Source organism: Tupaia chinensis, unplaced genomic scaffold, assembly GCF_000334495.1.
Source record: "Tupaia chinensis unplaced genomic scaffold, TupChi_1.0 Scaffold149383_1, whole genome shotgun sequence".
In the NCBI taxonomy this organism is placed as follows: Eukaryota; Metazoa; Chordata; class Mammalia; order Scandentia; family Tupaiidae; genus Tupaia; species Tupaia belangeri.
In genome coordinates, this window is record NW_006209227.1 from 2,094,685 (window position 1) to 2,156,125 (window position 61,441).

A 61,441-nucleotide genomic window follows, 5' to 3' on the forward strand; every position below is an offset into this window, starting at 1 on the left:
ATCCCGGGCATGTGTGCCTGGCCTACTCAGAGAGGTCTCTGAGTAAGAACAGAGATCCTTCCCGTGGCTCAGCCTTTCGGAGTGTGTTTGATGGTCTCTGAGCTCCTCAGGCTGCAGCTCTCGAGGCCCTAATTACTGCTGAGGGGGACCCCAGCTCCTGTGGGTGGCCGTAACGTGAGCCTTTAGCTGGGTACTGCAGCTCCCTCCAGCAGGGCCACTGACCCACTCGGCACACGCCTGTAAGTGAGATGTGGAAAAAGGTACGTGACCACCATCTCAGGTTGTCCCCAAGATCGCGTGACCACGTGGTGTGGCCTTAATTAGGTCACTTGGGTTCCAGCCGAGGTTCTGTCCACCAAGGGCTGCTAGATTTAAGGTGGTGAGAGCCCTAGGGTAGACACAGAACAGGTCCCTGGCATGGAGGGGTGGAGTGGACAGGGAGGAGGCTGAGGCCGAGAGGGTGCAGCTCAGGAGGCTTTCTCCCCATCAGGTGTGATGGCCCAGCCCCCACACTCCCCCTGAGCTGGGCTTGGACCCTTGGCCTGTTCCAGGGCCTGTGCTCCTCCTCCAGGGCATCCCCGGGCCGTTTTCTCCTGCCTTGCCTTGGGAGTCGCTGCCCTAATGGAGTTTGCGTGTAGGAACTGTGTTATTTGGGGGCACCGGTTCCTGAGCCCCAGGGCTCCTGGGCGTTCCAGGAGAACAAGGCTTCCAGGGCGCCTTCAGCTGGTGTCCTGCCCCTTAGGCTTCTCCGACAGAACTTTATGGGAAGTGTCTGAGTTCAGGGGAGCACCCGGCTTCTGCACTTCACGGCAGAGAGCAGGAGTCAGCTCATTTTCGTCCCCGCCCTCCCACCGTCGGGGTTGCTTGGGCCAGGCTGCCCATGGGTCCGGGGTCCTCTCTGCCTCATCCTGTTCTTCTTCACTTCCTTTTGAACAGACAGCCTGGAACCCTAAATCCCAGGGTCTGCTCACTCCATCCCCTGTTCCAAACTAGTCCCCAGTCCACCTGACTTACCCGAACTCAGCAAGGTGCTTCATTTCACAAGGATTAAGGAGAGACCCCAACATTTGGGCCTTTTTTAAAAAAATAATTATTTATTTGACTTTATTTATTCATTCATTTATTTTAATTTGACCAGAGAAAGACAGACACAGAGAGAGAAGGAAAGTGAGAAAGCAAGCTATCAGGTCCGGGACTCAAACCGTGGTTGGCTATGTGGCTATCCAATGCCTTAACCACCACACCACCTGCTGGCCCCAGGCTCTTTTTTATTTTATTTTTTTTAACAGGCAAGGTTACCCAGGCCAGGCTCAGTCCCTTGAGTTGCTGGAATTACAGGTGCATACTACCCCACCTGACCTTTAGATTGGACCAGGAATTGAACCTGGGACTCCCATGTGGTCCCCGCCTGCAGAGCACAGTGTCTTAACAGTGCATGCCACTGAAGCAAGCCACGATCTTTCTCTCAATGCGTAATATTAGCCAGAGCTAAAACGTGAGCCTTGCTTCAAGCCCGGCTCTCTACTGAGAGCTTCTTTGCCTTGCCTTTGATCTTGGCAACAACTGGACAGGAGGAATTGGAGCCCAGAGAGTTCAAGTAGCACATTATGGTGCTGGGGCTGAAAGTCAGCACGTGTCCAACTATCGAGGCTCTGCGATTCAGCATTGCTTCCTGTTGTGCTGTGTTCTGGGTCAGCAGCTTCCTGAGTAACTCCCTCTCCACGTGGCCATCCTTCATCAGAGGGCAGAGCTCCTTGCACTGGTGGCCTGCTACCCCCTTGTCGTTGGTCTATCCCTTTGAGGCTGTCGTGGGGGCTGTTTGCTCGGTCCTACCCCGAGCTGCTGCCACCTCACACTGCCAATTGGCAAGCTGCCGAGACCCCCTTGTCTGAGGCCTTCACTCTTCTTGAGCAAGGGCAGCTAGTTTGATAGCAAGAGGCCAGGGGAGGTTGGTGCAGTGAGAGCCATCCTGTGCGGTCACCCATTGTCCTGCCTATGGGTCTACGTGACAGTCCTACTGCATGTATTAGGGACAGAGCCGGGTTCAGAGCTGTCCTTCTTGAGGCTTGGCCTCCCTCTGTGTCTTGCAAGGTGCGGAGCACACTGTGGGGCCCTAGGCTAGTGGAGGGGCCCTCTGGCGCTGCCTGGCCTCCTGGTGTCCTTCGCGAATGCCCAGGCACACTTTGTGGAGGTCCAGGCTGCTGTGGCTCACTGTGGAGAGCTCGTCCCGTCTCCTGCTGCCTGCAGAAGGACTGGCCTCTTACCAGAAAAGGACGGGAGTTTGCCTGAAGTGGGCCCTGAAGTGGCCTCTGCACTGAACTGACGAGGCCGGGGCCAGCTCGCGCCCAGGGCACCCACCTCCCCTCACCCTCCCTGCCCATCTGTGGCTGGGACTGTGATGCGCTCGCCTGGTGGCCCCTTTCGGACAGTCATCTGATTGGCTTTGCATGCTTGGGGGTTGCCCCTGTTGACCTAAGGAAGACGTGACTCTCCCAGAGTATGTGAGCTGGCTCTGCCTTCCTTCCCTGGGGCATCTTGTGCCTGGACAGAGCTAGTGGCCAGCTTCACCCTCCCCGGGACATCCTGCAACTGGACAGGACAGGTGGCCACTTCCACCTGCCTCCCCCAGGACATCCCACACCTGGACAGTACAGGAGGCCAGCTCCCCCCTCCAGGACACCCTGCACCTGGACAGTACAGGTGGCCAGCTCTACCTTCCTCCCCCAGGACATCCCACACCTGGACAGTACAGGGGGCCAACTCCCTCCTCCAGGACATCCTGTGCCTGGACAGGACTGGTGGCCAGCTCCATCCCCCGGGACATCCTGCACCTGAACTGTGGCAGTGGCCTCTTCCCACGGCATTTGGTTCCGTTAGTTCCTCCTCCTCGGCCCTGGGCCTTATCCTGGCTCCACTGTCTCTCTGTAACCTGCCTCCCCACTGGGACTGGGCTTTGTGCTTTCCCTCCGTGCTGGAGAGGCCCCAGGTAGACCTGAGCCAGGTGGTGAGTGAACGAGTGAGTGAACCAAGTATTTGGAGCACGACCCGAGCTGGGAACTCGGCAGACAAAAGAGGCAGTGAGCAGTCTGGAGTCTAAGCTTTGGGCTGCACGCCACTGTGCACGTGACCACAACCCTCTGGGGCGCCGGTTTTCCAGCCTGCAGCAAAAGGAAGGAAGGGGAGCAGGTGACGTGACAGCCGGGGGGACCCACATGAAGGACTGGAAACCAGAAACTCAGAGAACTGGGTCGGCAGATAGTGAGGAGGGGCGACAGCCCTACAACCCTGGGGAGTCCCCGAGACTCATTTAGACAGGGGGAGCCCAGGAGGAGCCCTGAAAAGCCTACCTGCTGGTGGCTGTAGTCTGACTTGAAGGTGGCTGGGGCCCATGGGAGAGCTTGTGAAACTCTGGATTCTAAGTCAGCGATCCTGCCTGCTGACAGTCCTGGCTGACCATGACGACTGCTCGGGACCACACCCGGAGTAGCCAGCACCTGGCTCTTTGAAACAGCAGTGCCTGGGCCACACGGAAAGGTGTGGGCTTCGGGTCCCAGGGTCCCGTGTATAGGCTGACCATGCACACATGCCCGTGACCTGGGCTGGCTAGGGGTTTCAGTGTGAAGACCCTGCTGGGGCAGTTGCCTATCCCTCTCATTCTCCTGTGAGAAATAAATGAGCTTTCGGAAAAGAAAGTGTCTGATTGCTATCAAGGCCTTTCTGTGTAAAGGGGAGCAGGGGTCTACCGGTATCCTGGTGGTCTCTGAGGGGTAGGTACCTGCCCAACACAGGCATTTTCTGGACACCTCCCCCTCCAGAGAGGCCCCTGTCCGAGGATCCCTGGGGGGTTTCTGAGGCTGAGGCTCAGGCAGGCAAAACTGCCAGCTGCTTTGTTCATAGAAGGATTATTCTTTCTTTTCTCTTTTTTTTTTTTTTTGAGAGGGAATTTTTTACTGTAGGGCATGTGTGCTCACCAGACAGACAGAGAGAGACAGTCAGCGAGAAATCACCCCCTAAGGGGGATGGCCACGCCGCAATCCCTTCTCCTCCATTCTCCTCTCGGGATCTTGGGCGCACACGCACCCGGCGTGAGTTTAAGCCACTGGGTCCGGGACTCATGCTATGTTAGAGTCCAATGGCATAGCCATTACGCTAACTGCTGGTCCCGATAGAAAGATTATTCTGATGAAAACGGAGGAAACCCAGGGGGCTCTGCACTGTGGAAGCCGCAAACCGGTATTCAACGACTGAGGAGGGTCAGAAATTAGACGGACTGTGGAAACCAGCCCTGTGCCCCCTGGCCTGTGGGGGTGAGGACTTAGGGTTAGGGGCCCCTGGGGAGCCTTCCTGGGCAATGGGCCAGGGGTCTGTGGGCGATTGGCCAGGGTAGCTGTGGGCAGGGGCCGGGGGTCACAGCCTGTCTCTCCTTGTCCCTGTTCAAGGTTGTCCCCAACAGCCATGGAGTCGGACCAGGGGAGGGCTGGGCACGAGAGTCGCTCAGGGCTCTACGAGGCCCACGGTCGCTGTGCTGAAGCCTCGTAGAGCCCTTCTCTTTCTCCATCCTCGCGGGACCTTGGGCACCCATGTGTACATCGGTGCCTGGTGCATCTTTTTTCCTTATTGGGTCATTGGAAAAATCATGACACATTTTCTTTTCTTAAGAGTTACTTATTTTTATTTTATATTATTTATTATTTATTATTATTATTATTATTAATTTGGCCAGAGAGAGAGAAAGGGAAAGTGAGAAACCAAGCCACTGGGTCTGAGACTCGAACCATGGTTGGCCATGTGAGAGTCTAGCACCTTAACCATTGCACTACCTGCCAGCCCCGACACATTTTTGCATAGAAACACATAAAAAATTACATCATGCCTTTTCCGACGACCCAGTATATCAAAAGTTTTCTGCGTGTGCTTGCTGGAGAGAGAGTGGGAGAGTGTGAGAAAGCACCCCCTGAGGGATGACCACGGTCTCTTCTCCTCCATTCTTCTCTCAGGATTTTGAGCGCACACACACGTGCCCTCAGTATTTTTTTCAAGCCACCCTGGGACTTGAACCACACCACCAGCCATGTGGGATCCAGCTGCCTTAACCACCATGCCGCTGGCTGGCCCAACTGGTGTATCTTTCAAGCCATCGAGGCTGGGATTCAAACCATGGTTGGCCATGTGGGATCGTGCTCTCTTAACCACTGGCTGTGAGCTGGGCCCCTTTCTCCGCTTCTCCATCCTGTCGGGATTTGGGGCGCCTGGTGCCCACACACATACCTGGCATGCTTTTTGAGCTGCCAGGGCTAGGATTCTAACCACATAGTCAGCCATGTGGGATCTGGCTTCCTTAACCATTTGGTAACAGGGATGGCCTAGTGTTACTTTTAAAAATAGTCCCTCTCAGTGACTGAGTCACTCAGTGGCAACTCAGTGACTGTTTGCTAGAGGCGGAGCTTAGTGTAGAAGTGTCACCTCATCTGGCCCCTTCAGGACCGAACGAGGCACGCAGGCTCCAGCTGTCCTCGCTGTACAGATGGGGTCGGGTCACACCCGAGTGTGGCAGGGCTTGAACCCAGGCCTATGTCTCAGGGCCAGCCTGAGTGCCCGTGGGATGGCGTCTCTCCCTACCAGACGCTGAAGAATACAAAGATGAAAGGGACCCAGAAAGAGGAAATTAATAAAAAGGTCACAAATCCAGAAAGAAGCCCAGGAAACAATAGCACATGGTTTGGGGATTATGGCTAGATTCTCTGTTTTCCTGGGTTGCATTCAATAAGAAAAATCTGGGTTAAAATTTAGATTACAGGGAAAAAGGCACTGAGATGTTGGTAGAGGAGAAGTCAGGGGTTTAAGGAACCCCAGAGAGCCAGAGAACCTGAAAGCATTTGAAAGAACTACATACACTGTGGGAAGGGAAGGGAAATGTTTTGATGTTTTGAAATGGGGTGGGGGGAGCAGGTGGTGTAGAGGTTGAGGCACTGGATTCCCATATGACCAGCTGTGGTTAAGTCCCTGACCTGGTGACTTGAAAATCATGCCAGGCACATGTGCGTGCATGTCCAAAATCCCAAGAGGAGAATGGATGAGAAGGGATTGTGGCATGGCCATTCCCCCTGAGGGATGTGTGATTTTTCGCTTTCCCTCTCTGTCCTGGAACGTAAATAAATTTAAAAAGACAGAAACAAGAAGGATGCAGGTCAAAGCCAGGCTTGCAGGGGAAATAAAGCCGGTCCAGTCTAGGCCTGGAGGCTTGTGGGACCTCACCAGGGCCATGACCTCCCTCCTGGACTGAGCCATGTCCTCCACCTTCCAGGTCCCGTGGGCCACGCCACCACCCCCAGGGCTGGGAAGGCGCCTGTACTTGGGCGCAGTTCCTTTCCTGCGGAGCTGGACTCCAAAGGCAAGGACTGGGATGGCATTTTTCATGGGGAAGAGGGGGAGCGACAGAATGGGAGAAGTTTCTAGAATGAAGAAAACAAACCTGCAGGCAGCCATAGGTTTGGTGTAAGGTCTGTTTGCAGGCGGCCTCACCTAAGGGCTTTTCACACTGCAGCTGCTCAAGGAGGGACTGTGGGGCAGGCACAGACAGTGTTGGAGTGCTCCTTCCTCCTCCCCAAAGTGCTTTCTGCCCTCGGGCCTGCCTTGGGGGCCTCTGCGGGGTACCCACTCCAGCTTCCTTCAGCCACACCCTCCACAGGAACAGCAATTGATGTCCTAAAGCCCTTGTCTCACTGTGGAGCGTCCCGGGAGTTAGTCCATGACTGGAGCTGTCTTTCCACAGTGTCCAGGTTCGGGACCAGCAGTCGGCGTAATGTCTATGTCTCTGGACTCATGTAGTCAACCGTAGTTCGAATCCCAGACCCGGTGGCTTAAACTCATGCTGGGTGCGTGTGTGTGCTTGCTCAAGATCCCAAGAGGAGAATAGAGGAGAAGGGATTGCGGCATGGCCACCCCCCTCCCCGGGGGGTGATTTCTCACATTCTGTCTCTTTCTCTCTCTGTCTTTCTGGTGAGTGCACATGTACTATAACGAAAACAAAACAAAACAAAAAACAACAAAAAAATTCTCAAAATAAAAAAATGCAAAAACAAAAACCACAGTGTCCAGGCTTGACTCACATCCCGCGTCCTAACCAGGCATGCACGGCAGTTGAAGGGCGGGGAGACGGGAGCTGTGGAGAGAGCTCTGCTGCCAGTGTCCCTCGAAGGCCGAAGGCTGTCACCGGGGTGGAGCCGTCAGCACGAATGCTCCATCAGATACCTCCATCAGATACCAGGTTCTGGGCCGGGCGGCCCTCAAGCTGCTGCAGAGAGGGCCGGTCCGATGCGCTCTTGCCAGCGCCCCAGAGCCTCCGGATCTCAGCGAGGAGAGCCCCAGAGTGAGTGCTCGAGCACAGCCACCGCCGTTCGCGCATAGGAAATGGCCGAGAGCGAACGGCAGGAGCCGGCCGAGAGCCCAGCTTGTACGCCCCTTTACCAGGTCGTGCCCTGTGCCACGCGTTCCTATCTTTGTGACCAGTGTGGTTATCGGCCTGTTGTGGCTTCTGGCCATGGCGGCTTATCTGAGTGGTTCAAGCAGGCCGTTTACCCAGGCCTGCAAAAGCAGCCAGGCTGTTAGAAACGTCTGTGAACGCAGTCAGGGAAGCGTGTTTGTCCAAGTGTGTCGTTGTGAAGGCATAGGAGGGCCGTTTTAAGAGGTGCTCTGTATGCTTATAAATACTCCACTCCCTTGTTTCTGTCTTTATTGACTGTCCCTGGAGGGTCAACCTTGGTGTGCTGGCTCTGACCTGAACACCAAATTTCCCTTCCCTGAAACCTAACTCTGATGGCTCTGTCGCTCAGCTCCTGGTGGCTTTGGGAAGGAGGCTGGGGGTCGTCCCACTTAACCTTGCTGGGCCCGGTGATCTTGGACTGATAATCTCAGAGGCCCGTTTCTCTATCAACCAAACAGCAGCACAGCCCTCAGTGTTGAAGGATTAAGTCGGATGGCATCTCTCTGAAGGGCTTGGCTAGTGAGACTTTGCAAGATGGCGGGATTGACATTCTCTTGGCTACAAATTTATTACTTGGTGGGGCAGCAGGTGTCATAGTGGTTAAGGTGCTGGACTCCCACATGGCCAAGCACGGTTCGAGTTCCGAACCTGGCAGCTTGAAACTCACACTGGGTGGGGCGTGGATGTGTACAAAATCCCGAGAAGGAGAAGGGATTGTGGCATGGCCATCTCCCCCCCGGGGGTGATTTCTCTCTTTCTGTCTCTCTGTCTCTCCAGCAAGTGCGTGTACCCTAAAAAACTTTTATTACTTGGTGTATATTGGTAGTCCGGCTCGTGCACCGCCCCAATGCCAAAATCACAATCCATGGAAAGTCAGGACTCAGAAATGGAGTCCTTTTTTCTTAGATTTTTACCATAGAGTGCTTGTGCTTGCCAGAGAGAGGGGACAGTGAGAAGTCACAGCCCTAGAGAGGATGGCCACACTGAGATCCCTGCTCCATTCGCTCAGGGTTTGAGCATGCCTGCACATGTGCCTGGAGTGGTTTTCTTTCTTTCTTTTTTTTAACTTAAAGAATTATTTATTTTTATTTATTATGATTATTTTTTAATTTGGCCAGAGAGAGACAGAGAGGGAAAGTGAGAAAGCAAGCCGCCAGGTCCAGGACTTGAACTGTGGTTGTGCATGTGGGAATCCAGCACCCTAGCCACCACGCCTCCTGCCGGCCACAGCCTAGTATGATTTTCAAGCTGCCGGATCTGGGACTCAAACCATGGCAGGCCATATGGGAAGGATCCCAGTGCTTTAACCACCACACACCTGCTGGCCCCTGGGGCTCCTCTCATTTCTGCCAAAGTCTTTAGACTTAACTTGTGAAAGGTGGAAGTGTCAGCTACAACAGGGACCTGCCTGTCGGGACACAGTATCCGCTCCACCGCCTCTAACCCCTGCGGGTGGAAGGGCCGGTAGTGTAGACTCAGTAAATGACCACTCTTGCCTTCCCCGCTCCCGCAGACAGCCCTGCGTTGACTTCCAGTCCCAGGTTAGCTGTGACCCACAAGAATGGGCTTGACCACCCACCCAGTTTGTGTGGAGTGCGACTCGGATGACCGCTTTCCAGCACTGTCGAATTAAATGCTGACACAGGGCCCGGCACCTCGTAAACTCAGTAAGCACAGAGGGCAGGTGGCTGTTATTAGTTCTTCACAGGACTGCTGCAGAGCTGCAGAGATCAAAGCGGCGGGCGCATTGACAGTGCGTCTAAGCGTCAGGCCGACCCGTGGTGGTTCTGAGGTGTTTCGAACCTGTCGTGTATGCTGCACTTCGTGTCTCCAGGTGTTTGGGGAGAAGCAGGGAAAACAGTAAGACGATGAGGGGGACGAGTGGGTTTCCTCCAGGCCCTGGAGGAAGCGAGTGCACACCAATGGTTGCAGGTCACCGTGATGAAAGAAGGGTGCGCTTCTGGGTTACAAATCCCAGCTCTGCGGGGGTGGGGGGCGGGGGGATGCCACTGATGTGGTCGCTTTATAGTCCTGCCAGGACCGAAGGGTGGCACTGGCTGATGCTTCCGGCAGGAACAGAAGAAAGCAGCTTCTACTGAGCACCTGGGAGCGAAAGGGAGGGTTCCTTTCTTCCCTGCCCCTCTCGGCCTTTGAAATGCCCCTCCACGTCCTCATGGTCACAGCTGCATGGTCCCTGTGCCAGGCGCGGCCTGCTCTGGCTGCCCCTCTGCTCTCTCCCCTCCCGGGATTTGCCCTCTGGGGCTGTGGCTTCCGCCTCCAGGCTGTACTCTCTAAAGCGATTGAACTACATTTTCTCACCCATTTAAGGAAACCAGGATTTCGTAAACTCCTTGCTCACGGCTTACTGAGGCCCTTTCTGGCATATGTGGCTTTTTTTGGCCTAAAGAATGTTCTGGGCTTGAGGGCCTAAAAGAGAGATTTTCTACATCCGAGAATGAGAGGGCAACTTCTCCCAGCCCTCACCATGCAGGCCTCGGACTAGGCAGCCCCTGTGCGGCCAGGTGAGGCCGTGCCATCTCCAGGCTAGGTGAGCTGGGGACTGTGGACCCTGCCCTTCCTGTCCCAGAGCTGAGAACAGTCCCTGCCTGTTCCCTGACCTTTGCTTATCTCCCCCATCCTCCAGCCCAGGTCCTCTGTGCCTGGGGCGCTCCCCTCTCTGAACTGGAGCTTTCCAGCTCTTCCCTTCCCTGGCCTCCCCTCCCCTTCTCCGCTAAACCACTCTGCTAGTACTCTGCCCCAAACGGTCCTGTCTTTAGTCTTCAATGTTTATCTTCTTTTCTATTTCAAAATTTTTTTTTAATTGCTAGAAGATGTGTGTGCGCACCAGAGAAAGAGAAACGGGGGTGGAGGGTGAGAGAAAGCCTCCCCCCCATAGTAGGGCATGTCACGCTGCAGTTCTTTTCCCTCCCTCCATCCCTTCAGGATTTGGGGCACATAGGCACAGGCGTTTCACATTGCCAGGGCTGGAATTTGAACTATGGTCAGTCATGTGGGTCCCGCTCCCCATGCACAGGACTTAGGCACCGTGCTATGGGGTGGGGGACAATGCATTAGTCGTCCCTCAAACTGCTGGAACGCTGTGCTGAGCAGGGGCAGTTTACCCAGAATCTCAGCACTGGGGTCCAATGGAGGCACGGGGTACGTGGGACACTGCGGAGGTGACCTGCGGGGGAGGGTATCAGCTCCCATTTAGATATGACCCTGAGCTCGCCCTGAACTCGCGGGGCGCGTGTGCTCATGGTCTGGGCTGGCTGCGGAGGGAGGTGGACCACCCACTGGGACCCTGCTGGGGGTGTTCTCCGTTCTCGCTCATGGAAGAAATAGACTTAAGGAGCCAACAGGCAGTGTGGTGCTTAAGGGCGCTGGACTCCCACATGGCTGACCGCGGTTCAAGTCCCGGACCTGGTGGCTTGCTTTCTCATTTTTTTCCTCTCTCTCTCTCACTCTGTCCCTCTCTGGTCAAATAGAATGAAAGAAAGAAAGAAATGAAGTTAAATAAAATAATTCTTTAAAAAGAGAGAGAGAGAGCCAGCCATGTGGTGTGTTGGTTGGGGCACTGGATCCCACGTGCCTACTGAGCTGTTCAAGTCCTGAACTCGGTGACTTGAGAAACACACCGGGCACATGTGTGTGCATGCCCAGAATCCTGAGAAGAGAGTGGAGGAGAAGGTATTGGGGTGTAGTTATCCCCCCTGAAAGGGGATTTCTCTCTCTTTATGGCAAGTGCATGTGCCCTATAACAAATTTTAAAAGAAGAAAATATAAAAAGACAAAACCTACAGCTACTTTCCCACACATTAATAAAATATTAAAATCTCAGCATTGAAGGGACCTCGGTGGTCATTTAACTGGGCACACTTTCCCACGCTGAGTTGCCCAGAGAAGCCTTCCCAAGGTGCGTCCTGGATCGCGGAGAGCGCCTTCTCCAGTGGAAAGTCCCTAAACGCAGGGGACTGTGGTCAGATGAGTCTGTGTCTGTTTCCCTTTTGTAACTTTTGGACACGTGACAGCATGGAATGCTCTGGAAAGTTCCGTGCTGAAGAAACCTGTTTACTTTGACTGGGACTCCGTGTAACAGAGACCGCCTCTCCCAGACTGTTTGTAAGAAGCTCTCCTTACTTCTCAGGTCTAGTTCTTTTCTTTGGAGAGGTTTTTGCTATAGGGCGTGTGCACTCGCCAGAAAGACAGAGAGAGACATTGAGACAGAAAGCGAGAACTCACCCCCCAGGGGGGATGGCCACGCCGCAGTCCCTTCTCCTCCATTCCCCTCTTGGGATCTTGGGCACGCGCGCACGTGTGCCCGGCATGAGTTTAAGTCACCAGGTCTAGGACTCAAACCATGGGAGTCCAGTGACATAGCCATCATGCCAATTGCTGGTCCCTTCACGTCTAGTTCTAATCGTCTGTTTTGCCAGAAGGCTCTTCCTTGCCTCTAGCTAAAGCCATCAGCATTTGAAACTTTCTCTCCCAAGCCAGATGCCCTGGCGTCTCTCTGCCTGTCCTTGGGGGTCCATGCGCTTCTTGGGTACCTCCCCTGACCAGCCCTCGGCCTCCCTGAAGCGTGAGGTCTGAGTGGAGTGAAGAACAGTCAGAAGTGGGTCAAATTGTGGCTGAGGCCATGTGGGAAGCCCAGTTCAGTTCCTGCCCAGCCTACGATACATAGGCATAGGCTGGGCGTGTGGTCCACACCCGTGGTCCTAGCGAGCCAGGAGACTGGGGCAGCAGGGTCGTGACATGCTGAGACCCTGTCAGAGACCCTGGTACCTCTCTCACACACAGAAGTCAGCGAGCCTATGATCCAGCAGCCCTGCCCTTGGGAACACACCCCAGAAAGTTGGAACATTTATTCACACAAACTTGTGCACGGGGCTGGCTTCTTGGTCCAGTGGCAACAGGCTGCCCGAGAGAAGCTGGATCCGCTTGGTGACTGTGGTTTGAACCCCAGCCTGCTCAGCCTGAGCTACACCAGAACACGTGTGCAAGCGCTCCAGTTCTGGTGGGCTGGAGGACTGGAGGAACAGGACTGCAGCATGGCCAGGCTCCTCTGCCTCTCTCTCCCTCTCCCTCTCTCTCTCTCCCTCTCTTTCTCTTTCTCTTTCTCTTTCTCTTTCTCTTTCTCTTTCTCTCTCTGCCTCTCTCATCATGTGTACACATGCACTCTAAAAACACTTGTATATGAATGATCAAAGCAGCATTATCTGGGACCAGCAGTTGGCGTAATAGCTATGTTGCTGGCCTCCCATGTAGTCAACTGCAGTTTGAGTCCTGGACCTGGTGGCTTAAACTCACGCCAGGCGCGTGTGCGTGCGTGCTCAAGATCCCGAGAGGAGAATGGAGGAGAAGGGATTGCGGCGGCCATATCCCTGGGTGGGGTGATTTTTCACTTTTTGTCTTCCTGTCTCTCTCTGTTCCATCCGGTGAATACACATACCCTATAGCAAAAAAGTCTCTCTCTCAAAAAAAAAAAAAAAAAAAAAAAAAAAAAAGAATTATCTATTTAATTTTATTATTATTATTTTAAAATTTGCTATATGACACATGTGCTCACGGGTGCGGGGGGTGCGGGGGGTGGGGGCAGGGAGTGAGAAAGCTAAGCCCTAAGTCTGGGATCACAGTCGGTCATGTGAGACCCCAGGGTCTTTTTTTTTTTTTTTTTGGAGAGATTTTCGCTGTAGGGCGCGTGCGCTCACCAGACGGACAGAGACATTGAGACAGAAAGTGAGAAATCACCCCCCAGGGGGGATGGTCACGCCGCAATCCCTTCTCCTCCATTCTCCTTGGGATCTTGGGCACGCACGCACACGCGCCCAGCGTGAGTTTTAAGCCACCGGGTCTGGGACGCGAACCGCAGTCGACTACGTGGGAGTCCAGCAACATAGCCATTACGCTAACTGCTGGTTCCCTGGGTCTTAACCATCGTGCCACCTGCTGGCCCCAGCAAAAATCTTAACAAGAAGAGGGGGTTGGGGGCCTACTCAAATGGCCATCATCTGATGAATGGGTACAAAATATAGCATATTTATGTAGTTGAGTGTCCTTGGCAATGAAGGATAAAGTGCTGATTATAATGCTACAAATGAATGAACTTTGCAAACGCCATGCCGGGTGAAAGAAACCAGACAGAAAGGCCTCCCTGTAAGATTCGTGTGTTTACATGCAACACCCAGGAGGCAAACCCACAGAGACAGACAGGTCAGTAGTTTCTCTGGGCCGGGGGAGGGGAAGAGAGGAATGCGGGGTGACTGCTAACCACTCTGGAGTTCTTTTTGGGGTGAGGAAGATGTTCTGGAATCAGCTAGTGATGGTGGTTGCACAACTTTAAGGATATTTGTGAATATCCTAAGAGCCAGTAAAATGCACAATTCTTTTTTTTTTTTTTTTAAAGGCTTTTGCCAGGGCACATGCGCTTGCTGAAGAAAGAGACAATGAGAGGGAAAGTGAGAAATCACCCCCAGGGGGGAATGGCCACAATGCAGCCCCTTCTCCTCCATGCTCCTCTTTAGATTTTGGACACACTTGCACATGTGCCTGGTGTGTTTTTCAGGCCTCTGGGTCCAGGACTTAAACTGCACCGCTAGGTATATGGGATCCAGTTGCCTTAACCACCACGGCACCTCGCTGGCCCAACCTTTACTTTTTAAGTTTTTGCTCAGGGTATGTGCACTCACCAGAGACAAAGACAGCGAGAGTGAGAGTGAGAAATCATCCTTCAGGGGTATGGCCATGCACAGTCCCTTTCCTCCAATGTCTTCTTGGGATTTGGGGCGTGCGTGCGCACGTGCCCTGCTGAGTCTGGGTCTCGAACCACAGAGTGGCCATGTGGGATCCAGTGCCTTAACCTCTAGACCATTTGCTGCTTGTCCCCCCCTTTTAAAGTAAAACAGCAGGTAATTGGGATCCATCACCGAGTCATTTTTAGCAAACTTATGGAAATCATTGCTTCCTTTTTTAAAGAGCTCACTAACCACCCTTTGACTATGTAGTTGTGGGCTGGTCCATCGCGACTCTCGTGTTCTGTCCACTTCCTGGGAGCCCAGAAGCACTTAACTTGTTACCAGACCTGGGACACTTGTCTCACCCTCTAGGGCTCCTTAAAGCTGCTCCCCACCAGCCACCTGGGGATCTCGCTTGTGTCCCTTAGTACCGTGCAGTGTAACTCCTCCCGCAAGGAGGCTGTACCCTGTGGGCATGCAGAGCTGCTGCCATGAAAACTCCCCAGCAGGGAACCAGCAGTTAGCGTAATGGCTATGTCGCTGGACTCCCACGTAGTCTACTGCGGTTCGCGTCCCGGACCCGGTGGCTTACAACTCACGCCGGGCGCGTGTGTGTGCATGCCCAAGATCCCGAGAGCAGAATGGAGGAGAAGGGATTGCGGTGTGACCCTCCCCCCTGGGGTGCGATTTCTCGCTTTCTGTCTCTATGTCTCTCTCTGTCTGGCTAGTGCACGCGCCCTACAGTGAAAATCTCTCCAAAAAACAAACAAACAAACAAAAACCTCCCCAGCAGAAGAAGGCGGCCAGCGCCGAGTGCCAGAGCAGAGCTTGCACAGCTGCCACGGGAGGGTGGGGGCAGGGGTGGCTCCCTGAGCTCAGGGGCACAGGACAGCCACAGTGAACAAGTAGGCAGGGGCGTGGTGGGTGGGCAGAATGGCATGAGCTGATCCGTGGCTGGAATGGAGCCTGTCAGGGTCACTGGGCCTCCTCTCCAGCATGGCTTTGTGGGTCTTACATACCACCGGCCCACAGCGCTGGGTCTCCAGCCACCCACTGGCTACATTTCTTGTGTATGGTGGGTGGCAGGTAGTGGTAGTGTTCCCAAACAATGATGGGTTTTTGTAATTGGGGTGTGTGATGGGAGGAGATGGATAGCGAAGAAGCCTGACTTGCTTATTTAATTATTTTTATAAAAATTGTTTTGTAAAAATTGTGGTAAAATACACATAACATAGAAAAGATCATTTTAACCCTTGCAGGGTACAGTTCAGTAATGCTGAGCACATTCACGCTGCTGTGCTCCTACCACCAGCATCACCACCGTCCAACTCCATCCGGCCGTCAGCGTCTGCCCTGGGCTTAGCTCGATCTAAGAGGAAGCAGAGAGAAAGAGACAGAGAGACAGAGCAGCAGTGGACACAGGTGGCCTGAGCCTAGGGAGCCCGAGCAACTTGTGCCACCCAGACAAACTGGGAGCCTTTATTTATAGGGCAAGGCGACACTACCTACGTGTATTTCATGACATTCCGTAGATACGTTGACATGTTACATGCAATAAGAAGCAGGTAACAAATATGTAAGGGCTTAGAGTACTGGGCCAGGTGTAGTGATACCTCCATATCAAAGAGAAATCCCCATAACCTTCTTATCTAGTGGAGAGAAGCCCAGCTGCAGGTGTGGGGAGGATACTTAAAACATCAAAGGGGTATTGATAGGGCTAAAGAATCTCACAGAGGCAGAGCAGGGGTTGGACTTCGCTAATTGGGCTCAGGATGTTTCCTGAATTCCATTGGAAGGCCCCTAGCAATTTCCACCCTTTGCTCTGCCTGCAGCAAAGGTCAAGGAAAGGACAAGCTGCAAGGTCCTGTCATAGCCAAAAGAGACAGGTGGTGTTTGCACAGAGCATGTCCCCACACCCTCAGGGCCTCTCTCCAAACATGTCCCTATATCCAACCGTCACTATCATCACCACCATTCAACCCCATTTAACCATCACCACCATCACCACCATTGCCACCATCACCACCATTCAACTCCATTCAGCTGTCACCACCATCCAACCACACCCAACCATCACCATTACCACCATCCAACCCCATTCGACTGTTACCACCATAGCCACCATCAACACCATCCAACCACATCCAGCCATCACCATTACCACCATCCAACCCCATTCGACTGTTACCACCATAGCCACCATCAACACCATCCAACCACATCTAGCCATCACCACCATTACCACCATCCAACCCCATTCGACTATTACCACCATAGCCACCATCAACACCATCCAGCCACATCAAATCATCACCACCACTGAACTGCATCCAACCGTCATCACTGTTGCTACTATCGTCACCATCCAACCATTTTCACCAAAACCACTGCTCAACCCATCCAGCCATCACCACTATCACCCTCACCCAATGGCATCCAACTGTCATCATCATCACTACCATCCAACCCCATCCACCCATCACTACCATCCTACCCTATCCAACTTGTCATCGGTAGAACCATGTCATCCCAAGCTGAACCTCTATCCATTAAATGCTAATTCCCTATTTCCCCCTCTTCAGGCACCTGGTAACCACTCTTTCGCTTGCTGTCTGTGAAATCGACCACTCTAGGGACTGAGATGAGTGGGATCCTGCAGTATTTTTCCTTTTATGATTGGCTTTCTTCGCTTAGCATAATGTCCTCAAGGTTTACCCATGTTGTAGCATAAGCTGGAATTTCTACCTTCCCCCTTTTAAAAACAGATTTCTTTCTTTCTTCTTCTTCTGAGAGAGAAATACTCCCAACAGCATATTCACGCCACCATCCATGCCCAGTCTCAACCAGCCTGGATTTCGGGCACGTGTACACGTACCTGGCATGTCTGAGTAGGTCCCAGGACACAAACATGGGACTTTCTCATGTGGCCCAGTGTCGTGTTAGCATGGCACCACTGTCTGGCCTACTCTGTCCTTCTGAGGCTGAGTAGTTGTCCATCGCATCCACACAGCACGTCCTGTTGTGTGGACAGAGCCGTCTGTCCATCTGTCTGGCCTACTTCGTCCTTCTGAGGCTGAGTAATATTCCACTGCATCCACACACCACGTCCGTTGTGTGGACAGAGCCGTCTGTCCATGCGTTCATCTGTGAACACTTGGATCGTTTCCACCTTTTGGCTGTTGTGAACTGGTTTGTGTTTTGAAGTCAGGTGTTTGTCCCCAAGCAACAAGGGTCTCTGGGTAGCAGAAAGTAGGGGGACTTGGAGGAAGGTGAGCCAAGTCTGTGAGAAAACCCTGCAGTGGGCCAGGTTTGTAGGAGGGGATGGGGTTAGGGTACCAGGTGGGCAGAGGCTGAGAAGCAGAGGACATTTGGCTCTGGGAGTAGGGGCCAGGACTAGACCCCACACCTGGTGAGGCTGGGTTTGTTTCTAGGCGAGAGGCTGGGGGTGGCTATTAGAGGACAGAGCCAGGTGCCAGTCACCATCACTACACAGATGTGACTGCTCAGACCTGGACATCAGATGTGACCAGAGGGCAGAGCGCAGAACCGGAGCTGGGATCGGGCCAGAGCAGAGGGCAGGAGGGTTGTCAGAAATGGGTGTGAGCAGTGACCAAGAGGGGGATCCTGGATTCATCCACACTGGTGAAGGTGTCCCTGCTCCTCCTCCACTCAGGCCCTGTATTGGGGGTGCTCTGTTGATGCTGGTTGGCCCATGTGGGATAAACCAGACATGTTTTCTTTTTTTGAGAGGTTTTTGCTATAGGGTGCGTGCTTACCAGAAAGACAGAGAGAGACAGAGAGACAGAAAGTGAGAAATCACTCTCCCAGGGGGATGGCCACGCCGCAGTCCCTTCTCCATTCTCCTCTCGGGATCTTGGGCACACATGCACACATGCCCAGCGTGAGTTTAAGCCACCGGGTCTGGGACTCAAACCATGGTGGACTACATGGGAGTCCAGCGACATAGCCATTACACCAACTGCTGGTCCCAACCAGGCATGTTTTCACCTTTGAAAAACTTCCAGCCTAACTGAGAAGATAAAGCCACATGCTGCGAGGTCCACTTCGAGTTGTACAAAGGCATTTCGAGGAGAGAGAGGTCCCTTCTGATGAGGTGGCCTGGGTGGGCTTTGCTGTTGTGTAGGAGGAGGTATTTAAGGCACTTTTCAATCTTGAGACCCAAAGAATTCCACGTGTAGGAGACTGACAAGTGTCCCTCATCCTGGACCCTGCAGGTATGACGCTGGACGGGATGGCTTCATCGACCTGATGGAGCTGAAGCTGATGATGGAGAAGCTGGGGGCCCCCCAGACCCACCTGGGCCTGAAGAGCATGATCAGGGAGGTGGACGAGGACTTCGATGGCAAACTCAGCTTCCGGGAGGTACCAAGCCCCCGGGGGTGCCCAAGGGGACCCGCAGACCCACAGTCTCCTGGAGTACAGTGCATTTGCCCCTTGAGAGCACTACTTGAACAGTTAACCTACTATTCTCCCTAAAAAACATATTTTTAAGGAGCTAGGGAGCCACAGTGCTGGCCTGGGGAAACGCTCAGTAAGCCAGTGAAAAGCAGTGTGAGTAACAGAGCTTCGATGGGCACACGGCAAGAAAGCTGGGCCCATGTCCACCAAGACAGTCACAGTGGGCGTTGTGGGTGCAAAGTTTCATGATGTTGTACTTCTTTTGTTTTGTTTGGTTTTGTTTTGTTTTTTTTGGAGAGGTTTTTGCTATAGGGTGCATGCGCTCGCCAGAAAGAGAGAGACAGAGAGACAGAAAGTGAGAAATCACCCCCCAGGGGGGATGGCCATGCTGCAATCCTTCTCCTCCATTCTCCTCTTGGGATCTTGGGCACACATGCTCACAGTTTAAGCCACCGGGTCTGGGACTTGAACCATGGTCGACTACGTGTCCCCCTCATGTATTTTTAAAGTTTGCATCTTTCTTTCTTTCTTCCATGAGAAAGAGGCAGCACCCCCAACCTCCGATGCCGCGATCGACCCCGTTTCCGCCCCAGTTCTTGGGCACACGTGGCTGATGTACTCAGGGAGGTCTCCAGACCTGAATCCAGAATTCTCCCATGTGGGCGGGCCTTGCAGAGCGTTGCTTTACCACTGCCTCTGCCTGGCCCCTCCTTGGGTTTCTGAGATATCCTTTTACTATAACGAATGCCTCCTTAAAAAAAATTGGCAAAGGGCATGTGCACTTGCTAAAAACAGAGAATAAGAGGGAAAGTGAGAAAGTACCCCCGTGGAGATGGCCACACTGCAAGCTCCTCTCTGTACCTCCCTTGTGCCAGGACTTGGGCACACATGCACGTGCGTCCAGTGTGTGACTTGAACCTGCAGTCACCCATGTGGGATCCAGCCACCTTACCCACCAGGCCACAGACTGGCCTGAAGACCTCCTTTTTTGCTTAAACCAACAAGTTGGTTTCTGTCTCTTGCAATCTGGGAGCTCTAAGCAAAGCAGGGAAAAGCGTATCAGGAGCAAGGATCGCTCGGGTCTGAAAGAGCCTTTCAGCTCTGGCAGGCCCCTCTCTGTCCCTTTGTTTTGCACCCGTCCCCCTGCCCCCATAGTCACTCCAGGACGTTTTCCAATTCTTCTACAGCATGCCAGGCTTTGTGGGCTATAAATAGGAAGACAAACAAGGCCGGGCAGTTGGAGAAATTGTCATTCAGGGGCGTCAGTGACTGTAATAAAATTAAATGGAAGGCAGGACATTTTCAGGTCGAGCTGAATTTTTTTCCTTTAACTTGGTTCGGGTTGGGGAACCCCCTAGTTAGGACAGAGTGGCTGGGGGGGGGGGGGGCCCCCCCCCCCCCCCCCAGTTAGTAATCAACTGTGCTGGCAGTGGATCAGAATTAGCCCAGAGTGTTCAGAGGGAACAGCCTTGGGGAAGGCCTTAAGGTTTCCAGTCCACAAAGCCCTTCTGTAAACATCGATACACTGTCCCCTTGGCTTTGGGTGTGAGAAAACCTGGTTTTGGGGACAGAAAGAGGGGCCACTGGAGGCAGTTGGGCTGGTGCTGGGCTCGGGGTGTGCCCCCTGCTTTCTGAGCTGCTCCCTGGGCCCAGGAGCGTGGCTGGGCCGGAGGGGCTACCTGTTCCTGCTCCACGCTTGCTCCCGGGAGCGATGAGGTGAGGGCCTCCTGTAAACCGAATGCTGGGAGGATGGGGAGGGTTTGCAGCACTGGCCTCCATGAGAGCTTGACCTCCTCTGTTCCCCAACTGTCCTTGGCCCCGGTCCTACTGGAGCTTGGCCTCCTTTAACAAGCTCCTTTTCTTTCAGACCGATGTTTGGGCCCTGATCGTCGGCAGCACACAGTCTTTGCCGGCCTCTAGTGAGAGAGTTTGAAGCTGCAGGCAGGTGCTTGTGGCGAGATTCTGCGGATCCCCGCTGACCACGGCAGCCTCAGCGAAGCTCCCAGTCCTTGGGCATCTTGCTTCTTCCCTTGATTTGTACTTGAAATTGTCACAGTACAATTAGAAAATGAAATGAGAAATGCAAACACAATTTATTAGCCAGACTCTCCCTAGAATGGAAGCTCCTTCCGGGTTGGCACCAGAGCCTTGGCAGTAAAAGACACCTGAATTGGAATTTGCAAAGCCTGACAGAGCTGTTTAACCTATCGCTCTACCTTAGGCCAGGCTCCTTTTCCCCTGGGAAAGGCAGTTTTTAGGGAAGGTGGTTGTATTTAGGTAGACCCAAACCCAGAGAACAAACCCTCTCTTTCTTTCTTTCTTTCTTTTCTTTCTTTTCTCTCTCTCTTTCTTTCTTTCTTTCTTTCTTTCTTTCTTCCTTTCCTTCCTTCCTCCTTCCTTCCTTCCTCCTTCCTTCCTTCCTTCCTTCCTTCCTTCCTTCTTTCCTTCTTTCTTTCTTCTTTTCTCTCCCGCTCTCTCTTTCTTATTGCTGTAAGGCACAAGTACTCACTGGAGAGAGAGATAGTAAGAGAGAGAAAGTGAGAAATCATCTCTAGGGTGGAGGTGGGGTGCGGGGAGGATGCCATCACACAATCCCTTCCCCCCCATTCCCCCTTGGGCATGCATGTACACTTGTCCAGCATGGTTCTCAAGCTGCAAGCCGCCGGGTCCAGGACTCAAACCTCCTTGTCAGCCATATGGGATCCAGCCACCTTAGCCTTTGTGCCACCTGCTGGTCCCACAAACCCCCTTTCAATGATGACTTGAAACCTATCAGTTTCTGTTCCTCCCAAGTAGAGAAGTAAGTCCCGGGAGATGGATAGCAGCTATTTGACAAGTAAACTCATAAAAATTATTTAAAGAGGGGAACCAAAACGTCACATAGTTGCCTTGAGAGAGGGACAGGAAGACGAAGGAGCTGCCATCGGTGTGGCCACTTCATTTACTGAAAAATGTATTCCGTGGCGGTCTCGGCACAAGTTACCTTCATAGACGCATTGGTCCAAGTCACATTTTGAAACTGGATGAAGAGGATGGATTATTCAATAAATGATGTGGGAGTTACTAACTAACCATTTGGCAGAAAGTAAGGTTAACAATTAACCTCACGAGATAAATCAGAATAAATGACAGAGATTAAATATTTACACGTTAAAAGCAAAGCCATAAAAGTAGTAGACAAAAACATAGAAGATTATTTATGTAACCTTGGTGGGGAGAAACACTTCCTCTTTCTGGAAATGCCAGAGGGCACATGCGTGTGTATGTGACAGAAAGAGGGGGAGAGAGAGCTCCTCCCCGCTGTGAGCCCTCATCACATTGCAATAATTTTTCCTCCAATTCTCCGTCCCATCGGAATCCCGGGTGTGCACACACTTGATGTGATTTTCAGCTGCTGGATCTGGGACTTGAACTCTGGCCAGCCGTGTGGGATCTGGCTTCTTCTGTGCAGTACTTAACTGGTATGCGATGGGGCTGGCACAGAAAGATTTTTCTAAGCATAACATGATGAGAAAAAGGAAAAAGCTAGATTATGTGAAATTGTTACTTTTTATAGAGCATGTGTGCTCTCTGGAAAGAGACAGAGATAGAGAGATGGAAAGTGAGAAATCCCCCTGGGGGACTGGCCATGCCACATCCCTCCTGCTCCATTCTTCTCTTGGGTTTTGGGGCATGCATGTACACACAGTTGCTGGGTCTGGGACTCGAACCACACAGTCGGCCATTTGGGACCCCGTTGCCTTAACCTCTGTACCACCTGCTGGTTTGATATATAAGACTTTTGAAAATGGAATTACCATAAACACAATGACAGATTCTGTGAAGCTCTCTAGCACATGATAAGAAAGATAAATAATGCAAAAATGGGACCCCAAAGGGCTGCAGCCTGGTAGTTAAGGGAATTGGGCTCCACATGGCCGACCACACGGTTCAGCTTTTCCGCCCGGCTGCATAAGAAACAATACACTTGTGTGTGTGAGTGCCCCGATCTGGACAGGCCAGGGAAATGGAGGAGGCTGTGGTGTGACCACACCCCCTTGCCCATCTCCCTCTCTCCCCATCTCTGTGGTGGTGCATGTGCCCGCTGGCACAATTTAAGAAAAGAAAGGAGACCCAAGAAAAATGTAAGTGGTGAAAAGACATTAAAGGTGGATGGGGTAGTGCACACCTGTAGCCTCCGTTCCTCAGGAAGCTGAGGCAAGAGGATCATGAGTTCAAGGCCATCCTGGGCAAAATAGCAAAACTCCATCTGTAAAAAGACCTCAAAAACAAACAAAAAATATTGAAGATTTAAAATTACTTAGGTTGGGGCCAGCAGGTGGCATGGTGGTTAAGGTGCTGGAATTCCCACATGGCTGGCTGTGGTTTGAGTCCTGGTCCTGGCAGCTTGCTTTCTCCCTCTCCCTCTCTCTCTGTCTTTCTCTGACAAAACTCATGTGAAAAATAATATTAACAATAATAATAATAAATAAATAATTCTTTTTAAAAAAATAAATAAAATTACTTAGGTTCCCCTCCCCCCCAAGTTGATATATTTCTTCCATGAAAGAGAGCGGCAACAGGGTCTCTGTGCTGTGTTCTACCAACAGTCCCAGGCTGGTTTGCTCATGGTGGTCCCAGGAATTGAACCTAGGACCCTCCTATGTGAGTCCTATTGTGTTACTATTGTACCATCACCTGGCCCCTAAATTCTTAGTTATTTTATTTTATTATTATTTTTTGTACTCATCAGAAAGACAGAGAGAAAGAGAGAGACAGAGAGAAAGGGAAAGTGAGGAAGTACCCCCGCAAAGGCATGGTCATTCTGCAGTCCCCTCTCCCATTCTCCTCTTGGAACTGTGGGCATGCGTGTACATGTACCTGGTGTGTCTTTAAGCCCCTGAGTCTTGAACTTGAACTACACAGTTGGGCATGTAGGATCCAGTCACCTTAACAATCACACAACCAGCTGTCCCCTAAATTAAAAAAAAAATAAAAGTGATCTATAAGGTTTATTTGCTTTTTCTTTCATGGCTATAAACATTTCCAAGTTTTGGGTGCTTTTCTTTTTTTCCTTTTTTTTGGAGAGTTTTTTTCTATAGGGTGTGTGCGCTCACCAGAAAGACGGAGAGAGAGAGACAGAAAGTGAGAAATCACCCCCCCTCCTGGGGGTGGGGGGAATAGCCACATCGCAATCCCTTCTCCTCCGTTCTCCTCTCGGGATCTTGGCCACGCACACACACACACACGCCTGGCGTGAGTTTAAGCCACCGGATCTGCGACTCGAAATGCGGGTGACTACATGGGAGTCAGCGACATAGCCCTTACACTAACTGCTGGTCCCCAAGTTTTTGCTTTTCTAGATAATACTTAAACTATTATGTGAATGTAGCCAGCAGGTGGCATGGTAGTTGAAGCGCTGAACTCCCGCATGGCCTACTGCAGTTCGAGTCCTCGACCTGGCTACTTTACTTTCTCACTTTCCTTTTCTCTCTGTCTTTCTCTGGTCAAATTTTTAGAATTATAATAACAAGGGCCAGCAGGTAGCATGGTGGTCAAAGTGCTGGACTCCCACATGGCTAACTACGGTTCAAGTACCAGATCTGGCAGCTTGCTTTCTCACTTTCCCTCTCTGTCTCTCTCTGGTGAATTAAAACAATAATAACAAATAAGGACCAGCAGGTGGTGTGATGGTTACATCCCTGGACTCTCACATAGTTGACTGCAGTCTGAGTCCCAGATCCAGCAGCTTAAAACTTAAACCAGGCATGTGTGCATGCATGCTCAAAATCCCGAGAGGAGAATGAGGTGAAGGAATTGTGGCATGGCCATCCCCCCAGGGGGTGATTTCTTGCTTTATGTCTCTCTGGAGAGTGCAGTCACCCTATAGCAAAAATCTCTCTCTAAAATAATATTGATCACAAAATTAAATAAATAATTATTTAAAAATCTATGTGGGAGTATTTCTGAAGGGTCTATTTCAGCAGTGATATTAATGACTGGAAGAGCAAAAAGCATTTTATTTTTGGTAAATGTTTCCAAAGCGCCCACCAGAAATTTGAATCAATTTACACACCCATCAGATAGATAGAAGGGTGCCATTTCCCTGCATTCTTGTGACCACTGGGCACATTTTCGCTTTTGAAATGGAAGGGGAAAATAATCCATTGTCCACACAGAGCTACCCTTTTTTTTTTGGTTATAGGACATGTGTGCTCACCTGAAAGACAGAGAGACAGAGAGACAGAGACAGAAAGCGAGAAATCACCCCTGGGGTGGGGTGGTGGCCATGGCACAATCCCCTCTCCTCCATTCTCCTCTCGGGATCTTGGGCACACATGGACATGTGCCCAGTGTGAGTTTAAACCACTGGGTCTGGGACTCGAACCGCGGTTGACTACGTGGGAGTCCAGCGACATAGTCATTATGCTGACTGCTGGTCCCAACACAGCTACCCTTTTAAGTGTCTGGCAAAACTGCCTTGCGTTTGGGCCCGAGGGGCTTCCTGTGACTCAGAGGCTTGGGCCTGCTCACCCTCTGCCTTTCTTCCTCCTCTAGTTCCTGCTCATTTTCCACAAGGCTGCAGCCGGGGAGCTCCAGGAGGACAGCGGGCTGATGGCGCTGGCAAAGCTCTCCGAGATCGACGTTGCCCTGGAGGGTGTCAAAGGTGCCAAGCACTTCTTCGAAGCCAAGGTAGGTATTGTGGAGCTCTCTCCCCCACCCTGCCAGCAGGACCGCCCTCATCTAGCCCGGTGACTGTCACATTAACTCACTCGGGACGCTGGGACAGCCACGCCTGAAGTATGTACAGAGCTGCGTGATTTATGAGAGGGTTACATCCACATGAAAGCCTACGTCAAAACTATCCCTCAGTTGAAATGTGTGGGACACGCTTGCCCTACCAAACGCCGTAGCCTCACCTAGCCTACCCGAACATGCTCAGAACACCTGCTGGGTGAGTTGTCTAACACAAAGCCTCCTTTGTGACAAGATATTGAATATCTCATGGAATTTATTGATTACTGTACCGGAAGCGAAAAGCAGAAAGGTTGTATGGGGACCTGGAGCAGTTTCTCCTGACTCTGTCTCACTTTTGCACCATGGGAAAGTGAAGAAATCATAAGTCTAAGCGTCGCGAGTTGAGAATTGTCTGTAGAACATGTACATGTGCTAGGTAATCAGAGTGTGTCTGCGAGCCAGCAGGTGGTGTGGAGGTTAAGGGGGCTAGATCCCACATGGCTGACTCCGTGGTTCAAGCCTCACACCTGGCAGCTACAAAATCATCCTGTGCCTGGGTGCCCAAAATCCTGAGAGGAAAATAGAGGAGAAGGGATTGCGGCACGACCGTTTCCCCGGGGTGACTTCTTACCCCCTCACCCTGTCTGTCTCTCTCTAGTGAGTGCATGCACCCTATGGCAAAAACTAAACAAAGGAACAAAGAGAAAAATAAATACAAACCAGAAAAACAACCAAATGGCAAATATGTTGGATCCCGACTTGAGATTCAAACAGCTTTGCTGGTGTTGTGCTCTAAGGCCAATGCCAGAGGGCGGGTGCACAAGTGTGCATGTGAGTACACGAGAGAGGGACAGAGGGAGAGGCCACCACAGCCTGGTCATGCTGTAACCCCTCTTCCTCCGAGTCTCCATCCTGTCGGGATCCTGGGAACATTCCCTTGCACCCAATGTGTTTTTCAAGCTGCCGGGGCAGGAGCTCAAACCCTGGTTATCCATATTGAATCTGGCTTCCTCTGCACAGTATTTAACTGCTGTACTATGGGGTAAGTCCCAAGGTCAACTCCTGATCCACTTTCCCAAAGAAATCCTTTCTTGTTCCTTTTTTTAAAAACCAACCTTCTTTCCTTCTTTCCTTCCTTCTTTCCTCCCTCTCTTCCTCCCTCCCTCCCTCCCTCCCTTCTTTCCTTCCTTCCTTCCTTCCTTCTTTTCTTTCATTTTGACCAGAGAAGGACAGAGAGAGAGAGAGAGAGAGAGAGAGAGAGAGCGCCACCAGATCTGGGACTCAGACCGCTTTATGGGAGTCCCGTTGCCCTTCACCACCACGCCACCTGCTGGTCCCTGAAGAACTCCTTTCTACCCCAAAGCACAGCTGAGATTCTTTGATAGCTCTCTTCACTTCACAGCTTAAACACTTATGTCGTAAGCAGGTGGGCAGCGGGGCCAGAGGAGGCTGGCATGGTTGGCATGGGCAAGTGCTCCGTTGGCAGTGCTGGGAGTTCGGAAGGGACCTCCAGCACCTGTCCCAGAGCCCGCTGGGTGCTTCCATTCCTTCGTGTCCTCATGTGCCACAGACCCTCAGTGAGCCCACCTACAGCCAGCCACTGTCGTTTTCATCTCTGCAGAGTCTGCCTGGAGAAAGAGACCGGGAGAGTCCTCCAAATCCCGACTGACTGGAGCAGCGGGGGTGCAGTGGGGCAGAGCATAGCTCCTGTTCAGACTGCACCCCCTCCTTACCCCACTGCTTCCCTGTGCCTCAGATTATGTAGACCATGGGCGTGACCGTAGGAGTGCTCAGGGGGCTGAATGAGTTTGCCTGAGAGCGTTTAGCAAATGCTTGGTTCACGGTGAGCCTCCGTATGAAGTGAGCAGTTGGGGCCGGCCTCGCTCCAGGCAGGAGCCAGCCTCTTGTGGAGTGGTATCTTGCTCCAGGTTCTTGCCCAGAGATAAGGTGTCCTTGGGCACGTATGTCGGCCTGCACAGACCGCCAAGCACGACCCTGTTCTCACTTCTTGGGAAGCTGCTCAGAGAGAGTCCATCATCCTGCCACGACCACTCCTGAATTCCTCGTGCTCCCGTCTGACAGTGTCAGCAACAGGCCGACCACTCCCTTCACCCGGGACCCCTGCACTGTGTGTCCCAGGGCCTTTCCCCGGAAGGCTTAGTCCTGGTGGGATGGGGCCTCTCCGTTCATGAACCGAGTCGGCGTTTGCACGCCTCCTGTGATGTCTTGGGGAAGGCCCGGGGACTGAGACCTGAGGTCAGCAGGACGCGATCTTCTGTCCACTCTGAGGCCGGCGTGCTACGTTCTCTGGTAGAAAGGGGGATGAGTCTGGAATGTCTTATCTGGGCACTCCAGGCCTGTTACAGTCCGACTCTGACCCCCCATCTAGCTTCATCCAGCCCCTTCAAATGCTACCACGCCTTTTCACACTGGCCCTTAGTACCTGCTGGAAATGCCCAAATGCCTGTTTAGAAAATCGTCTCAGACTCACACGAAGGAGTTGCCTCCTCTGGCTGCTCTCCCTGACTGCCCAGGTTGGGATAGCTCATCCTCTTCTGCTGGCCTTGATTACACGTGGAAATGAAATTTTTTCCTCTTCAAACAAACAAACAAAAACAACTTGGTACAGGGCACGTGCGCTAGCTGGAGAGAGATGGGAGTGGGGAGAGAATGAGAGCGCTCCCCAAGGGAGATGGCTGTGCCTCCGTCCCTTCTCCACTCTTCTCGAGATTATTAGTTTTGTTTAGGTTTTTGCCATATGGCGTGTGTGCTCCTTGGAGAGAGTTAAGGAGAGAGGGAAGTGAGAAATCACTCCCAGGGAGGCGTAGCCATGCTGCAATTCCTTCTCCTCTATTCTCCTCTTGGGATTTTTTTTTCTTTTTTGGGGAGAGGTTTTTTCTTATTGGGTGCGCGCGCTTGCCAGAAAGACAGAGAGAGAGACAGAGAGCCAGAAAGCGAGAAATCATCCCCCAGGGCGGATGACCACGCTGCAATCCCTTCTCCTCTCAGTATCTTGGGCACGCACGCACACACACCTGGCGTGAGTTTAAGCCACCGGGTCCAGGACTCGAACCAAGCTGCAGCTGCGTGTGTGTATGACAGATGTCCAAAGTAAATGTCGCACACGGTATGTTCGAAACCCAGTTTGGTTAAATGTTAATTACACCACAGACCAAGGGGCCAGCAGGTAACATAGTGTGAGGTGCTGGACTCGCACTCGGCTGACCGTGGTTTGAGCCATGGGCCCAACAGCTTAAAAATGATGGCAGACGTGTGTGTGCATGCCCAAAACTCCTGAGAAGAAAATGAAGGAGAAGGGATTGTGGCGTGGCCATCCCCCGGGGGTGATTTCTCTCTGGCCTTCTCTCTGTCTCTCCAGTGAGGGCACACACCCTATTGCAAACCCTCCCCGAAAATACATCCTAGATAATTACATGTCAAAGTATTAGTAATAATTATGTCCGAGGGACTCGTTTTATGTTTCTGTAATGTTTTATAATATGTGCACATTACTTCTATAGCCAGGAGAAAAGATGAAAAGAATAACAATAAAAATGGTCTCACCCAGTCCTGCCCATCTGTCTGCTCCCGCCCAGCCTCTGAGGCAGGTGGGCGTTGTCTGTGTAATGGCAGCGCCTGGCTGTAATGGCCCTCCTCAACACTTGCCTGGGCAGCTCATGGAGCACATGGCCCCATGAATCTGGGAGCGGGCCATAAAGCAGCCGCCGGTGTGGCCGATGTGCAGAGATGAATGGGGATTCACCTAGTAATCAGGAGAGGGAGGGCGTTGCCACCGTGGGAATGCAGGAGGAAGGCTCGGAGGCCTGGAGGGCAAGGCTGTGGGAGCTGGGAGGTGTCCGCGGGAGGGGGCAGGGCTGGCGACGTGGCTGGGAGTGGAAACCAGGAGGAAAGCATGGAGATCAGAGACTGGGCCAGCCTTCCCACCCTTTGGCGCTCCACGCACACACAGAGGTGGCTCTGAGATGGGGTGGCCCTGGACGCACTGTACATGACAGACGGGAGGCTATGGCCTCCCCAAGGCTCAGGGCAACCTCTCTCTGAACACAGGGTTGGAGAGGTCGGACCTTGCTGTGTACCAGATCCACCTGCGGACCAGTTTTCCAGGCCCCTTTCAGACATACCTGGGATTTCTCTAGGGTGGAGCCTAGGGAGTGAGTGTGGCCGAGCTTGGGTGGAATGGGCAGCCAGGCTCGGGAAGCACAGCTGTGGGTGCTGGGGAGCCTGTGAAGCTGTTGGAGCCCGGCCTTGATGCGGGGGCGGTGGCACAGCCAGGATGGACTTGCCTGGGGAGGGGCTGGACTCCGCAGCTTCCAGAGTTGTCTGGAGCAGAGGTCTCTGTCCAGTGAGGGTTGTGACAAGGGGGCTAGTGGGGAGGTGGGGCTGGACTGAAAGCTCTCCAGACTTTGTGTTCATGAGCACGTGATTGGAGGAGGGGGGTGAAGTGCCCTGAGGTTGTAGAACTTTGGAGAAAGTTGTTGATGATCTTTTTTTAAAAGAAGTATTTTATTTAACTTTATTTATTTTAATTTGACCAGAGGGAGACAAAGAGAGAGAGAGAGAAAGATGGAAAATGAGAAAGCAAGCCGCCAGATCCGGGACTCAAACCTCATCAGTTGACCATGTGGAAGTCCAGGACCCTTAATCACCACACCACCTGCTGGCCCTGTTAGTAATATTTTTAATCAAGCGAGGACTCCATCCCCCAAGAATAGGGGTGTTCTGAGGAGGAAGAGTCATAAACTGGGGTTGGGCATCAAGTGTACAGTGACCAGGCACAGAAAAGGCATGGCCCTCCTTCGGGAGAGCATCGTTTCCGATGGTGTCCTGTTGGACAGAACTGGCCACAGCCAGCTGCATGGGAGGCTGCTGTCCTGGGCCCCTGTGTGCCTCGCTGTCACCACGCTGCTAGGAGAGATACTGAGGGTCAAGGGATGACTCTCCTACCACGCTCATGCCTGACCAACCACTGGTGAGGCCTAGAATATCATTACCCTTTGGGCTTTGCAGGAGCCAGGGGTGGGGCGGTCTCACTTAGGCCCAAGGCAATGTGCCAGGTGAGTTCTTTATATTCATAGGAAGAAAGAAGGAAATGCATTTTTGTCGTTGTTGTTGATTTGTTTGTTTTTAAGGGTTCTTTTCATAGGCCACAGTACTTACTAGAGAGAGACAGAGACAGAGAGACAGAGAGAGGGAAAATGAGAAATCACCACCCCTCTAGGGGGGATGACCAAGGCCCTTCTCCATTCTTCTCTTGAGATTTTAGGCATGCGTGCACAGGTGCCTGGTGTGAGTTTCAGGCCACTGGGGTCCAGGACTGGAACTTCAGTCGGCCATGTGGGAGTCCAGTACCTTAACCACTATGCTGCCTGCGGGCCCCTACAGTCACGCAACAACACCGGCCACAGGAGCTGTTCTCAATAAGCTACAAGTTGAAATCCAAGAGCTAGAGATTGGCCAATGGTGGATCAGAATGGCGACCCGAAGGCTGGCATTTAGGCCTTCAGAGGAAAGGTATTATGGAAGATGTAAGGAGACCCTGGGAAGGATAGGAGCAGTTTTCAGGGGCCAGCCAGTATCATAGTGGTTAAGGTGGTGGATCCCACATGGCTGACTATGTGGTTCAAGTTCTGTACCTGGAGGCTCGAAAAACATGCCAAGCACCTGTGCATGCCCAAAGTCCTGAGAGGAGAATGGAGGGGAAGGGATTGCAGCGTGGCCATCCCCCTTGGGAGGTGATTTTTCACCCTCCCCACCACTCTGTCTCTCTTTGGTGAGCACACATGCCCTATATAGAAATTTAAAAAGAAGATGGACCAGCAGGTGATGTGGTGGTTAAGGTGCTGGGTTCCCACATGGTTGACTGCAGTTCAAGTCCCAGATTGGGCAGTTTGAAAATAACAGCAAATAAATAAATAAATGTTTAAAGGACGAGGAGGAGGAGAAGAGATGAAATCCAATAACGACGAGGCCAGAATAGCAGCCTTGGGCTCAGCAGATGGGTTAGCAGAGCTTGTCGAGTCACCAGGGTCACCGTGCGACCAGGTCACAGGACCTGAGGAGGAAGAGCCCCCATCGCTGCCTCTTCTGTCTAGAGACCACCTGGCGCAGGTGGGAGGATAGCTTGTGCTAGAAGAATTGGGGGGCTGTTTTCAGTTCGGAGAAGACATCGGCATACTTCTGGGTCACAGAGAGATAGTTGTGGGAAAAGACACCTGAACGTCGAGGAAGAGTCGAGTGGTTGACGGGGAGCTCACAGGACCCAGAGGAAAGAGGGTGTTGACAGTGGACAAGGAGAGCCCGTGCAAACGGGTTACCAAGGCCTTCCCCAGCCTGGCCGGGAACGCTGGGAGGCACAGCGACTAGCACACCTGAGTGTTGATGCTGGCCACTTCAAATCCATGTAGTAGCTGTCACTTACACGAACCCTCTGGAGGTCGGTGTTATTATCCCTTTTTGCAGATGAGGAAATTGAGGCTTAGACTGTGATTTTCTTTTTCCTTTTCAATAATCTATTTTTCCATGAGGAGAGAGAGACAGAGACGTCACTCAAGTGGGGTCTTCATGTTGCGATCCACCCCCAGCTTCAGCCAGCCCGACTGTGGGCACACGTTTGCCTGGTGGGTGGAGGGAGATCTCCACGTGTGAACCCAGAACCTTCTCGAGGAGTCAGCCTCACGGTGTCGGTGTTGTGTCTCATCACTGTGCTCTGTCTGGCCCCTGAGGCAGGACTTTGTTGGCAAATGTTTGGCAGCTGGCTCTCTGAATAGCACCTCCGTGTATACACGCAGAAAAGTTATTAGAAATCGTATAAGGAATATGTAGTACATGATTTAAAAAATGCCTTACCTTTCTCATGGATTCCACATAGCCTCCTGATCCTCTGAGAATGCACGCTTTGATTTTTGCTCAGTTGTTGGAGCCAGTCTATGATGAATACAGTTCAGGGGCCAGCCAGTGGCATGGTGGTTAAGTCAGCTGGATTCCAACATGGCCAAGTACATGGTTTGAGTCCCAGACCCAGCAACTTGAAAAACATGCTAGCTGCATGTACATCAGTGCCCAAAATCCTGGGAAAAGAGTGGAGGAGAAGGAAGTGAGGTGTCTCCTCTCCGCCCTGGGGGGGACGATTGCTCACTTCCCCCACCCCCACCTCTCTAGCAAGCACACACATGCTGCAGCAAAAAAATTAAAAAAAAACAAAACAGTTCCAGTGCAAATGTTGAGTGATATTTTGTGTAAACCAATTTGTAAAAGAAGAGTAAAAGGACATATGTTTGAACTTTATTCTTCAACGATTTGAGGAACTTTTGGCTGAATTTGATGGTGGTTTTCAAATAATGGAAGAATAGTCTCAATATTTTGGAGCTGTTCATAATGGAAAGGCTAGAGACACCACACATTTTGAAGTTTAATCTGCATTTTTAACATTTTCCCAATGTGCAGGAAAAAAATGTTTTTGGGGAAATTTTTGCTATAGGGTGCGTGTGCATGCCAGAAAGACAGAGAGAGACAAAGAGACAGAAAGCAAGAAATCATCCTCCAGGAGGGATGGCCACGCCGCAATCCCTTCTCCTCCATTCTCCTCTCAGGATCCTGGGCACGCACGCACATGCGCCCGGTGTGAGTTTAAGCCACCGGGTCCAGGACGTGAACCGCGGTCGACTACACAGGATTCCAGCGACATAGCCATTATGCCAACTGCTGGTCCCAACATGCAGAAAATATTAAAAAGATACAGTTAGGGAAAGTCAGGGCCAGGTGGTGATGCAGCGACACACCTGGACCAGAGGCCAAGGTCCTCTGGTTTATATCCTAGGACCTCCCTGAGCGCACTGGGTGCACACATGTGCCTGCGACCTGGGATGGCTGAGACCGGGCGTGGGTGGCAGCAGGATGACCCTGTTTGGGGTACTTTCCCCTCTCTCATGGGAGAAATAAAACTTAACAATAGGAATAAAAGGTTGTTGGTCAGCCAGGTGGTGTAGTGCTTAAGCAGGTGGGTCCTACATGGCCAGTTGTGCGGCTTGAGTCCCGGTCCCAGCAGCTTGAAAAACACACCAGGCGTGGGAACCAGCAGTTAGCGTAAGGCTATGTTGCTGGACTCCCACATAGTCGACCGCAGTTTGCGCCCCGGACCCGGTGGCTTAAAACTCACGCCGGACGTGTGTGCGCGTGCGTGCCCAAGATCCCGAGAGCAGAATGGAGGAGAAGGGATTGCAGCGTGACCATCCCCCCTGGGGGGTGATTTCTCGCTTTCTGTCTCTATGTCTCTTTCTCTGTCTGTCTGGCAAGTGCACGCACCCTATAGTGAAAACCTCTCAAAAGCGACCGCCCTAAAGGAAAAACGTCCAAAAAAAAAAAAAAAAAAAAAAACCAACCACCAGGCATGTGTGCCCCAAATCCTGAGAGAATGGAGGAAAAGGGATTGCAGTGTGTCCATCCTCCCCGGGGGGGCAGGGGGTGCTTTCTCACTTTCTCTCTCTTCTCTCTGTCTCTCTCTGGGGTGCACACATGTCCTGTAGCAAACTAAAAACAAAGTAAAACAAAATGTAAAAACCCAGATTGTTTATATAGTTAATGAAACAATACATCAAGCCCTAAGTGGGAGCATTTCTTGATTCCCCTGAGATTCCTGTCAGGCTCCCATGTGACCTGGATGGTGGCGGAGTCTCTCCGCTGAGAGGGGACTCACAGCAGCATGTTGCCACGCATGTCTCTGCCTTTAAGGTACAGCAGACGCAGGCAGCCTCAAAGGCCTTGCACGAAAATCATCAGGAAGCGATGACTTCTACTTTTTAAAGTTTTTTTCTTTTGTTATAGAACACACGTGCTCGTCAGAGAGAGAACTAGAGAGAGGGGGAACGTGAGAAATCACCCCCTTGGGGATGGCCATGCCAAAAGCCTTTCTTCTCCACTTCCCTCCCGGGGTTTTGGGCACCCACACACACGAGCCCGGTGTGATTTCCGACTGCTGGGTCCAGGACGCAGAACCGCACAGCTGGCTGTGTGCGATCCAGCGCTTTAACTTCCATGCTGCCTGCCGGCCCGGCTTACTCACACCTATTACTTCTGCATTTACTAGACTTAATTTAATTTAATTTTCAATAATAGCTTTACTTAATAACCAACTCACAAAGTTTCCAAAATTCCATGACTGGCTTTTGAGCAGGTATAAGCCAGCTCTCGGATACCTCTGGACTCAGAGCTGTTCAGTGAACTGCCCAGGGTCTCACTCCCCCACCCCCCGCACCTGAAAGCACAGTGAGGGGGAGCCCAGTGTGGAAGTATTCCCCTGTTTTTCCCACAAATAAGGGAGGACGAGGAGGGGGCGAGGTCCGCAGAGGGCTGTGGCGGCTGGTGAGGGCTCTGGGGAAGGAGATGCAGGGAGGAGGCTGAGCCCCATTGCAGACTCTGCCCAAACTAGAGGCCCTGGCATCACAGTGGACCCAGATTCTATCCTCGTGAGACTTCGAGGGGAAGTGGGTTCTCAGCCTGGACACGCAGCACACATGGGCATCCATGTGAGGACCTCGTGGGGGTGACAGTGTGTGAGGCAGAAGTGCGGGTTGAGTGTCAAGGGTACTGTAACAATGGATGCTGGCCTGGAAGGTAAGCCAGGGCCGGCCCCCAGGGAAGAGGAGCTTGAGGCTTTGGTGAAGGGAGACTGGGAGTTCTTGGAGGCTGGCTGAAGAGCAGAGACGGAAGGGCTCAAGGTGTTTGCCCCTAGGTGGGACCAGAGGGAGAGGGATAGCTGCAAAGGTCACGCAGGACAAGAACTGCTGGGCTGCGGAACGGTGCCGTGCGAGGCTGCGGGCCAGGCAGGGGCCCAGGTGCCTAGGGAGCACCTGGGACATTCGGGAAACTCAGTTTCTCAGCCGCCGCCTCTTGATTCCGCAAGTGAGAACAACACTTGCTGCTGCTGTGCTGAGTTAGGCTATCTTTATTTTTTTTTTTTTTTTTTTGAGAGATTTTCACTGTAGGGCGCGTGCGCTCGCCAGACAGACAGAGAGAGACATAGAGACAGAAAGCGAGAAATCACCCCCCAGGGGGGATGGTCACGCCGCAATCCCTTCTCCTCCATTCTCCTCTTGGGATCTTGGGCACGCACGCACACGCGCCCGGCGTGAGTTTTAAGCCACCGGGTCCGGGACACGAACCGCGGTCGACTATGTGGGAGTCCAGCGACATAGCCATTACGCTAACTGCTGGTTCCCAGTTAGGCTATCTTCAGGCATGGACCCCTGTGGAATATAAGAGAACTTGGAAAAATATCCATATAGTGGGGACCAGCAGATGGCGTAGTGGTTATGTTGCTGGACTCCCATGTAGTTGACGGCAGTTCAAGTCCTCGACCTGGTGGCTTAAACTGCATGCGGGATGCGTGTGCGTGCATGCCCAAGATCTTGAGAGACCAGAGGACAAGAGACCGTGGTGTGGCCATCCCTCCCCGGCGGGGCGGGGGGGCGGTGATGGTGGTGGTTTTTCATTTTCTGTCTCTCTGTGTCTCTAGTGAGCATAAGTGCCCTATAGCAAAAATCTCTCTTGAAAAAAGAAAATGCATGTCGTGATGTTTCATGAAAATGCAAGCATCTGTATTGGGCTACTGAGAGCACAACTAGTTGAAAATCATGAGGGACTAAAGAGTACCTGAGACGGCAGATCTCAGCTACCAAACTGCAGATGAGTGTGTGAGTCAGAACTGGCCGAAGCCACCAAAACGTGGACGCTGATCAAGAGAGGGAACGAGGCAGTTTGAGAGAAACACAGGGACGGGCTGGTTCAAAATTAATGAAGAGGAGGCCAGCCGGTGGCATGGTGGTTAGGTGGCTGCTTCCCACATGGCTGACTGCACGATTCAAGTCCTGGACCCGCTGACTTGAAACACCCAGCAAACCCATGTGTGTACATGCCCCAAATTCTGAGGATAATGGAGGAGAAGGGATTGTGGTGTGGCCATCTCCTCTGGAGGTGTTTTCTCACTTTTCCCATCTCTCTGTGGCAAGTGCATGTGCCTTACAGCAAATTTAAAAAATAGTGAAAATATATATATAACAAAGGGGAGCCATCCAGTGGCCCAGCAATAAAATGCAACACTCTGAGAGCTGGACGCATGGGGAGGTTCCAAGCCCATATCCAGAGACCTCCCTGAGGACACCTGGCATGTGTGCCCGTGATCTGGGACTGGCTGAGACTGGGATGTCCGTGGCATCAGGACCACACTGGGGACGCTGTCTCTGTCCCTCTTGCTCGTGGAAGAAACAAATAAGTAAACTTAAAAATAATGAGAGAGTTGGGACCAGCAGTTGGCGTAATGGCTATGTTGCTATAATGGCATAATGGCTATGTTGCTCCCATGTAGTCAACTGCGGTTCGAGTCCCAGACCCGGCGGCTTAAACTCACGCCGGGTGTGGGTGCGTGCGTGCCCAAGATCCTGAGAGGAGAATGGAAGAGAAGGGATTGCAGCATGCCATCCCCCGTGAAGGGTGATTTCTCGCTTTCTGTCTCTCTATCCTTCTGGCAACCACATGTACCCTATAGCAAAAACCTCTCAAAAAAAAAATAATAATAATGAGAGAGGGGCTAGAAGATGGCATGGTAGGTAAGGTGTTAAACCCCCATATGGCTGACAATAGAGGGGCTAGAAGATGGCATGGTAGGTAAGGTGTTAAACCCCCATATGGCTGACAATGGTTTGAGTCCCAGACCCAGCCACTTGAAAATCATGTTGGGCATGTGTGCATACATCCCCCAAATTCCAGGAGAATGGAGGAGAAGGGACTATGGCATGGCCATCCCCCAAGGGGTGATTTCTCACTTTCACTCTCACTTTCTCTGTCTCTCTCTGGCAAGCACGCACACCCCATGGCAAAGTCTTTTTTAAAAAATTAATTAGCTATTATGATACATCATTGTAGAGTCATCTAAAGCTCAATAGAGGGGATGCTTTCCTATAAAATTTGAGACAATAAGTAGAAAATATGATTATTTGGAACCAGCAGTTGGCGTAATGGCTATGTTGCTGGACTCCCATGTAGTCGACCACGGTTCAAGTCCTGGACCCGGTGGCTTCAACTCACGCTGGGTGCGTGTGCGTGCGCGTGCAAGATCCCGAGAGGAGAATGGAGGAGAAGGGACTGCGGCATGACCATCCCCCCTAGGGGGTGATTTCTTGCTTTCTGTCTCTCTGTCTCTCTCTGTCTGTCTGGCGAGCGCACACGCCCTATAGCAAAAACCTATCCTAAAAAGAAAAAAAAAGAAAAGAAAAAAAACGATGATTTATAAAGAGATTCAGGGGACCAGCCAGGTAGCATGATGGTCAAGGCTGCTGGACCCCACGTGGCCAACTATGCTGTTTCAGTGTTGGACCGAGCAGCTTGAAAAATACACCAGATGAGTGTGTGCCCACAATTCCGAGAAGAGAATGGAGGAAAAGGGACTGTGGCATGGCCATCCCCCCCTGGGGGGGTGATTTCTCTCTCTGTCTCTCTCTGGTGAGCACACATGCCCTTTGGCAAAAATCTAAAAAGAGAGAGAGAAAAAAACAGAGAGACTAATGTCTAACTTATGTAAAGATCTGCGAAACAAAACAAAAAAATAGCTGAATAGAAAAATGGGCAAAAGATGCAATTGGGCAGTTAACCAAAGGGGACAGCTTAAAAGGTGGCCATGTTTTGGCCCATCTGATCTGCATACAGGACAAGCATTAATGCTAAGTGTTGGCAAGGGTGTGGGGAATGGGTGCTTCGCCTGCGATGATGGGGGTGTACTTCAAAACAACCCCTTTGGCCTGCACTTCAGTAGTCTTAATTAACATAATGAACGTGCCCAGTGTGGTATTTACAAACTTTACCAAGTTAATGAGACACAAAGAAATAATGAGTTGTAGAATAGAGAGGACTTCGGTAGATTCATCTGATATGACTGATGAAGACAAATCGTTAGGTTAAAAACAAAAACAAAAACCTAAAGTTTGGGACCAGCAGATGGTGAAATGGTTATGTCACTGGACTCCCACATAGTCAACCACAGTTCAAGTCCCGCACCCCACAGCCTAAAACTCGTTCCAAGTGCGTGTGCATGTGTGCCCAAGATCCGGAGGGGACATGGGCGGAGAAGGGATTGCGGCATGGTCATCCCCCCCCGGGGGGCGATTTCTCGCTTCTGTTCCTCAAGTGAGCACATGAGCCCTATAGGAAAAATACCTCTAAAATTAAAAACAAAACAAAAACAAAAACAAAAAAAAACAAAGGGCACCAAATCCTGTAGGCAGTACCCACAAAAACATGTCATATTTAGAACTAAACTTGAAATGACTTCTCTTGAGAAAATGAACATTTCAGTGGGCAATTAAACAGTAGTATTGACTGAAAACTGTGGCCTTCATCCCCCCTGGGGGGTGATTTCTTGCTTTCTGTCTCTCTGTCTTTCTGGTGAGCACACATACCCCATAGCAAAAAACTCTCCAAAAGAGAAAAGAGGAAAAGAAAAGAAGAGAAGAGAAGAGAAAAGAAAGAAAAGAAAAAAAGAAAAGAAAAGAAAAGAAGAGAAAACTGTGGCCTTTGAGGCAAACAGCGTGTGGTAAAGGCACGGCCCTGTCTCGGGTGGGTGAGGCTCTCTCAGTCCAGCTCTCGTGGGTGGCTTCATTTCACTTTGTTTTTCCCTAGAAGCAAATACTTACCGTGAAGTTGCAGGGATGGAGAAGTGGGCGGTAAACGGGGATGTTGAACAGTATCCTGAAAAGAAGGGACGTGGAAAGACCAGCCTAGCAGACAGAAGCTTAGGTGGCACCACAGGCATCATGATGGTGTCTGCACTAACAAAACTAGCTTCTGGGACCAACAGGTGGCAAAGTGGTTAAGGTGCTAGACTCCTACATGGCCCACTGAGGTTCGAATCCTGGACCTGGGGGCAAAAACCTTAAAAAACAATAACAACGAACAAGCAAAGCTGTGAATACCAAAGGTGGGGGGGCATGCACCCTGCCTTCTGCAGGGCCAGCTGCCCCTGTCGCCAGGTCTGCTCGACCATCTGCCAGCCAGGGCATCGGCGTCAGCGTCTCCGAGGGCCTCTTGCCCTCCCTGACGCGTTGGCCTGTTTTTCCTGTTTCTCTGCAGGCACAAGCCTTGTCATCGTCCAGCAAGTTCGAAGCAGAGTTAAAAGCCGAGCAAGAAGAGCGGAAGCGGGAGGAGGAGGAGAGGCAGCTCCGCCAGGCGGCCTTCCGGGAGCTCAAGGCCACCTTCAGCACATAGTCTGGGTGCCCTTGAGCCCCGTCCACCACTGTGCCTCACTGATGCCCCGTCACCCCCACCCCCTGCCACCCCCTCCCTGAACTAGCCTCCACGCCCACTGGCCACCAAGTCCCAGGGGGCCAGCGGCACTCTCTTGTCCCACTGTCCAAGTTCCTCTGCGAGGGTCCTGGGCTTGGCCCAGTGCCCTGCTGGCCTCTTCCCCTGCCTGGGCTCCTCTGTCGCCCAGAGCCAGAGCTGGCCTCGTGGGCAGCCTCTACTTTCCCCCTTCCCTCCCCAGTCCACGTCAGAGTAGCCTTTCTTGGTGATTTGTGTAGACAGTTCTTCTTTTCCTTCTGTCCTCAGAGGGGCCATTGCCCACCTGCTTGGATAATTCTCTGCGCTCCTGCCCTGCTTCCCCGGCTTCCCTTTCTCATTCTCCGCCAGATTCTCTCAGCTGCTTCAGCATCTTTGGTGACGGTGGCCCTAAGGGAGGCCAGGGTGGACCACAACCCGCCTCATCTCCATCCGGGGCGCAGCGCCCAGCGAGGTCGTGCAAGGTACAGATAGGGAGCTCTGTTCCTCGTCGCTCTTCTCCTGACCCCTCAGCATCACCCCCAGGCCCACCCTCTCCGTGGCCCTCCGTCCGTGTGGCCCCACTGCCGTCGTGGCCCACTCTCCAGTACTCTGCTACGTAACTGTAAGGAGGAAAGAACGACTAGAATAGCGACGAGCAGGAGGACGCGTGTCAACTCCGACTCTACGCGAATCGTGGTAGGGTAGAACCCTCACGTTCCCAGTGGCAGGTCCAGGGCTTCCCCACACCCCCAAGGCCATGGCCATCCTTACCATCCACTGGTTTCCAGCGTCTGCCCCCGAAGGTACTGAGGTGAGGTACCCTCCACCCAGGTTTTTATATCTTGTAAGTTCTTGGGATTGTTCACGAATACCAGGAATTCGATGTACTTTTTAAAAAAAATTCCTAATGTATTTATTACATCTATTATCGGCTGTCTTGACAATAAAAATAAAAGATGTACCTTCCTACCTTACAACTATTTCTTTTCAAATAAACTACGCGAATGAACTTGGCCCTCACGGCAGTGTGCCTCTGGTCTTTTTTGAATCAGGGGAGAGAGGAGTGTTCTCTGTAGGGGCCAAGACCAGCCCAGGGCTTCTGTTTTATCTTCAGTCACTATAAGTACAATTAGAAATGAAGGTCCGGTTGTGTGGTCTGCTGGGTAGAGAGCCAGATCCCACAAGACTGATAGCTCAGTTTGAATCCCGAACCTGGAGCACTGAAAAAAAACTCAGCATGTGTGCACATGTGCCCGAAATCTTGACAGGATGGAGAAATAGAGAAGGAGTTACAGCGTGACCATGCCTCATGGGAAGGGAGTGATCTCTCTCTCTCAGTCTGGTGGGTGCATGAGTGCATGCTGGGGTCCAAGCTGGCTGAGGTGGAGTGTCTATGGCAGCATGGTGGGCCTGCCTCCTACCTTATAAGAAATAAACTTCTGGGACCAGCAGTTAGTGTAATGGCTATGTCACTGGACTCCCACATAGTCGACTGCGGTTCACATCACAGACCCGGTGGCTTAAAACTCACGCCGTGTGCGTGCATGCCCAAGATCCTGAGAGGAGAATGGAGGAGAAGGGATTGTGGCGTGGCCATCCCTCCGGGGGATGTCAAGTCACCAAAAAACATAGAGGAAATGTAAGTGTACATTGCTAAATGGAGAAAAGTCAAATCTGGGGCTAGCATGTGGCATGGTGGTTGGGGCACTGGACTCCCACATGGCTGACTGACACTCGAGTCCCAGATCTGGCAACTAGCATTCTCACTTTCCCTGTCTCTCTCTCTGGTCAAATTAAATAATAATAGGTAATATTAAATTCAAAAAAAGAAAGAAAGAACCCCCTTGCTACAGGGGCCAAGCTGAGGCTACATGGGAGGCTCATACTCATGGAAAGGCTTCATGCTCTCTGATTCTAGCTATAAGACACCCTGGGAGACGGTGAATAAGTCATCAGTGATTGGGGAAGGCAGAGGGGGCATTGGAGCACGTGACTTTCAGGACTGGGCAACTTACTCTGAGAATATAATGGTAGAAACATGCCATTATATGGAGCTGGCAGGTGGCATGGTGGTTGGGGTGCTAGACTCCCATGTAGCTGACCATGGTTCAAGTCCTGGACCTGGCAGCTTGCTTTCTCACTTTCTGTTGCTTGCTCTCTCTCTCTCTGGCCAAATTAAATAATAATAACAATAATAAATAAAAGAAGGATTTTTTTGAAAAAAAAAAAATAAACATGTCATTATACATTTGTCAAAACCCATAAAACGTACAACGCAGGGTGGCCCCCTGGAGACTGGGCATTGTATCAGTGTGGGCTCGCCAGTCGTAACGACGGCATCGCGTGCCTGTCAGTCAGTCACGGGGCCCTGCAGGAGCTGGCAGTGAAGAGGGCAGATAAGTGGGAGTGCGACTTTGGGCTCAGTTTCCCTATAAACCTGAAACGATTCTAAAAAATAGAGGCTATTGGGCTGGCTCTGCAACACGGTGGTTAAGGCAGCTGGATCTTGCATGGCAGACTCCGCAGTTCGAGTCCTGACCCCAGCGGCTTGAGAAACACACTGGGTACATGTGCCTGCCCAAATTCGGAAAGGAGAGGTGGAGGGGAAGAGATTGCAGTGTGACCATCGCCCGCGAGGAGTGCTTTCTTTCTCCCTCTGTCCCTCTGTCCCTCTGTCCCTCTGTCCCTCTCTAGTGAGTACATGTGCCCTCTAGATTAAAAGAAAAAAAGAAGGTAACATGGAAGGGCCTGAGACGGAAGAGGATGCAGATTGGCCCAAGTAGCCACGAAGACCTTGGCTCCCCGGTGCTGAGGGCCTTGGCCCCCTGGTGGTGCAGTCCTGCAGATGCTGCTCCGTCTGAGCTTCTCACCTCCCATTCCCACCCTCTGTCTCCCACCCTGGGTCTCCACAGTGACCTCCTAACTAGTGTTTCTACTTCCACACTGCCCTGTCTGCCTGGCAGCTAGATAAACTTTTTCCAAAAGTGTATTTATTGGGACCAGCATAGCCAACGCCAGTTCGAGTCCCAGACCCGGTACTTGAAAATCACACTGGGCTTGTGTGTGTGTGTGCCCAAGATCCTGGGAGGAGAAGGGACTGTGGTATGACCATCCTCCTGGGAAGGGGGTGATTTCTCACTTTCCCTCTCCCTGTGCCTGTCTGTCTCTGTGGCAAGCACATTTGCCATAAGGCAAAACACTCTAAAAACAGAAAGTGCATCTATATTGTCCATGGTAGCATGTGTATATGAAGGAAAGGGGGAGGGAAAAGCACTTCGGGCAGACCCGCAGCGCTGCGCTCTCCCTCCGCAGCCCTCAGCTCCTCAGTGCCTGGGGCCCTTCGCATGCACACGGTGTCAAGGGTGTCAAGCCGCCTGGCCTCCAGCACGCAGTTCAGTTAGCTGCCACTGCACCACCTGGCTGGCCTAGCATAATCTACACGATGCAAACATGCTCTTCACACCTTCCCTTCCGATCTGAAGCCGCACAGTCCGGATCTGGCCTCTGCTCATCCTCCTGCCATCCCTGCCCCTCCTCTCCTCTCCTCCTTCCTTCACGCTGCTGTGCTCCAGGTATAGGCACCGCTGAAGAGTTCCTAGAAAGTGCCATGCCTCTCAGCTCTCGTACACAGTGTTTCCTGCGCCTGCACTCCCTCCCCTTGGCTGGCAAACTAATGGTTGATGTCTGGGCAGCTCCGATGTTATCTTCAGAAGTTTCCTGATGCGCCCAGGCTAGGCGAGGAGTCCTTCTCAGGTTCCCCTCTCGCCCTGAGCGCTCCCTGTTGTAAGCTCAGGGCACCTGCAGCAGCCTCTTAATTGCTCTGCCTTTTCGTTTGGACTGTGACCTCCTCGAAGGGCAGGTACCCCGTCTTGCCTACTGTTACAGGCCTGACATGCTGCCTGGCATGGGACCGGTGGCCCGTGCATGTCTGCATCACAGGGACAGCAGGGCTGGTTGGAGCAGGTGGAGACACCTTAATCCGGGCCTCCTCGGCACCTACAGCTGCCTGGCCTGAGGGCACAGCTCTGAAAGGGAGGACAGCTGAGATGGTGGAGAGACCGTAAAACAATGTGTTCATGTATTTCTTCCATGAACGAGAGAGACGGAGCGAAGACCCCACTAGGCTCTTCACACCACTGTTCACCCCAGCTCCAGCCAGTCTTAGGTCTGGGACGTGCCTGCCCAGCATGTTCAGGCCTCCGGATATGAACCCAGAACGGTCCCGTGTGGATCAGCCTCACAGAGCCTCATGGGTTTTTTGGTTTTTGTTTTTCCATGAATCAAATTTCCCCACAAGGGGAACTTTAATAGTTACTTTAATCCCTCACGAAAACCCAACTGTAATCAAGTGAGGGAGCATTCACCTCTAGCTGTTACTGTCTCCATAATAAAACAAAAGATGCCGCTGGGAACTGGATCGCTTGACGCTCTCTCTTCTTGTCTCCTCCCAATTCAAAATGCTCCTATGGCTTTTTTTTTTTAAGAATTATTTATTTTATTTTATTTTCAAATTTGACCAGAGAGAGACAGCAGGAGGGAAAGGGAAAGTGAGAAAGCAAGCCACCAGGTCCGGGACTCGAACTGTGGTTGACCATGTGGGGATACAGTCCACGTGGTGGTCCTAACCATCATGCCCGCTGCCCACCCTGCTCGCATGCGTAACTGGCCAGCATTTCTGCAGCTGGGCTCTACGCATTCCCGCCTCAGCACTATCTGCTTCGGAGTTTGGGCCTTTCTCTGCAAAGTGGGCTTGGTCTGTCCACCGCAGCCGCCCCGCTTCCTGTCAGGACTCCACTTTCCCTGCGCACCGAGAGTTCTTGCCCTTTCTGTCTGTCGCCGTGTGAGGCTGGCGCTTGCCACGCTTACGGAAAGCCTGGCGGGTAGAAGGGACCTTCGCCGTGTTCACGGGTGTGCTGTGTGCACACAGAGCCAGCGCCGTGTTTCCAGTGGAGAGACTTTTCTCGCTGGGAGAGTGACGAGACCAGAGGCCCTCGTTAGGCTGAGCAGTGGGGAAAACGACCCATGCAACCGGCCTGGAGGCTGTGTGACGTCATGGGGTTTGGACTCAGACACTAGGCATGTAACTTGACCTCTCTGAGCCTCAATTTCCCCACCTGTAAAATGGGGATGACGACTGCCTACCCGGCAGATCCCGTGCCTGGCATGTATTTAGTGCTTGGTTCCCGGTCTCTCCTCCCCCTCAGCTACTGCAACTTTGTTGCCTCCTGAGCCCTGGGTCTTTAAAGTTAGGGCAAGGGCCAGCCTCTGCGCGTAGTCCATAGGATGCCAGGCTGCGGAGCCGGCAGCCACGTGGCCAGCTGAGTCCCTGGCGTCGGCCTGCAAACACACCAGGTAAGCACGCGCCCAGCAGGCTCCTGAGAAGTGGGAGGATTAGAGGAAGAAGATTGCAGCGTGACCGGGCTCCGTGGAGGGTGCTCCACGTCCTCTGAGCCACACATGTGTGCTTTATCATGAAAGAAAGGTTAGGTCCGAGGGCTCCCAGGCTCGGACAGCTCAGAAACGCCCACACCTGCCTGCTGTCTTGGTCCTAAGAGTAGGCGCCCACATCTGACTTCTCTGTTCTTTCGAGGTCCCATTCCCAGCTAACCCAGGAGATTCCTGCCTATCATCCTGTCATCAGCCACGCCCCTGCAGCTGGCAGGCTGAGCTCTCTGGGCCTGATGGCGTGATCTGACACCCGTGACCTGTCCCTGCTCAGATTCTGCCTGCTAACTCTGCCTGTCCACCAGACCAGATTCTGGCGTATCCCTGCCCACCTGCATCACTGTGTGGGAAAGACAGATGGTTCTGGAGCTACCCTCTGGGTGCCGTGGTGGAAGGATCCTGGGAGGTGCTGAGGGCAGGTCTTACCATGGGCTGGGCCCCCTGCTCCCTTCTTTCCCAAACCAGTCTCTTTTGGTATTGATGGGAGTGTACACTGCTATTGCTTCTTTGAAGGGCAATTTGGTAGACTGTTAAAATTAAAATGTGTGTCTAATTAGTTACTTCTTTTTAACACAAAAGTCATCCCACAATTTAGTGGCTTAAAACAATACTACAATTATTTTTTTAATTAAGAGAGATTTTTGCTATAGGGCACATGTGCTCCTCAGAGAGACACAGAGAGATAGAGAGACCGAAAGCAAGAAATCACCCCCTAAGGAGAAAGGCCACACCATAATCCCTTTGCCTCCATTCTCCTCTTGGGATCTTGGGCACGTATGCACATGCACCCAGCATGAGTTTTAAGCTGCCAGGTCCAGGACTCGAACCGTGGTCTACTATGTGGGAGTCCAATGACATAACCATTGTGCTACCTGCTGGTCCCTTCTTCTTTCTCTTTTTTCTTTCTTTCTATATGCTAGAGGGGGTGTGCAGTCACCAGAGGGGGGAGACAGAGAAAGAGAGAGGGAAAAGAAAAGAACCACCCCCACCCCACCCCCGTGGAGGATGATCATACCACAATCCTGCTCCTCCATTTTCCCTATCTTTCAGGATTCTGGACGCTCACAGGGGTGCCCAGCCTCTTTCTTAGGCCACAAGGTCTAGTGCTCAAACCACGCCACTCATCAGGTGGAGTCCTGTTGCTTTAATCACCCTGCCATCTGCTGGTCCCAGTCTAGCTTCTTTTTCTTTTTTAAGTGTATTAATTTGTATTATTTATTATTAGTTTTTTAAAGAGAATTATTTTATTTTATTTATTCATTCATTTATTTTTTAATTTTACCAGAGGGAGATAGACAGAGAGAGAGAGAAAGTGAGAAAGCAAGCCACCAGTTCCAGGACTTGAACTGTGGTCAGCCATGTGGGAATGTCCAGCACCTTAACCACCACACCACCTGCTGGTCCCCTATTTAACATTTGCTATCTTACCAGAGAGAAAGAGAAAAAGAAAGAGAGAGAGGGAGACAGAAAGCGAGCCGCCAGGTCCGGTGCTCATACCGCAGTCATGCGGGAGTCCAGTACCTTAACCACCACACCACCTGCTGGCCACATCCCCCAGTCAAGGTTCTTAATTACAGGTAACAGAATCTAAACCAGGTTTTTTAGTTTTTTGGAGAGGTTTTTGCTATAGGGTGCATGCGCTTGCCAGAAAGAGAGAGAGACAGAGAGAGAGAAAGTGAGAAATCACCCCCCAGGGGGCATAGCCACACTGCAATCCCTTCGCAGTCCCTTCTCCTCCATTCTCCTCTCGGGATCTTGGGCCTGCACATACACACGCCCGGCGTGAGTTTAAGCCATGGGTTTGGGTCTCTAACCGTGGTCGACTACATGGGAGTTCAGCAACATAACCATTATGCTAATTGCTGGTCCCTAAACCAGATTTTTTTTTTTTAAAGTTTATTTCTCCTGAGACAAACAGATGCACACACACACACAGGAGAGGGGCACCCCAATGGTGTCTGTACGCGTCAATCCATCCCCGGCCTCAGCCACCCTGGGTCAAGGGCACACATGTGTGCACCTGGCACGTTCAGGGCGGTGCTCAGAGACAGGCTGCGGACTTCCCATCCGGGTCCAGTTGTGTCACCGCTAAGCCAGACTGCTGTAAGAAGACAGGAATTGAGTGAAGACACTGAGGAGCTCCTAGCATCACTAGCCGGACTGGGGGACCAAGCTAAGGAAATGGGGAAGAGACCAGGTAGCCGGGACAGCAGCAAAAGCGCGCTGCGGGAACCAGCCGCTGCCGCCGCCGCCGCCCCGCCTGCGTGACTGGGGCTCTGCGGCGTCTTGTCTCCCCAAGTCCTTTACTCCAGATCAGGGTCACACACCCACGTGTGCAGGTGGGGAGGGGAGTGTCTTAGCCTGTTCCGTGCTGCTATCCCAGAATCCCGCAGACCGCCCGACTCCTAACAGGCTAGGAGACTCGAGATCAAGGGGCAGGCTCGCTGCGCCATACCACGGCAGGAGGCATCACGTGTGTGGGCACGTGCAGGCAAGAGAACAGGGAGAGGGAGAGAAAGGGGGCCCGACTCGTCCTTCATACAGACGTCACTGGGCCAGCCCAGACCTAGCGGCTGGCGACTGGATACCACGCCGCCGTCCGTGCAGTTTGAGCCCCAGGCCCAGCGATTCAAAAACACTCCGGGTGTACTGTGTGCGTGCCCAAAATCCTCGGAGGAGGGAGAGCTGGGGGAGCAAAGAGTGCAGCGTGACTGTCCCCACAGGGGGTGCTTTCTCACTTTCTCTCTCCCTTTGTCTCTCTCTCTCTCTGTGTCTTTCTCAGGCAACCACACACACTTTCTGGCAAAATTTTAAAAAATATTCACTCCTGTAATAATGACATTAGTCTATTGGTGATGGAAGAGCCCTTAGGACCTAATTACTTGCTAAAGCTCCCATCTCTCAACACTACTGCAATAAGGATTAAATTTTCAGGGCCGGCAGGTGGCATGGTCATTAAGGGCACTGAACTCACACGACTGACCAAGGTTTGAGTCCCAGATCTGGCAGCTTGCCTTCTCACCTTCTCTCTTTTTCTCTCTCCTTCTCTGGTTAAATTAAAAACAAATAAATAAATAAGATAATTCTTTAAAAAAGGATTAAGTTTCCAATACATAACCTTGGGAGATACATTCAAACCATAGCAAGTAATATTTGAACTTTTTTGTGTGTTTGTTTGTTATAGGGTGTATGAGCTCACCAGAGAGACAGAGAGAAAGTGAGAAATCATCCCCCAAGGGGGATGATCATGCTGCAATCCCTTCTCCTCCTTTCTCGGAATTTTGGCCACACACGCACATGCCCCTGGCGTGATTCTCAAGCCACTGGGTCTGGGACTCCAACTACGAGACTGGCTGTGCGGGATCCAGAGCCTTAACCTCCAAGCCACCTCCTGGCCCTATCTGGACATTTTGAATTCTTCATCTTCATCTTCTCCTCCCCCCGCCCCCCGACCCCATTTCTGGAAGGTATGTGCACTCAGCAGAGAAGGACAGGGAGAGGGAGAGAGAAAAAGCACCTCCCGGGACCAGCAGTTAGCATAATGGCTATGTTGCTGAACTCCCATGTAGTTGATCGCAGTTCAAGTCCCGGACCTGGTGGCTTAAACTCACGCCGAGTGCGTGTGCATGTGTGCCCAAGATCCCAAGAGAAGAATGGAGGAGAAGGGATTGCTGCATGGCCATCCCCCCCGGGGGTGATTTCTCACTTTGTCTCTCTCTGTTCTTCCGGTGAGCGCACGCGCCCTATAGCAAAAACGTCTCCCAAAGAAAAAGCAAAAGCACTTCCCTGATGGGGCGTTATCATGCCCACCTTTCTGCAGCATTTCTCCATCACTTGGGATTTGGGGCATGCGTGCACTCATACCTGGCGTGTTTTTCAGGCCGCTGGGGCTGGGCTTCCAACCAGTCAGTCATGTGGAACCTGGAACCTGGTTGCCTTAAACACTGGGCTATGGGGCCAGCTCATGGCTATTTCATCTTCTGTAAAGGGAGGCAGGCTCTGCCTCTTATTAAGACTCTCATTTTCCCAAACGTGGGGAAATATTTTGGGTGCAGGACAGTCTTGAAAGTGTGCCAGGTGTCCACTGCAGAGGTTCTCATGAGCTTTGACCCAAGAATTTATCCCATAGGTAAACATGAAAATGAGCAAGGTTATATTGTAGTATTTGAGGGCGTCCTCGTACAGCATTGTCTGTGATAGGAAATACCAGAACAATCAGGAGGTCTATCAGCAGGGATGGTTTAGTATGGCCCGGGACATGCACAGAGATGAGCACTGTGAGGGAGCCTCTGAGGCATACTGCTGGAGAAGGCCAGGCGTGCGGCAGGTGCGCAGTCGTATGCAGGTGTGTCTGTTTGTTTCAGAGGGCAGGCATCAAGCCATGTTTCCGCCCGGGTAGAGTAAGCTTCGTGAGGTCGGTGACCACGGGGACTGGGGGCAAGCATCGTCTCTCCAGTACCCGGTGGTCCTGGGAATGCAGGAGCACGCGATGCTTGTCTGTGTATGCGACTTGTGGGAAAACTACCCGGGGAGCCCAGGGGAGAAACCCTGAAGGTCCCGGGAAGGTCTGGGAGGATTAAACATTTTTCCTTTATATATATAAATATCCATATTTTATTTTTGGCTAGAGGGGTGCTCTCCAGAGAGTGACAGAGAGGCAGAGAGCGAGGGAGGGAGAGAAAGCACCCCTCAGTGAGGCGTGGGCACATCGCAATCCTTCCTCCTCCGTTTCTTCATTCTGTTGGATTTGGGGACACACACATGCATACGCCCAGCATGTTTTTCAGGCTGCCCACCCTGGGACTCAGATCACATGGTTAGCTACATGGGATCTGATTCCCTTAACCACTAGGCATCTAGGCTATACTCTTCATAAGTTTCTGAACTCTAAAATTGTTAAAACCATAAACTTGTGTGACTTTACTATGACGATGATGACTGCTACTACCATTGCCACTGCTACCGCTAATAACAGCCAATGGGGACTAGCAGTTAGCATAATGGCTATGTCGCTGGACTCCCGCGTAGTTGACTGTGGTTCGAGTCCTGGACCCGGTGGCCTAAAACTCATGCTGGGTGTGTGTGCATGCGTGCCCAAGATCCTGAGAAGAGAATGGAGGAGAAGGGATTGCAGCATGGCCATCCCCCCTGGGGGGTGATTTCTCGCTTTTTGTCTCTCTGTCTCTATCTGTCTTTCTGGCAAGCACACATGCCCTATAGCAAAAACCTCTCCAAAAAAATAATAATAACAGTTCATGAAGAGGGGGGATCTCTGATGGCAAAAGAAATGAAGAGAGACATTGAACATGGATGCGGGAACCCTCTGGGCAGCAGAATGTCACACCCTAAATATGCAAAAGAGAAAATGAGCGCCATTTCTGGGCACACTATGGGGTACTATGTAAAAGGATCCACTTCGTACATTCTTTTTAGAAAAATTCCTGGGGGAGGGGGAGCAGCAGGTGGCATGGTGACTAAGGCAGGGACTCCTCACAGCCAACAGCGGCTTGAGTTCCAGACAAGGTGGCCTGCTCTCTTACTTTCCCTCTCTCTCTCTGTCTCTCACTGGTGGGTGCATGTTCCCTATAGAAAATTTTGAAAAATAATAATAAATAGAATTAAATAAGTAATTATTTACAAAACGTTGCTGTAGGGTATATGTGCTTGCTGGCGAGAGATGGGGGAGGTGAGAAAGCGCTTCTCATGGGAGAGCCACACTGGACCCTTCTTCATCTGTCTGTCCTTTTGGGGATTTGGGCGCTCTCACACACGTGCACCTGAGGTGTTCCTCTAGCTGCTTGGCGTGGGACTTGAGCCGTGTAGCCAGCCGTGTGAGATCCAGCTGCCCCACCACCATGCCACCAGCTGGCCCCATTTATCATAGTCTAAGACTTTGCTTAATGATTTAATTGTCTTGTTCATCCGGAGATTGAAAGTGAGAAAAGAATTGAAAATATGCAAACACTTTTGGAGCCAGCAGGTGGTGTACGGGTTAAGACACTTGACATGGCCAATCACAGTTCAAGTCCCGGACCTGGTGGCTTGAAAATCATGCTGGGTACGCGTGTGTGCATGCCCCAAACCCTAGGAGGATAATGGAAGAGAAGGGATTGTGGTGTGGCGACTTCCCGGGGGGTGGTGGTGATTTCTTGCTTTCTGTTTCTCTCTCTCCCTGTCTCTCCAGTGAGTCCACACACACTATAGTGAAAATCTCTCTGTCAAAAAAAAAAAAAGGGAACCAGCAGTTAGCGTAATGACTATGTCGCTGGACTCCCATGTAGTTGACCGCGGCTCGTGTCCTGGACCCGGTGGCTTAAAACCCATGCCAGGCGTGTGTGCGTGCGTGCCCAAGATCCCAAGAGGAGAATGGAGGAGAAGGGATTGCGGCATGGCCATCCCCTCTGGGGGGTGATTTCTTGCGCACGCGCCCTATAGTGAAAAACCTCTCAAAAAAAAAAAAAAAAAAAAAGGCAATATGTGAGCACTTTTAAAATAAAGAGAGAGAGAGAGAGAGAGAGTTTATCCAACATCAAAGGAATCTGGGGGCTTCACCATTGCGGCACGATGGTGACCTGAGTGCCCTGCAGGGTTATAAGCCTTATGGCTGACCATGGATTGGGACCTAAAGTCAGCTTGAAAGTATGCCAGGCATAGCCCTGGGTGCCCACGATCCTGAGGAGCCGGAGGGCTGGGGAAAGCAAATTGCAACCTGACAAGACCCCATAGGGTGTGCTTCTGTGTCTCTCGGTTTCTCCCTCTCTCTCTCACCTGTGCATGCACGTGCTCTGTATCACACACACACACACACACACTCTCACACACACACACACACACACACACACACACACACACATTTGTTTCTGTAGTTGGCATCTGTGTGGCCTTCCTTGGTGTTTGCTCATCTGCCTGGCATGGTGTCTTCAGTCGCCGTCCCATGTTTCTGGTTTTCAGTTGTGTCTCTCTCACCCTCTCAGGTGGGTCCTGATTAAGTGGCCACCGCCTTGTGCTCTAACCGTCCCATCCTCCCGTTTCACCCACTCCCAACCTTCCACATCCTCTCTTCCTCGCCCTCACCCCCTCTCCTAACCCTCTGTTTTCCCTGCTCTGTGGACACATTGAGGCAACAAAACCAGGGCCATTTTGCCAGCCCGTCCTTCTGCCACCTCTGTGACTGGCACTGTCACCAGGGCTTTCCTCTTCTACTCTGAGCGCCTGCCTCTAGCCTGGTCCCACTGGGACTGCTCTGTCCTCCAGCCACACCTGCTCCTCCCAGAGCTTCTGAGCTCCACACGCTCCTCTGCAGTTGCTGGCTATAGACGATTCCCCGGAAATTCAGTGTCCCCACCCCCTTTCCTTTTTCTAAATGAGATTTCTGCTATAGTGCATGTGCGCTTGCCAGACAGTGAGAGACAGAGAGACAGAAAGCGAGAAATCACCCGACCCAGGGGTGTGATTGCCTCGCCTCAATCCCTTCCCCTCCATTTGCCTCTCGGGATTTTGGGCATGCACGCACATGCTCCTGGCATGAGTTTAAGCCGCCAGGTGCAGGGTTCAAACCACGTTGACTACATGGGAGTCCAGTGACATAGCCATTATGCCAACTGCTGGCCCCCAGTGTCCCCTCTCTGTGGGTAATTCGCAGGTCTGGGGGCTCTGAACCTCTGACTTCATTCCTCTCGGTGGCCTCTTATTCCTTTTCAATGACTATGTTATTTTTCTGGGGCTGCCAAAATGAAGTTCCACAAACTGGGGGTCATAAACAACGAAAGCTTGCTGTCCCACGGTTCTGGAGGTCGGCCTCTCCTGAGATCAAGCCTAGCCTGTGTTTCAGGTAGGTCCCTTCTGAGGCTGGGAGGGAGAGGCTGTTCTGGGCCTCTCTCCTGGCTTCTGGTGGCTTTCTGGCAAAATGTGGGGTTCCTGGGCTTATAGAAGCATCGTTCTGATCTCCGCGTCATTTCCACACAGCGTTCTCCCCGTGCGTCTGAGTCTATATTACTGCCATTGCCCGCCTTAAAGTTTATTTCTTCTGTAAGCGAGACACGGAGAGAACACCCCCGTAGGGTCTCCCTCCACCCTGCACCCCCAGCTTCCACCAGCCCCATATCATGGGCTACCTGGCGTGCTTAGGGGGGGTCTCAGGTGTGACTCCAGAACCTTCCCGCATGGGTCAGCCCCCATTTATCCTTTTCTATAAAAACACTATTCATACTGGACTGGAGCCCATCCCAATGACCTCTCTGTATGTTAACTTGAGCACCTTTTGGAAGTTCACATTCTAAGGGCACATTCTAAGGATGTGATTATCTGTTGGGGATATGAGAGCCAGTCCCTAACATCATTAGTGCTGTGAACAAATTACCCAAAATGTAGTGGCTTAAAGCGATGATTCTATTATGTAGATGTTCAGTAGATCAGGAATTGAGACAAAGCACTGCAGGGAAGCTTGTTCCTGCTTCATGCCTTGGGCTCTGACGCCTGGGGGTGACCAGACGCTCTGGGCTGGAGGCATTTCTCACTCATGTTGCTGCTGATGCCGGCTGTGGGCTGAGACTTCAGTCCGGGCTGTGGATAGGGCAATTACATGAGTCTCTGCTTGTGGTCTGGGAACGGGCAGACTCAGGACATTCGGACTCATTAAGTGTAGCTTTTGCTTCAGAAGAGACGCTTCAGCAAGCCAGGCAGAAGCTGTGTTGGCTCTATGAGCTAGAACTGAAGGCCATGTGGTTTTGCTTCTCCCGCGTTGTGCTGGTCATCCAGGCACAGGGGAGGGGACTGAGACTGCCTCGGAAGTAGACTCTGCCTCTAAAAAGGGCAGTGAAGGGCTCGGGAGAGCATGTGGAAGGGAAGATATTGCAGCGATCTTTACAAGAATACGATCTGGGGGTTGAGGCGTGGACTCTGGCGGCTTGCTTTCTCGTGTCTCCTTTCTCTCTCTCGCTCTCTAGTGTGCGCACATGCTCTGTAGCATATTAGAAAATAATATTGATGATGAACAAAATGAAGTAAATCTAAAGAAAAGAAAAATACAACCTCTCACAGGTGATGAACATTACAAATTAAACTTCTCAGCTAAACTCCTTAGCCCCATCTCCAAATGATTATTCAGTTTCTGTTTTTTTTTTTAATAATACAATAAACCTGTAACTTTATTATCCCTAACTAGAGCATGTATCAATTTACTGCGGAATTTTAGATTTAAAATACATTTAAATGTATTTAAAATTTATTGATCGATTTCTTCCATGAACAAGAGAAACAGAAAGAGATAGGGAAAGCAAGATGGCACCCCCACCAGGGCTTGACACCACAGTCCAGCCTGGCCTCAGTTACCCCAGGATATGGGCAGAAGCATGCCTGGCGTACTCGGAGAGGTCTCCAGACATGAACCTGGAACCTTCCCATGTGGGTCACCTGGATAGAGTGTTGCTGTGCCACCATTTGATCTCCCTACGTTAAAAAATGTTCATTCACGCTGCAGTTGTCTGGGCCCGGGCTTCCTGGCTGAGCTTTGGAGAGGAAAGCACGTCCCTCAGAGGTTCTCCTTTCACCACGACTGAATCCTCCAATCTGGGCAAGGAGGAAGAAAGCTTTTTTCAGCTGGCAGCTCTGGAGGTCTACAGTCAAGGGGCCGCATCTGGCCTCAGCAGAGTCCTGAGTGTGTGCAAGTGAGAGGGCCTCGCTCGGTGAGAGGGCCAGAGCACCTCCCCAGCTCCGATTCTGCTCCCTCTTCTTATAAAGCCACCGGTATTGAATTATGGGAGCCCCACCCCGTCATGTTCTCTCATCCCAACACCTACCAATCCCGCAGTCACTTTTGATTCTCAACCTATTTTTTTGAGGAATTTTTGCTATGGGATGTGTCCGTTCACCTGAGAGACAGACAGAAAGTGAGAAATCATCCCCCAGGGGGCATGGCCATGGCACAATCCCTTCTCCTCCATTCTCCTCTTGGGATTTTAGGCACACATGCACACATGCCCAGTGTAAGTTTCAAGCCACTGGGTCCAGGACTCAAACTGCGGTCAGCCCAGAGTCACGTGCCTTAACCACTATGCCACCTGCTGGCCCCGAGCTCCCAACCTTTTAATACTGTTATGATAGCAACCAAATATCAACACGTGAATCTGGGGGGACACATTCAAGCTGTAGCTCCTGGGTGGCTTTTTTGGTGCTCTCCCCAGGGTTGTAGAGAGACTATAAATGAAGCACTTAATGAGGTGGCTGCCACAGAAGTATTAATATTAGTATTATTTTTTCCCCTTAAAATCAAAGTTAGGGAACCAGCAGATGGCATAATGGTTATGTTGCTGGACTCCCACAAACCTGACCATGGTTCGAGTCCCAGACCCAGTGGCTTCCAACTCACACCGGGCATGTGTGCATATGTGCCCCAAATCCCGAAAGGCGAATGGAGAAGGGATTGTTGCAGTGTGGCCATCCTTCCTGGGGGGTTATTTCTCACTTTCTATTTGTCTGTCTCTGTCTCTCTGGCAAGCACACATGCCCTATAGCAAGAATCTCTCTCTAAAAAACACAATGATACAAGTTAGAGTGGTACTTTGGTCTAATGGAAGAGATTAAAGAAACCTAAAGGAGGAGGCAGTAGCATATAGTTTAAGCCTTGAAAGACGAGCAGCAGTTGTACACATCCAGAAGTACGGTGATTGTTGGAAATAACACTGGAACAGAGGAAACAAATTGTGCAGAGGCAAAAACAGAATGGCGTGTCTGACACCCCTTCAAAAGGGGCATCTCTGGGATCTTGGGCACGCACGCACATGTGCCCAGCATGAGTTTAAGCCACCGGGTCCAGGACTCAAACTGCAGTCAACTACATGGGAATCCAGCGACATAGCCATTATGCCAACTGCTAGTCCCGAGTTTGTTTATTTTTTTAAAGAATTGTTTTATTTAACATTTATTTATTTACTTATTTTAATTTTACTAGAAAGGGACAGAGAGAGTGCACATACGAGAGAGAGAGAAGGTGAGAAAGCAAGCCACTTGGTCCAGGACTTGAACCATGGTCAGCTACGTGGGAGTCCAGTGGCCTTAACTACCATGCCACAATGCTGGCCCCTAAAATGTATTTATTTCTTGAGAGACAGAAAACTACACCCCTGACAGAATCTCACCACACCGTGGTCCTCCCACCAGCCTTCCAGGAAGCCAGGAACACAGACGCATCCTTTGGTGAGCCCACTATGTTCAGGTCAACCCAGAATCCAAACCTGGGGCTCCAACAGAGCACTAGGAACACACAGTGGTGACTTCCTGCCTGTACCGCTGGGCCTGGGAATCAAACTGTATCCTAGGCCTGAGATTCTGTTGATTTATTCATTTATTCACATTGAATCACAAGTCTTTACAGTGTTCAACATTTCTTTTTCCAGCACATGACATACTTGCATGTCAGTCAAGACAAAGATACTAGTCTCTACCTTATCATCAGCAAATAGCTTCTCATTTTTTTGTCAGTTAAGCATACTTTTACTTGTGCTTTCTCCCCCTTCCCCCTCCTCCCTTCCATAGTAAACTATTTTTTTTACATTTTATTGATTCACAAAATATCTTAAACTAAAAATATGAACAAAGCTAGAATCTAGTGACAAGTACACTGTAATTTTCTTCTGAAACACTTTTTTTCTCTCTCCATTCCTTCTTTTACTAAATTGAGGTATAAACTAACTTATCTGCAAAAAATATTAGGTTAATCTCAATTTGGTCTGTTATTTGCACAAAGTCCAGTAAGAATTCAATTTCTGGGACCAGCAGTTAGCGTAATGGCTATGTCGCTGGACTCCCATGTAGTCGACTGCAGTTTGAATCCTGAACTAGGTGGCTTAAACTCACGCCGGGCGCATGTGTGTGCATGCCCAAGATCCCGAGAGGAGAATCAAGGAGAAGGGATTGTGGTGTGGCCATCCCCCCTGGGGGGTGATTTCTCACTTTCTGTTTCTCTGTCTTTCTCTATCTTTCTGGCGAGTGCACGCGCCCTATAGCAAAAATCAATCAACCAAACAATCAATCAATCAAACAAAAAACCTCTTCAAAAAAAAAAAAAAAAGAAAGAAAAAAAAAGAATTCAATTTGTGAAACAAGACAACAGATACTATTGTATTACTGAATTTATGCAAATAACCATTCTGTCACAAAATAAGAATGCTCACTATTATTTTCCAATTGCAAAGGGGTCAGAAATGAAGAAAAGTTTATGCTTCAATTAAAAAATTTAACAAATTGCTGAACCTATCAACAATTCACAAGAGACCCAAAATCCTTAAATCTGGAAGACAAAGCATAGAAAAAAATCAGTATTCTTTTAGACAAAAGTCATAGAAATCTATTTCACCATTTTAGTCTCATGTAATCTTTCTTTTGTTGAATTTGCAGTGTTACTGTGATCTGATCTTTCTGTTTAAATCCTAGGAGTTAACACTCAACATTATTATTGATAGATCCGAACTTGTCCCTACCATTAAGTTGGCCTATTTCTTGGTCAATTTTGTTCTCTTATTTCTGTCTTTAGTTTTCCTGGTATAGCACTCCCTTCAGAACTTCTTGAAGAGCTGGTCTGGTGTTGGTAAATTCTTTCAGATTTTGTTTATCTGAGAATGTTTCAAGGCTTTTCTTCACATTTGAAGGATACTCTTGCTGAAAATAGTATTCTTGGCTGAAATTGTTTTTCATTTAACACTTGGAATATATTTTCCCATTCTTTCCTTGCTTGAATTGTTTCTGAAGAGAGGTCCTATGTTAGCCTGATGGGATATCCTTTGAAAGTAACTTGACGTTTCTCTCTTGCCGATTTTAGTGCCTGACTCTGTCTGTGGTTTTGGTCAATCTGGCTATGATGTGCCTTGGAGAAGATCTTCTTGGGTTGATTCTATGTGAGGTCCTTTGTATTTCTTGGATCTGGATATTTGCGTGCCTCTCTAGGTTTGGAGAGTTTTCTCCCAGGATTTCATGGAATAGATTATCAATGCCCTTATTAGTTTCTTTACTTTCCGGGATACCAATTATTCGGATGTTTGGGCGTCGTTTGGGCGTCCAATGGTATCTGGTATTATTTGTATATTATTCTCATTTTGTGGTTCTTTACTCATTCTTTTTGGTGAATTTTTCTAGATCAGAGATTCTGTCTTCTACATCTGAAATTCAATCTTCTGCATGATCTAATCTGCTTTTAATACTTTCAAGAGAGGTTTTGATTTTCTGTATTACAGCCTTCATCTCTAACAGTTCTATTTGATTCTTTCTTATGATATATATTTCCTCTTTCAGATTATGCAAGAAGTTTCTTACCTCCTGGAACTCATTGTCTCTTTTCTCCTGCATCTTCTGGAGTTTGTTGTCTCTCCTCTCTTGCATCTCTGTTAGCTTTGCTACTATGAATATTTTAAATTCTTTACCTGACATTTCCATGAGTCCCATTGTACTATCTGTGGAAGATGAAGGGCTGTTCTTTCCCCTTGGGGGAGAGGTATTTTCTTGGTTTCCCTTTTTTCTTATGGATCTGTTGTGATTTCTGGTCATTGATGGATTATACATTACTCCCTACTTTCTGAGTGATAGAGATGGGTGGGAGGAGATGACCTGCAATATTTCTGCAGTTTCGTTTCCCTGATTCTCATCAAGCAATCTGCACTTTTGTCAATGTAACTGGATATTACAAAGGACTCAGAGCTCCTAGGGAATAGGTGCATCAGGGCTGAGCTGCAGGGTTTCCACTAAGAATCCAGAGGAGTATGGGAGGAGATGAGCTGCGCTCTCTGCAGCTCCATGTTTCTCCCTGGTGCTCACTTTGTAGTCTCTCTTCTCTGACATTTAGTCATTTGGTGGTCTATTCATTTTGGCTAATTTGTTGGAGATTTCTGCTACTGTAAGCTCATATGCTTCACTTAACTGGGAGGTACTTCTATGCCTATTTTACCTCTACTACTGTGTTTTGCAATGAGGAATCCACAGAAAGAGATTTGAATTCAGATTTATGAAGAAGAGTTCCTCCCTTTCTGTAGCAGTTGAGTGGAGGTTGAGGTTTTCTTTTTTTGGGGAGAGGTTTTTGCTAAAGGGTGCGTGTGCTCACCAGAAAGACAGAGAGAGACAGAGAGACAGAAAGCGAGAAATCACCCCCCAGGAGGGATGGCCACATCGCAATCCCTTCTCCTCCATTCTCCTCTCAGGATCTGGGGCACGCATGCACACGAACCTGGCGTGAGTTTAAGCCACCGGGTCTGGGACTCGAACCGTGGTTGACTATATGGGAGTCCAGCAACATAGCCATTATGTTAACTGCTGGTCCTGGGGTTGAGGTTTTCTATGACCCTCAAAGTATTCAGATGTTTTGGTACTGTGCACCTATGCTTGACTAGACATTCAAAGTGTCGAAGCTGAGAAGCAAGGTGAGAAAGTCAAATAAAAGAAAAAAAAAGAGAAAAAGAAAAAAAAGGCAAAACAAACACACACACAAACAATAAATAGATAAAAAAATTTTTTTTCTTAAAAATGGTTAAAAAAAGAGAAAACCATGCAGTACAGAGCGCCGTGTGAAAGGGGCAGAGCTGGGCTCACCTCAGATGCACGTGGATTCTGAAATTAGCAAGAGAAAGGAGAGGTCAGAGACAAGAGACAGTAGTTACAGATTAAATATATACATATATATCAAGAGAAAGGGAGAGGGAGAGAGAGAGACAGAGACAGAAAGAAGACAGAGACCAGCCTATCTCACTTTGCTAGGAGTTGGTCCGGAAGGAGAGCTTTGGGGTAGAGGGGTAGGCTTTCTGGTTAAAGGGGCAGAGCTAGGCCCACCTCAGATGCACATGGATTCTCGTTTTACTAGGAGTTGGGCCGGAAGTGAGTTTCTGCATTTCTAACAAGGTTTCAGGTGGCGCTGGGGCTGGTGGGCCACTGTGAGTTGCAGTAGTAGAAAGGTCAAGGGAATAGCATGTTTCAGAAAACAGGAAGGGCTCAACCACATTGAAGACAGGGAAGTAGTAAGTTAGGCTGAAAACTCCAGCAATCAACCTGGCAGCTAATAGGTGCGTAGAGAAGGACAGGAGCAGCATTGGGGGCGGGGGGGCAATGGTTGCATGGCAGATGTGGAGACTCAAAGTGTATTTTGGCTTTGAAAGGAAGCAGAGACACAGGAAAGTAGTAGAGAGAGAATTGCAGTTTTCAGCATTAAATTTTAAGATGTAAGACATTTGAGGGTTTATCATTATTATTATTTTTAAATGTTATTTGTTTAATTGCCAGAGGATGTGTGAGCTTGCCAGAGGGAGAAAAAGAGGGAGAGAGGGAGAAAGCATTCCCAGTAAGACCTACCCATCCTTCAGTCCCTTCTCTATCTTTCCCTCCTGTCTGGATTTTGGGCACCCACACACACGCTATTTAGGCGGCTGGGTAAGGTTTTGAAAAGGGGTTGAGCATGTGAGATCCCATTCCCTTAACCACTGGCTATGGGCTGAGCCCCACTTGAGTATCTTTTTTTTAAGCTGATGGGAAAGACCCTGTAAAAAGGCAGAAGTTGAAAGCTCTGAAAGAACAGGATGATCTAAGGGTAGTTGTCATATTTAGCACACACACAAAAAACAGTCCTGAATACCCAGTTAAATTTGAAGTTCAGAAAAACAACGACTCGTTGTTTAGGGTTATGTCCCCAATATTAATGAACATCCTGTCGTGCCTTAAGTGTGCCCTAAAATGGGAGATCTTTAGGTCAAGGGGTATAGCCCTGGTTGCACTAGGAGAGAGTCCGGCTCCAAGGACCTTCCCAGCTGTCACATTCCAGCACTAGAGAATGAACTCCTGGTCCAGCCACAGCTGCTAAGAAGTAGAGAAACTGCTGAGCTTCAGCTTTTGTCACTTCGCATCTGCTCCGCCACGAAACACGCTGGACGAAGAGCTGTGAACAGTTCTAGTTTGGGAAATCAGCTCGTGAGCGATGCAGAGATTTTTGAACTGCAAACGGGCTCTGGATTGGGTGCCTAGGACAGTGAGTCACACGGAATCTGGGCCGGAGCCAACTCCGGACGCGAACTGCCCAATTCAAGGGCAGACTGGGAGCCGCGGCCAAGTGTCCTAGCTCGCGCCTGCGCACTGCCGCGGCCCCGCCCTCGTCCAGCCCGACATCCGGGTCTCGGGCACGGGCGTGTCCGGGCAGAGGGGCCGGAGGCGGCGGAGAGGAAGGATGTCGTGGGAGGCTGGGGAGCGGGGAGGGAGGCGAGACCGGGGCGTGGCGAGGGCGTGGCGGGGGGCGTGGCGGGGCGAGCGGGCTGTCACGTGACGTGCGTGGCGACGTGTCGGCCATCTTGTGTTG

General features: G+C 51.0%; 1 protein-coding gene across 1 annotated transcript; it reads left to right on the forward strand.

Moving 5' to 3' along the window:
- Window positions 1-9,266: 9,266 nt before the first annotated feature.
- On the forward strand, window positions 9,267-40,698 carry EFHD1 (EF-hand domain family member D1). The gene is made up of 4 exons (XM_014585267.2): window positions 9,267-9,343; window positions 18,453-18,600; window positions 25,174-25,308; window positions 39,490-40,698. The coding sequence occupies exons 2-4, from the start codon at window positions 18,487-18,489 to the stop codon at window positions 39,622-39,624; spliced, it is 384 nt and encodes a 127-aa protein (XP_014440753.1). The 5' UTR covers window positions 9,267-9,343; window positions 18,453-18,486; the 3' UTR covers window positions 39,625-40,698.
- The last annotated feature ends 20,743 nt before the right edge of the window (window positions 40,699-61,441 follow it).

What these genes read in the sequence shown, in the direction of transcription:
- EFHD1 (XM_014585267.2), top strand. Translation starts at nt 18,487, where the DNA reads ATGGAGCTGAAGCTGATGATGGAGAAGCTGGGGGCCCCCCAGACCCAC. An exon ending in GCAAACTCAGCTTCCGGGAG is followed by an intron (nt 18,601 to 25,173) that starts GTACCAAGCCCC and finishes TTCCTCCTCTAG; the next exon opens with TTCCTGCTCATTTTCCACAA. An exon ending in AGCACTTCTTCGAAGCCAAG is followed by an intron (nt 25,309 to 39,489) that starts GTAGGTATTGTG and finishes GTTTCTCTGCAG; the next exon opens with GCACAAGCCTTGTCATCGTC.